This window comes from Antechinus flavipes, chromosome 4 (genome assembly GCF_016432865.1).
Source record: "Antechinus flavipes isolate AdamAnt ecotype Samford, QLD, Australia chromosome 4, AdamAnt_v2, whole genome shotgun sequence".
Taxonomy (NCBI): Eukaryota; Metazoa; Chordata; class Mammalia; order Dasyuromorphia; family Dasyuridae; genus Antechinus; species Antechinus flavipes.
The window spans coordinates 410,120,711-410,192,799 of NC_067401.1; the positions used below are offsets into that span (position 1 = coordinate 410,120,711).

The 72,089-nt window shown below is 34.7% G+C and overlaps 1 protein-coding gene across 2 annotated transcripts; it reads left to right on the forward strand.

The window, feature by feature from the left end:
- The first annotated feature begins 301 nt into the window (after positions 1 to 301).
- On the forward strand, positions 302 to 56,284 carry EDEM3 (ER degradation enhancing alpha-mannosidase like protein 3). Of its 2 annotated transcripts, XM_051998785.1 has the most exons (21): positions 302 to 715; positions 5,909 to 5,954; positions 14,439 to 14,539; positions 15,998 to 16,037; positions 20,315 to 20,427; positions 21,605 to 21,758; positions 27,946 to 28,080; positions 30,449 to 30,554; positions 31,876 to 31,973; positions 34,109 to 34,234; positions 35,542 to 35,625; positions 37,257 to 37,340; positions 37,681 to 37,805; positions 39,304 to 39,469; positions 39,759 to 39,913; positions 40,724 to 40,877; positions 42,206 to 42,400; positions 44,870 to 45,035; positions 48,416 to 48,601; positions 49,969 to 50,016; positions 52,302 to 56,284. In XM_051998785.1, exons 1-21 carry the CDS (start codon positions 543 to 545, stop codon positions 52,706 to 52,708), a joined length of 2,862 nt encoding a protein of 953 aa, XP_051854745.1. In that variant the 5' UTR covers positions 302 to 542; the 3' UTR covers positions 52,709 to 56,284. The 2 variants fall into 2 exon arrangements, with proteins under 2 accessions (XP_051854745.1, XP_051854746.1); XM_051998786.1 differs by lacking the exon at positions 49,969 to 50,016.
- The last annotated feature ends 15,805 nt before the right edge of the window (positions 56,285 to 72,089 follow it).

Below are 72,089 nucleotides of genomic sequence, written 5' to 3' on the forward strand. Positions count from 1 at the left end.
CGAATGTGCGAGGAAGGAAAAGGGTAGGGAAAAGGAAGAAGTGCATTTTGGGACTTGTGGTTTTCACGCAAATATTTTCGCGAAATCAGGCCCCTAGTTTGCGGATTTAGTCGGGTTGGAAGAGGGAAGCCCCTCCCCGATCCCGCCTTTTGTCCACGTTTCACTAGCGCTTGGCGAAGCCGGCTCTCCTCCAGCCCCCGTCCGTTCCGGGTCCCCATTGGCCCTTATCCTGAGCGTCATTGGGCCCCACCCGGAAGTAGCGTTGGGGAAGGCGGTTTCCTAGACTACGCCACCGGAAAGCTGGGGGAGGGGTTCCTGGGGCTGTTGAGAGTGGAGGGCGGCGGCGCTGGCGCTGGGCGACCGGCTCCGCTGGCTTTGGGAAACAGTTCGGTGTCCGGCGCACGCTTATCCTCTCCGCATCCGCCCTTCCCGGCGACCCCAAGGCCCGGCTCCCCCAGGTCTACCTCCAACCCCCAGCCCGGCTATGTGTCCCTCCGGCCGGGTGTAGCTGTTGCGCGTGCGCGGGACCGGCCGGCCGGGCCATGAGCGGAGCCGGCGGCGGCGGCGAAGGCGGCGGTCCGGGCTGCGGGTCCCCTGCCGCCTGGCGGGCGGGATGGAGCCTGGTGGCTACGGCCGCCCTGTGCCTGGTCTCCTCCGCCTCCGTGCTGGCGGCCGGAGCCGCACCCATGAGTAAGGAGGAGAAGCAGAGGCTCGGGTAAGGCTCCGCCCTGGGGGCCGGGGACGCTGTCCTCTGGAGCTTTTGGGACGCCTCAGGGATTCCTCGGGGGTCGCGGCTGCGAGCAGCCCCGGGGCGTCGCCCGGGCCCTCTGGCCGGTGCGGGTGGGGGAGGAGGTGACGGATCAGGTGGCCGCTGGCACTCTCGGAAAGCGGCCGGGGGGAGGAAAGAAAGAGATAGGGGAGGGCTCCCTCGGGGACGTGGAGCAGTGCGGGGTCTCTGGCCGGACCTCCAGGACTGCGGGTACGTGGGTCCCTTCTGAAGCCGGGTGTTTCTGCCTAAGGGAAACAAGTTCTTAAGGTGCGAAATGCTGCTCATCTCTGGTCAGGCAATCCTGGTCGCACCTGTTAGGAGATCGCGCTGTCGACGTTAGCGCTGCCCGAGATCTTCGGCTAGCCGGTTGCCGGGGATAGCCCCGACTTCGGAAAACGGACTCTCAAAAGTCTGGTTATGAACCCTTCCCCAACAAGCGGCTTCATAGATTGTCACTTTCTCAGACTCCTTCCCACCCAATTATCCTTTTGAAAGAAATATTCCCTTGAGGGTTCTAGGAACTAAAGAGATCTCTCTGTACAGGGAGTAGCTGATGGGCAGTTTGGAAGCCTGGATACTCCTTTAATTTTACAGAATAGATATTCTTTCTCCCCCACTTTAAGAGGCAAAATATATCAAAGGTTAGCTCAAGTCTTATTGGATCACTTTTACGCTTTACGAAAAGTAAGACTTTCATTTCAGAAACGTTCTACTAAGGTTTCTTTTTCTTTTTCTTTGATCTGATGTTTTAAATAACGTTCTTTAAGTGTAGGATCGTTCAGCAGAAGGGCTTGTCAGTGATATAATACTAAACGTTTTTGTTGTTTTATCTCAAGTTTTGTAATTCCTTAAGAAATCCAAGTCACATCAGTTCACTGTTATGCTGTATTCATCCTGCCTTATCTTATGTAGCATACAAATATAAGATTGCATAACTAGTCCTGGAGACACACTTTATTTCATTTCTTTAAATGCCAGTAATAGTGCATAATTAGTTTATATGGTGTTTTAAGAGAAAAAATGATCATCCTACATCCAGATGACGGAGACACGAATCCTCATGAATATTATTGCGAAAAGTTACTTCAATTCATAGGTTGGTGTTAAATACAGTGATTCATCTTTTTATGTGTAGACTCCTTGAAACACCTGTGTAAATGTCATCTTTTGACATTAATGGAAGTGTAAATCTGTTCTATCTCTGTAATGAATTTGGCAAGTGATTTACCAACAGGGAAACTTTTATTTATAAAAATGATTTTTAGAACATAGGAGATTTAAATTTAAATGCATGGGAGTTGGATGAGGGAGCACTGGATTATAAATTAGGGCATCTGGGTTCTAACCCTGTCTTTGCTAATGATTAGCTGTATGACCTTGAAAGTTAGCATTGAATTGTGGGAAAAAGCAGTTTTTGGAGTCAGAAAACCTGTTATCAAATTCTACCTTTGTCACTTGCTGCCTTTGTAATCTTGCAAGTCACTTAACTCCTGGGCACTTTTCTTACCCTTATCTGTAAAATGAGGGGATTGTATTAGATGACCTTTAAGACACCTTTAATCTCTAAATCTAGGATCATATGATCCTATATCCCCCTGCGGGGCCCCTCCCTCCCCCCTCGCACTCCCCACTCCCTCTCAAGGTAGCAACCAAACCATCTCTTCATCCAGTGTGACTCTTGGCCATATTGTAGTATAAATCCTCCGATGGGAATTTTATCTATACTTTTGATGTTTTGGAGTTGTCCATTTGGTATCATTTACATCCCTCCCTCATTCTTGCTGTGTGACTGACACACTTTTCCCCAGAATTTTCTGATAAATTCCTTTGTATTGTTCCTTCTGCATATTTCTTCCTTAATAATGTTTTGTGGTTTACTCATTGTCACTATCTTTCCATTGCATTGATCTTTAACTTGAATTATTTGGAGAATGTGATACAATGTTATTTTTTAAAAGATGGAGCTTTTGCTTTCTGGGTGAAGCTTGAGTTTATTAAATACTACCTATTGGAAGTTTTTTTTCTGACAGATTTTTAGCAATTTTTTTTCATTGATTGGGTTGAGAAAAGGAAGTTTTTATATTCCTTTCTTGGTGTCAGTGATATCACTGATATCAATCACTACTACCTGTCTAAAATTCTTGTAAAAAAGAATGATTCTAAATCAATAGTATAAGGGAATAAAAAAGGATTCTTAAAACACTTAATTTCTATTAAACAAAATATAATAAAGTTTATAAATGATCCCAACATATCAGTGAGTTTTTTTATATCAGAAAATACTTGGTGAATATTAAAATTGTTTGCTTTATTTAACTTTTAGTGAACTCAAAATTTAATTTGTTCATCTCACAGATCAAAAAATGATTATATTGGTTATTATAGCCTAATCTCTAAATCAGAGTTTTTTGGTTTGCCAACCTTATCATTACCAATGGTTAAGCATCTGAAAGGAGCACTTAATTTCATGTCAGTACAATGTAAAGAAAAAAAGATTTATCTGGCTCTTTCCATTAGTTATTTCCATACCTTTGAAGGTGGGTACTTTAATTAGAAGTGTTTTCTAAGGATAAGTTATTAATGTTCTGGCACTGTGCTAAATGGTGAGGTTACAAAGAAGGCAATAAAGACAGAATCTGCTCCCAATATACTTACATTCAATGGGGGAGAACATCATGTAAACAACTTAGAGAGTAAATAGAAGGAATTCTAAAAGGGAAGATATTTAACTTTAGAGAGGACTGGGAACAATATCCTCTTGGAAAAGGTAGGATTTGAGCAGATTATTGAAGCCAGGGAACATAAAAGATCCAACTTAAGGGGCAGAGCATTCCAGGCTTGAGAAATGGCTGGTGACAGGGAAAGCGTATTTTGTTTGAGGAATTATAATTAGGCTAGGATTTACTGGACTGTACAATTTGTGCATGAGAGTGAGGGGCCAAGATATATAAAGGCTTTAAATAGCAAATAAAGTATATATTTGATTCTGGAAGATAATAGGAAATCACTCAAGTTTCTTGAAGGAGAGAGAGGGTTCACCTGTTAGCCATGTTATTAAAAAATAACATGGCATTTTAAGTAGGGCATGGATTGGAATGAGGATAGACTTATCTATAGACTAAGCAAGAAGTAATGAGAGTTCCTTGTGGTTGTATGAATTTAGAAGAGATAGAAAAAATGATGAAGGTATAAGCAATGAGATTTGACAACAGATGGGATGTTGAGAGAGTGAGAAGTTGAGGATGACATTGATGTTGTAAGCCTGGGTGACTAGGAAAATAGGGTTGTGGTATCCTCAACAGTAGTAGGGAACTTGAGAAGAGGCAAGGATTTAGAGAAAAGAGAATGTTTTCTGTATTGGAAAATTTGAGTTTGAGATGCTTTCAGAACATCCCATTTGAGAAGTTCAAGGGTGAGTTGGTGCTGTGGGCCTAAAGCTCAGAAGAGATACCAAGGCTAGATATATAAAGATCTGGAAATTTCTATTTATGCAGTTCATAAAGATTGATAGTTGAACTCATTGCTGCTGATGAGATCAGCAATCCAGGTAGATAGAAAAGGCTTAGGACAGAACTTTGTAAGACACTTAAAGTTAGTGACTGGTATATGGGTGAAGAAATTTCAAGAGAGATCAAGAAGTGGTTGGATAGGTATGAAGAGAACTATGCCATGAAAAGAGAGAAAATCTAGGGGAAGGTGACAAGTGTCAGGAAGGATGTTTGAGAAATAACCATTTGGGCAATTAAAAGATTAATTAATATTGGAGAGGACAATTTTATCCAAATGATGGAGTTAAAAAGCTAGATTAGTGAAGGTTTAGAAGAGATTGACAGGGGAGGAAGTGATCATTTTATGTGATTGTTATAAATATATTGAATGTCCTTGATAAGAAGTGATATAAAATGTTACACCTATACCAGGTATAAATGACAGTACCTTCTTGGTACTCATAATATTGAGGTAAATGAAATATAGAAACTTTGGCAGTCTTTATCCTGTCTGTGACTTAACTAATTTTTTAGACAAAACACAGATCCCTTCAATACTTGCATTTCATTTTAGTGGTGGAAATAATATATTTTATTTGATTAACAGCTATTTAGAGGAAGACCATTTAATGAATTACTCAAAATATGATGAGATATACATATATATACACATATAGTCCTTAATTTCATTAATTTTGGAGAAAAGCTAGAGTATTGATAGTAACATACTCTTGTATTTTTAAAAAAATTATTTATATTTTTATTAGAGAGTTGAAATTGAAGCTGAATTTTTATAAGTACAATTTTTTTTCTCTGTCCCTCAATTAAAAAGGTAAATAATTCTAAAAGATACTTTTTCTTCTGTTATTTTTTTCTTCTTGTAACAGATAAGTGACATAATTCCTTTAAGTTTTTCTTAAAGTACTAAAATTAAAAAAAAAAATTGAGTGGTGGCATGATTCATTAGGAAGACATTGGACTAAGAATGGGAATATCTGGAATTTCTGCGACATTGAGCAAATCTTCCCTCTGGGTTCTGGTTTTCTTTTCTGTAGAAAATAAGGCTTGGACTATAGCATTTCCCAAATTAATTGAACTGTAGAACATTTTTAGGTTTTTAGATTTTGTTAAAACCCATAAATGGTTGTCTGGGAGAATGGAATATAGCTGGGATAAATGTGAGAGCAGAGAAATTAAAAAAAAAAAAAAAGCTGAACTCCAGTATATATATATTTTAAATGTGTTGCATAATTTTATGTCAATAAGATCAAAACTTTTTTTCTAGATCCTATATCCACATTGTATGGAACACCAGAGTTTGGCACAGTAGGTACATGTAGAAAAACTAGGCTAGATAATTGCTTTTTCTCCTTTGGGTAACAAAATTATGTGATTTTTATGAAATAGTTCAGGAGAACCTTTATTGTTTTGGGGAATATATATTGGAGACTTGATTGTATCAAAATACTGCCTGCCTTATTTTTGCCTGTCTTTGTTTATTTTCCTTATAGCTAAATTAAACAAATATTTTGTTTGTTTTATTGGGGAACAGTATAATTTCTGGTAATTTTCTGAAAGATTTTTTTAAATAAAAAATGAATGTTAACCTGATTACTCACTATTCCTCTCCATTTTGTACTTTTAAAAATAGGAATCAAGTGCTGGAAATGTTTGATCATGCTTATGGTAATTATATGGTAAGTGAAATATTTGTTTTCATATATCTTGTAAGCTTTTTGGAAGGAAAACTGTTCAAAGTTAGTGATAGAGCTGAATTATATAACACTTAAATGAAATTTTATTATTTTCACATACACAGAGTAACTTAAAACAGACTAATGAAATAAGATGTTTAGAGAATCTTTATGAATAGAAAAAAATAATAGTCAATGTATTCATGTAAAAATATAGCTAATTATGTATATTGGACTTTTTCTAAATTATGTTTCTAAAATGTTTAAAATGTAGTCATTTAAAAAGAATTGCACATCTTTTCCATAGATTAACCAACTTAATGTGATCATTTAATGTGGTTAAACCAGCCCCTGTCTAAATTGCCATCATTAGTAGACCCTGGACATTTTATTGTTTTTATAAATGTATTTGTTTTGTTACTAATGATTGAAGGTGATAATTCTTTTTCAGTGGCAACTATTTGTATTAATTAATATAAAAATCTTGGGATTGAAAAAAGTCAATATGAATATAAATGGGAAGAGATGATCTTCAGATTTATACTTGAGAATACTTTTAGTATGTGTTTTCCTTTGCATTGTGAAGGATTTAATTTGCTTTTACAGTTATCTCTAAATATATACATGTGTTTTTGGGAAAAGAATTTGGTGTGATACCATATTGACCCATCACAGAGTTGGTTTAGGTTTATTTTGACTTGAAAGCTTCTTAATTTGTTTCGCTTGGTCTTTGTCAGCTAAACATTAACCAAAAATAGGATTGTGTATCTGTTTGAATGTGCTAATATATATAGGTTTTGTGAAAGTGGATTTGGATATTTTTCACCTATCTTTCTCCCAGGTCCTAAACTCTGATGGTACAGATTGAGTGTTCAGTAAATATCTTTTGCTCTTTGATAATAAGCAGTTTGATTTGGGCAAGGAAGAAGCATATTTTAAATACTTTTTTACTTTTTAAAATACTTTTAACAGCTTTCAAGTAATTTTTTGAGCCTGTCAATCTTTTATTTCTCCCTCTGTTCATTGTGGGCAATCTGTGGCTGATTACCTGGGCTGACAAAGAACATAGCATAAGATTTAAATCAGATTTAAGATTGAAGCCTATCTTTGTTGCTGACTCTATATGTGAACTTGGAAAAAATTAACCTTTTCAGATCTCAGTTTCCTTATCTATAAAATGAGGATATTGGACTAGAATAATACTTAAAGCTTTTTCTAACTCCTAGATGATGTTCTAGCTATCCTATTTTTTTCACAGCTCCACTCAGCCAGTTTAAGTAGTCTCTAATAGGAAGTTTAACATTTCAACCAACAAACTGATAAAACCCAAGCAACTAATTACAATTTAAATAAGCTAGTATGGTCATTCATTTCCCTTCCTTAATGTTGATTTATAAATGAAATTTGATCATTTATGTAACCTATCCTAATTAGTTTAGAAACTCACAGTTCCAATGATTAAGACATTGAGTATCAAAATAATTATGCTTATTTTATAAAATGACTGTATTTAGTTGATCTCCCCATAGCCAGCTAATAATTAGAAAATACATCAATCTTGACCATCAAATCACCTAAAATTATAGTGTTCTCTTGTACTATTTTAAGATTCTCATTTGTTACACTAGATTTCAACTTAGTATAACTATTAAAATTGACAGTTTTTTAACATATGTTTGGAAGGACTCTGGAGTTCATTCATGTTCCCAGAAATTCTTTCCATCAATGTAGTGTAAAAATCTGGTTATATTATGTGTGATAATTGTTCTCCAACAGCATCATTTTAAGGAAGTATTTCATATAAACTGACTTAGAACATTAAAGTGGAATTTGGAAATTTTGGTATATGTAGGTCCTCATTAGTTCTTAAACTTAAATAATTTGCTTTGTAAGTGTGAAAAACAAAACAAAACAAAATGTTTTATAGTAGTTATTGACTTTCTTTTCCTAGATTTTAGTTCTATCCGCCATAGGACATGATTATCTTTTTGGCTACTGTAACCATTAAAATTTTTTTTCATTAGGCTTGAAACATATTGTATACAGTGTTAAACTTTAGTACATTTATTTATTGTTGTAGATTAAATTTCTGCCTTACATAAAATAGGAGGTTTTTTTGGAGGGGATGGTTATATATTTAAAAGATATTTGCCAGGAGAAATAATATCTTGTGATAGAAGATTACTTGGGTTTGTAAGTATAAAGCTGTCAGAATGGAAGCTTGATACATTATATAAATATGCAAGTTACTTTTTCAATAAGGATTGTTGGAGTGGTTATGTGTTTTTATAAACTGTGGTTTTGAGGTTTCAGTTTTCATCTTTTGCACCTGTTTAGCAGAAAGCACCCCTGTGATAAATTTTGCAACGTTTTAATGAAAACTTGGTCATTATTCCTTTAATTTAGAAAATTAAGCCTGAAGTGAAGGGAACTACTTTATATTGTGAAAATAAATATTTCCCCTTTCCTCTCCCCTCCCCCCTCTGTCTGCAAATTTCAGAGATACTAAGATTTATTGAAATATTGAAAAACATTTGGAGTAAGCCTATCCATTAAGCCAGGCTAAAATATTTAATTTTAAGGATTTGAAGGTCTTGATTGTCCTTCAATTTAAATGCTTCTCTTCACTCCTGAAACATACAGTGATATGCTGTATCACTCTTAAAGGAATGATGCTTGTCATCTGCAGGAAGAGCATCGTGTGTGTGTGTGTGTGTGTGTGTGTGTGTGTGTGTGTGTGTGTGTATGTGTGTGTGCATGCGCATTCTCATACTTATAGTGTGAATATGAATGATGAATAGTAGAGTACTATAGTAATCCTAGTAGTGAAAAAGGAAAAAATAAATATTGGAGTTCAATCAGTAGCTTCAAGAAGTTGCCAAAAAGTATCTTAGTATTGTTGAATGAATTCTCTCATTTGATTTTAGAAGGCGTTATATAATATCACCGTTTGGAATAGCTATATTTCAACGTTGACAGCTAGTTGCTGTTGTTTTCAACATTTTCATGTTCATGTCATTTTCAGTTGTGTACTACTGTCTGTGGTCCCATTTGGGCTTTTCTTGGCAAAGATACAGGAGTGGTTTGCCATTTCCTTGTCTAGCTCATTTTATACATGAGGAAACTGAATTAAGTAACTTGCTTTGGGTCGCACAGTTAGTAAATGTTTGAATTCGAATTTGAACTCGGCATTTCCTGCCTCCAGGTCCAACATACTATCAACAACCCACCCCAGTCCAGATGCCTTAGGAACAGTTATCGTAACACCAGTTAAATTCTGCTGTTAAAATGCCTGAAGTTCTTGTGAGCAGGGAGGAAGAACAGCTACTGTATGTTGCATGAGTATAAACATTTAAAATATGTTACTAAAATTTATATAGGTTTTATATTTTTTATAACAACTTTTAAAAATTGACTATCATTATTATAAAATAAATTCTTTGACTTTCATTTGCTTTTGGTGCAGGCTTTAAAAAGAACCTGATTATTCGTTGTACTCTGATTTCAGTGGTGCAGAGCAGAACTATTTACCTTCTTATTCTGTCCCATCCTTAATCCTTCCCCCAGTAGATTTAGACATGAATGTGGAGACTACTATATTTATTACTTGCAATCAGGCGTGTGTGCTATCCAAATTTATACAGAACTCTTCAATCAGCTGTTTTATTTCTGACTGAAAAGTAATGTATTTTATCCACATTGCATCATGATGAAATTAAGTAACCTTTTCCTTTCTCCAGATGTAGGAATGCTTTGGTAGGAGGAAGTATATTACTTCAAATAGTCTGAATGTTTAGCAACCTAATAAGGATGTTTACTTGCCACGTATGCAGTGGAATTAAAACAAGTCAAGCTTTTTTGTATGGTTAACTTGATGAGAAGATAATACTTTTATCCCTCATCATGACAAGAGGAAAAGAATATTTTTTTAACAGCAAATTCAGAAGTTAGTTATTTCATTTTGTGATAGTTTAACATTATTTATGCTTTTTCTTACCTGGGTAATGTTAAGATTTGCATTTGATATTTACTTTTTTGGCACTTCGTTGATGCCTTTTTTTTTTCTTTCTTTCTTTCTTTCTTTTTTTTTTTTTTTGTTAGTAGATTGGATTGTAAGGAATTATTTACAAGTAAAATTTACAGAGTTTAAAGGTATAGTAAGATGGGATTTGGGGCCCAATGTGAGGAAAAATCTAACATGGGCAGCTGTCTTGGAATGGGATGAATTCCCTTTTGCTGAAAATCTTTAGGTAGCTGTTTGGATAACTATTTGATATGTTGTAAAAAGGATTTGATTCTAATCCACTTATGGGTTGATTGCTTGCCTTTGGGGCTTCCATTCCATTTTGAAATTCTGTGAGTATGAAATTGTTAAAGCAAATTATGAATTTGTTAATTGCTTTGCAATTACAGCAAAACTTCAGGTACTTGCCATCCCTCATAGCTACAGTATAATATCTCAGTGCCTGGTTTTTGATCTTTTTCCTGTATTTCTTTTTTAACTTCCCATTGCAGGGATTCTGCTGTTTTCTAAGGCTTAATCTCTTAAATTCTTGGATTTCCTGAGTACATCTTCTTATTAAACAATGTTATCCCTTTTGTCCATTCTTTTTCTTTCAAATTTGCTTTTCTGTGTGTTATATTTGGTATCCCTTCTCTCTTCCTATAGAATATTAGCCACTTGGAAACAGGAACTTTTTTTTTTCCTTTGTATCCCTTTGTTTAACAGTATGTCAGCATCTAGTGTTGCTTAGTAAATGTTTTGGAATTGGATTATGGATTTGAATTTTCATTTTTGTGAAAGTTTTATGCAGCTCTCAAAGTGCAGTAGTAACTTGGAAAAAGTTGATTTCTTTGTAGTCTTTGCTTTTTGAATGTTTATATATAATGGTTAAAATTTGAGAAATTAAGGGAATGAAAAATGATGATCACTGTGGAAAAGGTATAGTTTGTCTTTAATAGGTTCTGGGAAGTAACAGGTAAAAGACATGCACGTTGATGAGTGCAGGGAACCCTCTTACTCTAAACTTTGTGGCTCCCTAGTACCTGTCTAGATAGGGTTTCATATTAGGGATACTTGATAAATGTTTGTTGACTGAGCAGTATTGTCATAGTTACACATTTACAATTTAGCAGCTGCATTACGTAGTAAAACTAACAAATTATAAGGTACTTGGAGGAAAGGAGTGTTTTTCTTTTAGTTTTCCTTTTATACAATGGCATTTTAAAAACATATATTGGGGTAAAAATCTTTATCAAATGTGTTATATTTTTCCCTATGTGAAACAGGCATATGATTACATGGCTTGATAAGATTGTTTCTTATAGCTCAGGAATCTTCATTCTGTTAGTTAAGAACATCATTCCCTAAAAAACAGCTCAGTCCTTAGCATCCTAGTCTGTGCTGGCTGTTCCTTCTGTCACACCTCTCAACATTTGTGTTAGGGGGAAGTGCTAATATCACTAACCTGCTGTTTCCAGACCTCCTGCTGCCCTCTGTATCCAGGAACTACTCCACTTTTCAAGTTAACTTCATCTGTTTATATCACCCTGTCTAGATCCTTCTTGTTGTCATCTGCTGATCTTACTAGCTGGTGAGTTCAGCGTCTAGCACACCTTGTGTCTTCTCTGTGCCAGCCTCCACTCATGTCCTTGGTAGATTTTGTTTGTTTTGTTTTTTTAAGTGACATTTATTTTAGAACACTTTAAAATCTTGACCTTAGATCAAACCAAAATCTAGACTGTTTCACTTCCAAGCTAATGAATTCTGAAATTCTCTTTGATCACAACTCCTGTCTTTCTGTCTTCCCTACTGCCCTTCTCTTAAACCTGTTTTTTATTTTCTCTCTGACTTTATGCCTTTAGATCTCTAAAGCCCTTGATTTTCTCCTACCCCAGCTTTCTTGTTGTGGCTTTACTTTCTTAGCCTTAAATTTAGCAACTAATTAAGTGATGGGTCCTTTCTCTTCTGCTCATGTTGTTGGACACTGTTGGAAGAAGTCATGAAGTTCTTTATAGAGTACATCATAAATTCATGTTATCTATGGGTTCCTACTATCTATGATTGGTTATATGATATTCTCTTAACCTTAAATGACTATGCTATGGTCCTTTAATGTGTCTTCATTTTCTAGTTTTCAATACCCTAACTTTGTCCCTTCTCCATCCTCTATCAGCATATGATTTTAACTCCTATTTTATAGAGGATTTGGGGACAACCATTTGTGAGTTCTTGTAGCTCTCCTCTTTTGTATCTGTCTTTACCTGTTCTTTCTTACTTTCCTCTAATCTCAGAGAATAATGAGACTTTTCTTGCCTTTCCCTTCTGCTCATGTCTTTGATCTTACTTTGCTGTTGTCTAAAAGGTGCTTGTTCCATTGACCATTTTACTCAGATCTCTTATCCTTAAAAGTAAATTCATTTTTCCTACCATTTCTTCTAGCTGTTTTAGCTGTATTTCATCTCTTTAATTACTAAATTCCTAGAAAGAGTAGTTTACGTTTGCTGCCTCTACATCTAGTTTTGGATTGGTACAAATTAGGAATTTTATTATTCACATATTCTTTTGGGCTGGAGCCAGTTATATATTACTACATAATTATAACAATGAATAGTGTGAATTTGAATAGATGTGACAACTATTAACTCCTCAGCTGATTTCTATCTGAATTTCTACCTGCTGTTCTAGTGATCTTCACTCAAAGGTTACCAAGGAACTCAATTTTTAAATCTAGTGGCTTTGTGCTAGTCCTCATGAGCTCATCCTTTATGTAGCTTTCAACACTGTAGATCTCCTTTTGGATAGTTTCCTTATAAAGCAACTTGGTTGTCTTCTTGATTGTCTTATTGTAAATTCTTAGGTTCTTTTACTATTATCTTTTTTTCCATTCCCTATGTTCCTAAGCTCTGTCCTGGGTTGGAGTTACCTTGAATCATCTTATTGTTGAGAAGAACCAAGTCTTTCATAGTTGATTATCACATAATCTTATTCTTACTGTGTATAATGTTCTCTTGGTTCTTCTCACTTCATTCAGCATCAGTTCATGTAAATCTTTTCTGAAATCATTTATATTTCATCATTTCTTATAGAACAATAATATTTTATTTCAGAGAATTCCATTCTTTAGGCTGGCCATTTAATGTCTATCCTAGGACAAGTTATTGTAGGGTGCAATGTAAAGAATGCTGGATGGAGTCCAACTCTCCCACTTGCAATATGGCTAATTTTGCACAGATCACTTCCAAAGCTACCAGCTTGTGTGATCCTGGGAACTTACAGAGCCTTAGTTTCTTCATCTTTATATGAGGGAAGAAGTTGTATCTTTAATAGTTTTGAAAAATTGCTTGTCTGAAGTGAAAAATGTTGGCAAGAGTATAAAATGTGAGCCATGTTATTATCTTAATGTTTTGTAGAATTCTAACATATTTATCAGTGTCTGCAAAAAATAAAATTATCATCTCATATTTGTATTGTCCAGTATTGATTTTTTTTCCTTGTAGTAAGGTTCTGTATGAGGAATTGTGTGCTGTCCTTTAAATCAAGAGCTAAAAAAGCAAGCCAGGGATCAACATAGATTGCCATGTCTTCCTGGCTCTTTTGTGGGGGTGTCTAATTTTCTGGTCATCATCATATAACAGGGAAAGAGACCAAAAAATAAAATAGGTCATGTGGAGAAGCTGCTATGGAAATATTTTTTTCCTTCCTTGAAAACTAACACTTGAGACTTGTTTTGGGGGGAAACAAAGTATTTCAATGAATAAAGGCATTTTTTATATGCTAAATGCTAGGAATAGGCATAAAGAAATGAAAAAAAATCTGGGAGTTTGCATGCTAATGAGGAAACTAATATATTTCTGGGAGTAATGAAGGGAGTACCCAAGTGAGATGATCATAGAAAAGTCCATTGATGTTCCTTAGAGCAGTGGTAATAGTATTATCAAATCAGATTGATTCCTGAACTCAGGACAAATTGTAGACTTTTGAGGGATAGGGAAGTAAGGGGTTAGAAAGAATGCCAAAATTAGGTTAATAACTAAGTAGCATCTTAAGCATGATATGGTCTGATGGTCTTAGGAAACATAAACATTGGGTAGTTGAATTTACTTACACTGGTTTAGAATTTATGTAGTTGAATTTACTCTCTGATTAAGATAATTTGGTTCAGAGCAAGAGTTAAGTTGAGCAAATGAAGTTCACTTAGGAACTGGGGACATTTTTCTGGTAGTCTGGTATGGATATGGTGTTGTAAGTTTGGGCACGAACAGAGTAGATGATAGAGGGGGTATGTGGCTATATTTGATATCTAATATGCCAGTTCAAATTCCTTATTTTATAGAAATAGTACCTTTAAAAAAAAAAGAAAGAAAGAAATAATAGCTTTGATTGTTTCCAGATTAAATGTATTTAAACATTGGATAGGTTGCACTAGTGACATGGTGTGTTCTCTGTTTTAGTTTTCTAAATAATTCAGTTGACTTTTCTTACAGGAACATGCTTACCCAGCTGATGAACTCATGCCCTTAACTTGCCGGGGTCGTGTTAGAGGTCAGGAGCCAAGTCGGGGTGATGTTGATGATGCATTAGGAAAGTGAGTATTTGTATAAGTTTTATTTGTACCCAAAGCTTAGATCACTTTTAGGAACTTTGCAAAATGTTTGATTTTTCAGGTCAACTTTTGACATCTTACTAAATTTAAATAGAAGTCCATGAATGATGTATTTTGAAATATTAAATCTTGTGATTGGTGTGACGATAACAGATCATTGTTCTTAGGTGATGCAAGATATGCTTAAAATATCCTTAAATGATTTTATGAATATAATATTTTTCATTTCTTGCCATGTTTTTGGGAAAACGGTAAAGCTTCAGTTATGTTTTTATTTTATATAACTATTAATTAGATTACTTAGCTAATGTATAGTTTGAATAGCAGCCTTTAAAAACAGTACCTATGTAACCATGGGATGGATTTGAACCAGATTCAAAGTCAAAATGTTAGTTGTTATATTGGATAGAAAACAGCATGAGCATTTTACTAAATGATCTTTAATAAATCAAATTGTTGCATTATTAACCTATCATAAACTAAAATTGTTATTATAAAGCATTATTAATACTGTTATATTTAAGTTATTTGCTTTCCACAAGTAAAATGAAAGATAGTTCTCCTTATCTTTTTGTGGGTTCTCTAGCAAATAAGCCCTTGAAAGATGCATGCACACTGTAATAAGTGCACTTGGTTTCCACTTTAAATTATCTTTCCCAATGGAAAGAAACAAACTGGAGAGAATAAAATTAGTGCTGAAGTTTTTTAGGATGAATAAGCATACTGTGTATGTAAAGCCAGAGTTTTTAGAAATAGGTATACTAATATTTAAAAATACAACCCAAGACTTACTTTTGATAGGTGAATAACAGAAACTTTTGCATTTGCTTCTCAAATGTTGTCATACTTTGAGTTCATTGTGTTTTTTTTTTAATTAATTAGACAGATATTTTGTATTTGTGTTTTGTTTCTTTTGGTTTGTTTTGTTCCTTCTTACTAGGAGCAAGAATCAGGAATTGGATTGATCTACAATGATTGAGGACAAAATACTCAAGAAAAAAATTTTCTATTTGTAATAGGTCAATGCAGTTGATTAAATGATAGGAATCCAAATTCTCAAAATACTAGTTAAAATGAGGTATAATAAACTTCTATTTGATTGGGTCACAAATGGGCTGTTCTAATTAATCAAATATTCTGGTAAATATTTTATACCTACCCTCACAGATGATGAATATTCGTAGAATTAGAATATGTCTGGGTAATTTTACACTTTAATTTCACTGGCAATTTAATCTTTCTCAAAGCATTTTATGGTCTTACATTGATTTTGGGCTTATCTTTATTAACATCAGTTATCATTATATAAAAGGTGACTACAAAAGTACTGGTTATGAGAGAGTGCTGGTATATAAAATGCCAGATAACAAAGAGTCTACTGTATATGGATAAGACATTCAGGATTCTAATTTTCTATATCTGGTTATACTTGTTTCTTAGATTTTCCCTGACACTGATTGATACTTTGGACACTCTTGTGGTAGGTTTGATCCTTCCTGGATTTTTTTTCATTCTATAAATTTCATATATACATATATATATATATGTGCATTAAAGTATTATAAAGATAGAGATGATAAAGTAATTAGCAGAGAGTAGCACTGAGGACTGAACTTGAATTTCCATACTTAGTCTCTTGGATCTTTGTTTCTAAGTAAATCTTTTATTTTAGTATCCCCATAATTGGATAAGATATCCATCAATCTCTAATGTCCCTTGAAGTTATTCAGAATATTGAAGAGATATTCAGCTACTTTTGTGTATGATTTAATTTAAACATATGGTGTTACATTGTCAGGAAACACAGATTTTTTTGCTCGTCATGTAAGAAAATAATTTTAGCCCCTGCTTTAGTTGTTTCTATCCAGAAGTCACTCTTCCTGGTGATAATGAAAAATGATAAAATTATCAATCTTTTTAAAGTAATATATTTATGCTGTTCTCCCTTCTCCCCACTAAATCAGACTTCTTCAAAGTTAAATCTTTTTTATCTTTTGGGCCAGTCCTATTATTTCATTGCTATAGGGAACTTTCCTGTGAAGAAACTCTGTTTACTCATTTTGTAGTCTTAGAGATGCCTGGGTTGATGAAAAACTAAATGACTTTTCTTGTGTCATATGAATCAGTGTGTGTCAGAGAGGAAACATGGAGTTAAAAAGACCTGGGTTCAAGACTAATGTTCGCCAGATTCTCACCTTTTGGTGTTTGGTGTTTGTTTATTAGCAGTTAGATACATAAGTAAGAGTTTTTAGTTTTTTAAGATAGAGAAAATGACAGAATTTTTCAATTCTGTATCTCGTGGAATAACGTTAAATTCTCCTTTTCCATCTCTGAGAGAGCTCAAGTAATAATACTTTTTTCCTTAAAACATTTTTAAAAATAAGTTTTCCCAAATTCATTATTTTTCTCCCTGAACAGATTTTCTAAGTTTATTTTCCCACCCTAGAAGAAAGTCTGATATAAAAATTGTTTTTAAGTTTTGGTGGAGAAGGATTTGAAACTGGAGGAGTAAGATTAAATTTCACATGCTGAAATTATCAAATGTTAACATTAATATTTAGATTGCTCTTCTTAGTTCGTGCCCTGTATAAAAATGGGAAAAATTTAAGACCTGCATTGTTAAATTTCAGGTTTCATCGTTTTAGATTTGATGAGATTTTTTTTTCTTTTGAGATAATGTTCCATATAGTGACTAAAAAAAAAATTCTGGGATGATTGTTGAAATTATTGCTTTGGGGTTTCTTTAACTTATTACATCTCCACTTTTTTCTCCTGAGCCTAATTCTAATCTAATTAGGTCTTTAGATGCTCAATTTGAATAGTTTTATAAAATATGTAAACAGGAGTGGTAATCCTTCTTCCTAGTTTCAGTAGTCTTTGAGGATACTTCTTTTGTAGAGGAGAATAAATTTTGCAAAGAATATCTCAAAAGATATGAATTGTCACTGTGGGTGGAACGGAACAGATTCTCCTTTGGTAGGATAAAAATTGATAAGACTGTGATGAGTAGGATTAGCAACAGAGGGGAGTTAAGATAGTAAGTCTCATGTATATCTTTTCTCTGATTATTGGTGAAAATCTCATCTCTACTATATTTCCCTGTTTTACATGCCCTCTAATCATATCCTCGCCATATCCTAATGAGTTTTCAGAAATACTAGCTTGAAGTATCATGTACGCTCTGTTCAAAAATCTCATTCTAACTCCACCACCCGCCCTCCCCCCTTCTAAATAGTTTCCTCAAAAAATTGTTGAGCCTCTCCAGAAACTGGTTAATCAGATTTCTTAATTCTCAGTGGTAGGAAGCATTCCTGAATAATAACAAATAATTACTCGTGGACATCATACAATGTCATGTTGCCATTGGAATTCAGCTTCCTCATCTGTAAAAAGGGGTTTTGACTAAATAATCGCTAGAGTTTTATTAAATTTTAAACTTTGGTGACCTTTAGAGAATCAGGGATATATAGGCACCCATCTTCAAGCAGTGTCAGGGGGAAAGTCTAAGATAGCAAGCAACATAACGTTTTTCAAATTGTTATAAAAAAATTCATTTAAAAAGTAGGGTTTGAATCTTCTGTTATTTTTATCCTGAGACAAAATGTAGACCACTTTGTAGTTGTTAAATGTCCTAACTCCATGTTTGTGTTCTTTTTTTTTAAATAGTTGTAAAATGAAGACTCTAAAATCTATTGAAAGCCTCTCTTTTAACCATGTGGTGTTGGTTGTTTAATTTTCAGGAAAGCAGTTTAATTTTTAAAGAAATATTTGGTTTTATAACATTTTGACAGAATGTAAGCACTAACAATTCTAGTTTACCTTGACTTTAATTTGTGACTTTTTAAAAAATATATTAAATATTGGAAAATGATTATCTGGATAGAATTTATCAACTTTGAAGCTATACACAACCTGAAAGCTTTTACTTTGGTCATTTCACTGTTTGTTAAGTAGGTCTAGTAGTTTATTAAGTAGCACTAAAACTGATGCAGTTTTAACTGAATGATTCTGTGCTAGTAGAATTTTTAACTTAGACTCTATGCTTAAGGTTACTATGAAATTAGCATTAAGAAATAATGAGGACACTTTTTTCCCTGTCTAGTGTTTGCTTTTATTGAAAACATCATAGGAGGATAACTGAAAATAAAATAACATGGGCTAGAGGAGATAGAATCTGAGGAGATAGCTTTGGGAAAACCAGTGTTCTAAAAAGGGCTAAAATAGAACATCAAAGCTTCTTAATAAAAAAGTCAAAATTAAAGTTTAGTTCAATATATGTCTTTAATCGATCAAAATCTCAAAGCATTTTGTGCTTGAGACCGACAGTCATCAAATATATTAACAAGTCTCAAAATATGATTAATTTGGGTTTCTTTGCTTGGCTCATTCCTCCCTCTTCCCCCCTTCCTCCTCCAGATTTACTTTGCTTTTAATATTAATTGAGTAAGATGTCACTCTCTTTACTAGTTTTTTCTAGGAAAATTAAAATTTTAAAATGTCTGAATTAAAACACTTCAAGGATTTACAAAGCTATTGGTGTGTGTACTTTATCCATCAGTATAAATTGCAGCCTGTTAATTTATTAGTAGATTTTCTTCAGGTGTTTTACTAAGAGCTGGGGGGTGGGGGGTGTCATTTAGTGACTAACTCATCAGTCTCAGTGATCAGGCCCTTATATGACAGACTTCCAGCTGGGCCTGGGCCCTTTTTAATTTATAGGATGTGCTGCCTATATGTAGAAATGTGCTTTTCTAGCATAACCTTTTGAAACTCAGACATCAGTTTATGTAATGATGCATCAGAGTAACACTAATCACCCCTCACATTTTTGTAATATTTCAAAGTGCTTTTCCTCACAAAGGTTCTATGAAATAAGCTGTAAAAGTATAGATAAGGAAACTGAGGCTCAAGGTTAAGGGCAGACAATGACTTGTTCAAAATTATGTAGCCAGTAAGTGTTTAGATAATGGATCCATGTGCTCTAAAGACCAGTATTTTTTCCTGCTATATGAAATTGACTTGCTATTCCTAGCATTAGGATTTGCGCAAGAAAACTAAAACTAAAATAATGAAAAAGATACTTTAAAAGAAAATTAGGACCAAAGATTTAAATGTGAAGACAAGTAGAGCAGAAAAAAGTAGGCTGCTTATATAATGTTAGAAAGCCCTACCAAAGCCTATACTGAGGAACCAAGAAAATACTCATTCCAGCCAGTATTCCTTAACCTTTTTTACACAATTATTCTTACCAAGGAGTGATGAAAGCAAAAACTGTAGGATTTAGGATCCAGAAATGTTTCCTCATGCAGATTGCTGATGACCTTCTTGTGAAAAAGGTCCTCTCTGCTGATGGTGAGAGAATGACTTATTTTTTATAAGGCATATGTTGAACAAACATTGTTAAAAAATTGGGGGTGGAGTATTGAAAATCCATCACTCAGTGGCAAGTTTTTAATTGTATATTTTAAGTTCTACTGATATTTTCAGTGTTCCTGGAAAACCCAAGTTTAAGGAAATCATAACATATCAGTAGGTTTTGTTTTTTGCTTGGTCAGATGCTATCCCCCTTTAACCTCAATCATGTCATGTTCTTATAAAGAATCTAAGCATGTTAGCATATGTTCATGTCTGGTATGGTGCACTACACACAGATGCCTACAGGTTTTTAAATTGTTGGCTTTTTAAAGATTCCTATTTTAGTAACTTATTTGGAATGCTTTAATCTGCAATTTGTTGAAAAAGTTTTTATTTTCCTAGGTATTAAATAAAACTAAAGAATTTGAAGAAGCTGTGAGAAAAGTTGTAAGAGATGTTAATTTGGATAATGATATAGTTGTATCAGTTTTTGAAACTAACATCAGAGTCCTTGGGTAAGTGTATTTATTATAAGTTAAAGCTGTGAACTTGTATCACAAAAACTTAGGACATGAAATTAATAGTTAACAATTTTTTATGGTTAGAAAATAAGGCACTTGATTAGGTTAAAATGATAGGGCTTTTTAAAAAATTCTGAGTTATAAAGGCTTCATTCACATTTCAAATTGGAGCATTCACAAAGAGCAAAAAGACTTTGATTTGTGATTATAACCATATTTTACAAGAAAAAAAATTTTCATATCCTTTTTGGGTGGACAGGAAGTTGAGCATTATTCTTTTGAGTCACGTTTCACTCATTTAAACCACTATCATAAATTGCTATCAGGAACACCATATTCCAGTATTAAGCACTACAATATGAATATGAATCATCTATCATTAGTTTTGTGGCTAAGCTGTGATTTAGTGGGAAAATAATATTTGCTCTTTTAAGTGCCACAAATTCATTTTATAGTTTTAAAAAATAAGATAACTCAGTTTATTCTTAAAGTTATATTGATTTCCAACCATAAGCAACTCTTTGTAGAATAATCTACTTATAAAAAAATTTAGAGTATGTATCTCAGTTATAAACAGATTTAAGTGCTCATTGTATATTTAAAACATGTTTTCCTTGAAGAGATTAGGAAATAACTAGAAAACACTGTCTGCTTCTAATTATTTTGTGATTATGATTGTTATTGTAATCTAATCTATATCCTTTTGCCAGAGATATAGAGTGAATCTGACCTAAAATCTAGTTATCCTTTAATGAAGGTTTTCAGTGTAGTTACAGAAACTCCTGTGGCTCATTAGTCCATTTATATTTTACGGCAAATTCTTAATTTACTGTTGTTATGATTTACTCTAGGATTGATAAGAATATAAACAGTAACAAAATTAAAAACTACTTAGTTTTTATATCTTAGTATTTGATTAAGAATTTTAAAACTCTTCACAAATGGATCTTATCAGGTCTGACTTATAAAATGTGACACATCGTGATTTGCCATACAGTGATTAAGTGATCAGAGTGAGTTAAACAACTGAACGATTCATTCTTTCTTTTCCTGTTCTATAACTGGTTATTCTTGTTAACTTTTGTAATACTCCAAACTTTATAGAGACATTCATTGATTTTATGATTAAAGCAATTTATAAAATGTGGATGTTTCTTATATGTAATTTTAGGGGTCTCTTAGGTGGACACTCAGTGGCTATCATGCTGAAGGAGAAAGGCGAACACATGCAGTGGTACAATAATGAACTTCTCCAAATGGCTAAGCAATTGGGTTATAAGCTTTTACCTGCTTTCAATACCACAAGTGGCCTTCCTTATCCAAGAGTAAGTCATTTTGAAGAGCAAAGTAGTCATTACATACTTCTTTTGCTACCTTATATGGGGAATGTTTTTTGATTGTATCTTTCTCAATTCATGTAGAAACAGTATTTAGAGTGAATGTTGATACTATAAGTTATAATGACATTTTTTCATTTAATTTACATGTAAGTGGTTATAATTTAATCTAAATCTTTCATGTGAAATCATATAACATACAGAATATTCTCCAACAGGCAGTTACTGGGAATGTCACACGAGAGCCCAGAAAAGAAGTCAAGAGTTGGAGATATAGTTTTGGGAACCATTAGCTTAGAGGTGATAGTCAAAGTCATTAGAATGGATAAAGTTTCTAGGAAAGATAATATAGAAAGAAGGTCTAAGGATGAAATATGTTATAAACTGGCATTGAGGTAATAGTTGGAAGTCAAATCTGTATGGTGCTTTTGAAGGAAGAGAATACGGAGTAGCAAAACATTGAAACAGGTAATTTTTATTTTGGAGGCATTGGAAGATGTGCCAGAGAAGTGAAAAAGGAAAAGAACCAGAATAGTGAAACATAAAAGAACTCAAGGAAATAGAAGATTCCTGGATGGGAGGGTAGTTAGAAGTATCAGATGCTAAAGAGAAAATAGGAGGGGGCCTTTGGGTATGTTTATTATACCATCATTTTACTGATCCTTGAGGAAGGCTCTTCAGGCTACACAAATATGGAGGAGGGGACTTGGGAAAGTGGGTAATAAAGAGTGATGAAGGGTAGAGGCTTGTAGTAGTATGGACCACTAATTTCAGAATTTTGACATTTAAGAGAGAAATATTTTTTGACAACAGGATCTGAAGGTTTTGTTGCTTGATGCAGAAGGGAAAGAACATTGGAGAGGTGCTTTCTCACCTCATAAGTTAATGGGACCACCATCCTTTTCAACAATTAGACTTATAATTTGGATGCCATTTTTACTCTATTCTTTCCTTTCCTTTCCTTTCCCTCTCTCTTCCCCATATTTAATCAATCAAACCTTATATGTCTGTCTCTCTAGGGGCTCTCAGATATTTACCGATATCTACCTCTTTGAGGTAGTGGGTAGAGTGCTGGACTTTTAGTAAGGATTACTCAAGTTCAAATCCTGCCTCTGATTCTTAAGTTACAAGAAACTAAGTGACTATGGACAAGTTACTTAATTTCTTAAAAGTACCAAATTTCCTAATCTATAAAATGAGGAATCATAATATCTGCCTACCTAACCTTACTGGGTTGTTTTATGGCTTAAATAAAATAATGTATAGAAATTACTTTAATCTTTAAAAATGCCATATAAAATGCCAATCATTATTCTCTTCCCAGTGTTCACAGCTAAATTAGGAGGTTATTACTTAATGTCTCAGCTATGACTGTATTCTTGATTATTCCTTTGGATTCATTCTAAATAACAGCAATGCCAGATTTAATTCATCATGTTGCTTCTTTGTTTAAAAAAAAAAAATCTTCAGTGGTTTTTTGTCTACAGTTCTACTCCCTGTTTCTTTCTGTCACAGTCCTTCTGTTCCAACCTTGCTGGTTTATTTGTTACTTGCCAAATGTCTTTTGCTTACCCATCATTGTGCCCTTGGTTACACTTTTCATACTGCTTCTCTCCATCTATCCAAGTTCTCTTTCAGAGACCAGATCAAATTGTCTTCTTTGAAGTTTTCTATAATTGGAAATGGGAAATTGAAGAATTTTGAAATTGTGTGTGGGTAGGAATGGGGAGAATGGGGGACTTTTTTGAAATAAAAAATTGATGAAGAATTGAAATATTCAATATTTCTTTAAAAATTAAATTTAATTAATTTTGTTAATTTCATAAGTATCAATAAGTGTCAGCTGTTTGCAGGGCATTGTGATAGGCACTAGGGATAAAAGGGTGAAAAATGACTTTTTTCTCAAGGAATTTATTGAAAAATAAAAATGAAATGATTAAATTTGTAGGTGTGGTCAGAGTGATCTGAGAGATGTAATTGGTAGAGATCACTTACATACATTCCTGAGGGAAATTAGAGAATACTTAACTAAGGAGGTGGTAGCACCTGTGTGGAACCTTGTCCTCTGGTAGACATGGTAGGAGTGGAGACTCATCCTTATTGAATTTTTACAACATAAAACTCAGAAGGAAGAGAGGAAGAAATGAGATCAGAAAATAATATTTGTCCACTTTGCTGGTAGAGTGTAGAGACACATTGTTGGAGACCTTAAATACCAGAGGAAGGAATATATACCTTATTAAGTGAGGGGGGATTGTTGGAGGGAGAGTTTTTTAAAATAGGAAACTGATCTGATTTGACCATTGTATTAAGATTACCTTGGCAGTGGTGTGAAGGATGGGTAGAAGAGGGGAGAAACTTGGAGGCAAAAAAAACAATTAGGAAACTATTGTACTAGTCTAGGCTTTTCACTATAGGCATAAATGAAGATAAGTAACACTATAAGTGAAAAGGAGAAGACAGATTTTGAGCTAAAATTAACAGGCTTTGGCAGTTGGTTGAATATCTGTAGAGAAAATGGTCAAGAATGACTCCCAACAGCGGGTTCTTAGCCTGACATTTCTGTAGGTACATGGATTTGGATGAGAAAACAATTACATCTTCACTTTTACTAGCTTCTTGCTGGAATTTAGCATTTTATCCAATTATCAATGTAGGCAGCAAACATTCTGAAAAGTGGTTCATTGGTTTCACCAGATTGCCAAAGGCGTCCATGACATTATAAAGAGTTAAGAGCTCCAACATTAGAGTTGGCTGGGAGAATGGTGGTACCATCAACAGAAATGAGGAAGCTAGGAGAAGGAACAGATTCTAGAGAGAGAAGAATTAACTTGTTGAATTTGAGCTTCTTGTGAGTCACTATGGAGGAAAATGACTAGCATACAATTGGAAATGAGGTCAAGAAAGGAAATACTTGAAAATGATCTGTATAGAGATAATAGTCAAGTCCATGATGCTTCTTTAGACTACCCAGGAAAAAAGAATAAAGAGAAGAGGAAAGCTCAGGACAGAGTTTTCTTGGGTGTTGAGAGGAAAATGCTTATTCTTAAGAATCAAGAGGAAGAAGAGGAGTGCCAGGAGTGAAGAGTAATCAAGGAAAAGAGGGAACCTGGTCAACAGTATTTTATAGTCAACAAATTCTGTAGAAAAGTCAAGGGAAAGGAAGAACTAAGAATGTTAGATTTATTAAGTAGGAGATCATTGCAGACCTTGGAGAAAGAGCCGTGGCCTTATGCAAGGTAGTAGGGATGGAATCCACTTTGTGGAGGTCAAAGAGGGAATAGATAGCGAAAGAATGGATTGTGAGGGAGTGGAGACATTAACTATTTTCTAGAAGCTTGACAGTAAAGAGAGAATGATAGCTTGAAGCGTGGGTTGCAGGAGCAAAGGAAAGTAGTTTTCTTTTGTTTATTTTTAGTGTTGGGAGATTTCAATGTAGAAAGTGGGGGAGGAGCCAGTAGCAAAGAAGGAATTGAAGATGATCTAAGGGATGGGATGCTCAGTGGAGCAAGGCACTTGTTACATGGAAGGAATAGTCCCAAAGACTTGTGTGGAGGGCTTAGCAAGGAGGAGGAACAATTTCATCTTTGAGATCCAAGGGAAGGGGCTGGGGTGGTGGTGTAGTCGTGGTGGGGTTGCTATATCACTTATTTAAGTGTAATTTATTCCAACAGTATTGATAACTTTACTAATTAAATCTACTTTTAAATGTTTTTAGTTTTTGTTACAAATGGAGCTACAAGCTGCTGAATTTTAAGGAGTCTAGCATCTCTTAGCTTTTGCCAGTTTATGAGAAGCAGGCAAAGATTTGAGAACAGAAGAAACCCATCAACATTAATAGGAAAGTAAAGAAAGTTGTTATGTTTTCTGGACTTAAGTGGCCTCCGGTATGTCATGCAGAAAGCAATCATTTTCAAAAAAGAAGCTGAGGGAAAAAAAAGGAGAAAAAGAACTCCAATATGCTTTGAATACAACTTTTGCTACATGGAATGTTGTCTAATCAGTCTCATTTGGAAATTTCGTTTGACATTATTTGCAGATAATGTTTTTTATTCATAATAAATTGTAATATGGGAATGTTCTTTGCATGGTAGAGGTTGGTCTCACCATTTTACTGGGAGGTGGGAGCACATAGTGATCAGCTCATGAGTGGTGGTATGCATGGATTTTGTGACTGGGCCCTCCCAGTTATTTCATGGCCACAAATAGTATAGGTGCTTTTTTTCCTTTATGAAATATGGGCTTTTCAGAAGTTTAGTTATGAAGCATTGGAACACATCTAAATAGAGCTTGTTTTTTAAATTCAGATTATATTTAAACTTTTATATCCACAAAGAAGTGTATTTCCTTTTAATTCCGTTGTGATTCTTAGTCTTGAAGCCAAGAGGAGCCAAGTTCTAATTTGCCTCTTCTTGAGATCTTATGCCTCTAGTTTGAACCTTTTAGTCAAGTTGGGCAATCAGCCCTCATATTTCTATTCTTGACAAGAACAAAAGGATGCTACTGTCAGGCTCTCCTCCATTCTAAGTTCTTGGAGGCATAGTCAAGAAAACAAGTACTGACTAACCTCTAGATGGAAGCAAATCAGGCATTTAATCTTTCTGGTTTCTTGGGTGAAAATCACAGTGCTTCCTGGGGTCAGAAATGCATTTTGGTTTTGTTTCATTAATTTTAATGAACTGAAATTGTAAATAGTTCTGCATACAGATTGGTCCTCTCTTTCTGTTCCCTTTCGTACCCCTCTGCTTTCCTCTCCTGACCTAGGAAAGTTCCCTCCTCCTTTGAGCTTTAGAAAATATAAAATGCTTTTGGCATATTGGTTATTGCCTTGTAATATTAGTTGTCTCTGTGTATCTGTGTCAGATTTTGAAATTTTCCAAGCATGAGAACCGTGTCTTAGTTTTTGATTTGTGCCCTCTAGTCAGTAGATAGCTAATTGTAGTTAAAAAAAAAAAAAACCTCAAACCCCCAAAACTCAGTTAATTGGAATGTTTGGGGAAATAAGATATTACTCCTAATTAAATTTCATAGCTAATGATCAGTCAAAAAAATTTAAACTTGCATTTTTTTTCTAAATTGTACAAATGAGCTTTGCTACTTTAGTATGTTGGTAACTATAATGGCTTTTTGTTGTAATTGCAAGTCTTAGGCTTTTGAGGGTCATACATTCTTACTGATAGTACTATTAGTATAGAAGGTAAACCATGGTCTTTGTGGTGAGGGGTTTCCTGGTTTGAGAGTAAGAGCAGCTGTTAGCCTGAAGGTTTGAGTAGTACCAGATGCCTTTTGTGGGTTATTAAGCTTTTCCCAACTGAAGGGGATAGTAGCTTAAGCCACTTCCCCACTCCCGGGGTCTTGGCTGAAAACAAGGCAGAGAAGGCAGCCACCTGGAGGTGATCAGGGAATACAATTGTAAACTGTTCTCTTGGACTTTCTTCTCGCTACTCAAAGTTGTTTGATTTTTTTTTTTTTCCTTTTGGTTCCTTAATTTGAACTTGTTCTCAATTTTCCTTCCTTCTAACAATGTGATGCTGTAGAAATTCTGAATTTTAATTGAGAGTTTTGATCATTTGGATTCTGGTTAATGAAAATTTATGGTTTAGTATGTTTAGATCATCCTTTTGAGACATTGTTATAAATGGAAATACTTTTTTACTTATATCATGTGGTAGGATAATGTTTAAAATTTTTAAAACTCAGTATATTAAAATCTCAGCTTGCCTCATCACTATCACAATAAGATTATTTCGCCACTTATGTCTAAAAGACTGCTAGTAGTTCTAAGGAGAGGATTTTTAGTTTTAATTAAATTGTTTCTTAAATCTAACTTTATTTTAGACCTGGCCTAGTTTCAACTAGTTTCTAACTCTATATTGAATAGTTTTATTAGTAATTCATCCATTGATATCGGTTCTAGGAGATAGTTTCTTCATATAAGATCTAGTTGAACTTTGCTTTTGGTGAAGAAGGAATTAAAATTCTCAGCCTCTGAGTATTTTGTGTAGCATATCATCCAATGGGTTTGGATTATCATCTCAGGTGTTTGGATTAAATTTCATAATATACTTACTGATTTTCATAGTTTAATAAAGCCATTATGAAAAATAAAGTAGTCATTTGTCAAAGAGTTAATGTATCCTTATTGCTAAAATGCTTTTCTTTTCATTTTGTTTAGATTAACTTAAAATTTGGCATGAGAAAACCAGAAGCTAGAACGGGAACAGAAACGGATACCTGTACTGCGTGTGCAGGTACCTTGATTCTTGAGTTTGCTGCTCTAAGTCGATTCACAGGAACATCAATATTTGAGGTTTGTTTTTCAAGATCTTTGATCTCTTGGGTATTGGGTCTAGCTAACTTTTTTTTATTTCATTATTCTGTTGAATAACACTGCTGTGTTTAGTTTTTTATCTCTGTTTAGTGGAATTTTTATTTAAATCCTACCACATAGAAGTATGCTAAGTAAAAGTGAATGTTGCCAACCAGTAAGGATATAGCTGTATTAAAAGTAACCTTGTGCTTTCTCGAGAGGGTAGTTATTAAGTTAAGGTTTTATCTTTTAAACTTTGATACATAATCCTATTCCTGTCAATAGCTCCTTGACAGCTGAGAATTTCTACAGAAGTCACATATAAAGTATTTGTGCTTTATATTCTTGTTCTTTATGATCATTATTCCTCCTCAAAAAATTTTGGAGCGCAAATCTTTGAAAACAGAAAGCTTGTACTTTATATATTGATTGGAAAATTTAATTTGACAATCCTAATAAGAGATTTTATTTATCCTAAGGAAGATTTTTTTTTCTTGTTACCTAGAAGATTTAACATTTCAAGAGTTGGTAGTTGTTATAATCACTTGCAAAACCCATGATTTTCCCCCACCCCCCTTTTTGACAAAATAATTGGGGTTAAGTGATTTGTACATTGCATAAATAGGAAATGCTACAGTGTCTGAAGCTAGATTTGAACTTATGTCCTTCTGACTGTACAGCAGGTACTTTATTCTCTGGGCCACCTAGCTTCTTCTACTTAACTTTTTCAATTGCTTAAGCAAGTAATGAGAGTACAGCAGTGACCTGTATAGAGACAGTATATACATATACATATCTATCTATCTATCTATCTAGAGAGAGAGAGTGTCTGTGAGTGTGAGTGTGTGTGTATTTGGTGCTGTAGGCAGAATACTGGGTTTCAAATGAGACAGAAGATCTAGATTCAGATTTAGGTCCTAGTTCTGTGATCCTGGACCCATGATTTTCTTCTTCTAAGCCTCAGTTTTTTCATGTGTAAAATGGGGCTGATAATTGTATTGCTTGTTTTTAAAAGATAAATGTGAGTTGTTGCATGTTTTGTTAGGATTTTCCCTATTATGCATGCTACCAAGGAACATTAAAGCAACGTATATTTTATCAAATGGAAATGAGAAGCAGACTGACATTTTAAAAGTTCAGAAACATAATTTAATTTTGAAGTATACTCAGGAGGCTACAGGACTTTTGACTCAGTAAGTCAGAGTAGGCTTTGTTATATAATAAAATATTACATGAAAGCATTTATTTAGTTTTCAATGCATGTAAGAGCAAGGAGTCATCTAAAAATTTTCAAACAATAATCTAGAAGCCTGATTCATCTATTCATTTGCTACTAACTAGGTTATCTGGAATTGAAATAAATAGGCTCTGACTTCTTGACACTTGACATTTCAGTCTCTGTCATCTTTCTGGTAACTTCATTGGTTGCCCACCTAAGAAATACAATTTTTTTTACAAAGTAACATCTGTAAAAAGTTATTTGTATTTGAGTAGAGGGAATTATTTTAAGAGGCTAATTTAGTTAAGCTAATAGTGAATGGTAATCATTATTTCATAGGGTTTTTCATCTTTAATATTGCCATTCTTTTAACAAAGGGAAAGAAATGAGAAGGAGAGAACTAAGTGGGTTATAGAATACAAACCTTACTAGACATAGGACCACAGAAAAATCACTTTAAAGTCTCTCAGCCTGTTTCTTAATCACTAAAATGAAGATATGAATGATTATAATACCTACTTCAAAGGGTTGTTGTGAGATTCATATGATGGACAACAGGTAAAGTGCTTCACAAACCTTAAACCATTATTTTCTATCAGACTCTTCATGATTCTTTTAAAGATTTTCTTGTCAAAGATGCTTGCCATTTTCTCCTCCAGCTCATTTTATAGATAAGGAACCTGAAGTAAACAGGATTAGGTGACTTGCCCAGGGTCACATAGCTAGTAAGTGTCTGAGGTCATTTTTTAACTTGGGAAGATGAGACTTCTTGAATTCTACCAGGTCTGCTACTCTTATCAACTATGCTGACACAGCTATTGTTAAATAACAATAAATATAAATATCTATATAAAATAAGCTGCACTATTTTATTATACATGAACCTGAGGATAAATAATGTTGTTTAAGTTTGTAAACTAATTTATGAATTCATCTTTGCAGAACTGTCAATCTCTGCCATCTTTCTCTAATCATTGAAAACTACATTTTTGTCATTTAATCCCATTTAATTGACATGGGTAACTGATTGTTGAAAGGAATTCTTTAGTAATTGCAACCCTTTTCATTCTCTTAAAGAGACCTCAAATATCATATATGTGATTTCCTAGATTGCTAAATTATAGTTTTCATGTATGTATTTTATTTCAGGAATATGCTCGGAAAGCCCTTGACTTTCTTTGGGAAAAAAGACAGCGCAGCAGTAATTTAGTAGGAGTAACTATTAATATTCATACCGGAGATTGGGTACGCAAAGGTATGTAAGTTGCAGGTTTTCTCATCACAATTTCATTGTTTCCTTAGAATATTTTGGGAAGTGATGGAATTAGTCTTTTCCTTGGCAGCGTTTGGAAGTTTAGCTATAGGTGTTTTATGTTTCGTTTTTTTTTTTTTTTTTTAAAACTGCCTGACCATTTCTGGAATCAAAATCATAAGATAGCTGGAGCTTTTCAAGTATTATAATTGGTCCTTATATCCCAGTTCACCTCATGTAGTAAGAAGTATACTTAGTCTTAATAATTTAGCAATTCTGTCTAGTGCCAGAGCTTACTGACTGCTATTTTGCCTGGTGACATTTGCGTAACACTTTCTAGTCCCAGTGTGCTGGATCCTAAGGACATACCAAGCATGAGTTATGTCCTTGCTTTCATGAGACTTAAAATCTAAGCCAAATGAATGTTATGAATAGTTGTGTTATTTGAATTTTACATGAAGGGAGTTAATAGAGAAGGTGGGAGATTTCAGAGTTTGAACTTGACACAAAGGCAGTTTGATCTTGAGGGAAAAAGACAATGCCTTACTAAGTTGTTCACGTAAAAGGTCAGAAATGGGAATTTCGGTCATTGTTTAGGTAATTGAGTAAGCCAGAGGGCTGCAGCAAAAGATTTGTGTATATGAATCTCCAGATATAGTTCAGTCAGCAAATCTTTTTTGATTTAAAAAAAAAAAAAGTGAGGAGGATTTGCATCTCCTAAGCAATGCCGTGAGCATTCCTCTTCTGGGAGGAATTCTTTTGCCTGGTGCCACCTCTCACCAACTCCGGAAGTTGAAGAGAAGTGGGAAAATAGAGAAGGAATGCTTCTTTCAAATTTTGTTTGAATCCCCATTTTCTTAGTAATCTAGTAAACAAAAAAAATCCAGACTGATAAACAAGATCAAGATGATTTTAGAGGAATTAATAGGTGATTACAGAAGTCCTTGTAACATAAAAAGTGAGACTTTTAAAAGGCACAAATGTGCCCTCTAGTGGTGCTTTGGTTTAATGTCCTATTAAGAATTTGTCCTTTTTTTCTTAATCATGTAATCTCTGTAAACAAGTCTTTCATCTCTCAATTTTGAAATGTTGTCAGAGAGACACTATTCATTTTTCTCCCACAAAAATCACAAATTATCTCTAAAAATTATTTCACTGTTATATCTGTTATTATTTTTATTTATATGCTTAACAATTCCCTTTTCTCTGTTAACATACCAGTATCCTCATTTATCCTCTGTTAAGTACTGAAGTAACCTCATTTACATTTTGCATCATTTTGACAATTGTTTTGAATAGGCTTATTTGAATTTGTTTTTTGTAGATAGTGGAGTTGGAGCAGGAATTGATTCATATTATGAATATCTATTGAAAGCCTATGTCTTGCTTGGGGATGACAGTTTTCTGGAAAGATTTAACACAGTAAGTTTTTTCACCATTTAAATTTGTAAAATTTTTAGATTTAAAGTAAAGTACTTGTCAATTTTTGACAGAATTCTTTTTATGTAGTCATGAAATTTTGGCAGATTTTTTTACATAAGTGTGACACAAGTAACTCAGTTATCATTGGTGATGTAAGGACCAGGGTTTTTAATCGATGATTGATTGAAATGCATATTCTAGAAAATTAATTTTAGTCAGTAGTTTTAGTCTCTCTCTTTCTCTCTCTCTCTTTTTTAATTTTAGATTTTTTATCAGAATTGCTGAAAGGGAAAATGGATGGACTTTAATCTTATTGTTTTTCTCTCTCTTTGATTGTAGGAAAGGAATATAATGAGATGAATGACCTTTTCTACTTTACCTCTTTAACCTTTTCCTTCTAACTATTATTTTACATTCTAGCTCTTGGAACTTTGAGCTAGTTTTGCTTTATGTTTCCTCATAGGGACAAACATTGTCATATATTGACAATATTTTTCAAAATTTTTTTGTGCATCGTGCACCTTTATAATAATTCATACAGTTGACTTAAAGTATTTTGAGTCTCTTCAGCATTTAAAGCAATCTAAGGTTTTTTTGTTGTTGCTGGGTTTTTTTGCTGAGGCATTTGGGGTTAAGTGACTTGCTCAGGGTCACACAAATAGGAAGTGTTAAGTGTCTGAGGTCAAATTTGAACTCAAGTCCTCCTAACTCCTTCCATTGTGCCACCTAGCTGTCCCACAATCTAGGTTTTTAATAAGTTTTTTAAAAAAAAATTTAATCAGATGTTTTAATTAAATGTTTAATTAATTTAAATTAATAAATTTTAATTAAATGTTTAATCAAATTTAATTTAATTAATGTTTTAATCAAATGTAAATATATTTCCCAAACTAAAAGTATTTTCTTTAAAATATCAGTTTTCTTACAACCCAAATGATCTGTGTGTTAATGAACAACAACAAAACTACTGAATTGATAGGATGTTAGAAGGATATAGTTAGATTTACAGCGGCATTGTGTCAGTATAAGGAACTCTTTCCTAGTTTCCTAGTTTCTTGACTTGATAGATATAAGTAACTTCCTGTGACACTTGGGACATTGGTTGATTTGCTCAGGATCACATGGCTAAGGGGTGTCAGAATCAGGATCTCACTTTTCTAACTATTCAACATTTTGTCCAGCCTATCACACTGTCTCTCATTAAGAAAACATTTTCTTAGCCTAAAAGAAATTGAAGGAAAAGGAACAGAAAACCCCCATCCATCAGAATAAGCAGAAAGAAGTAGAAATATTAACATGGGCAGTGAACCCCAGCCTTTGGACAGGCAGGCAGATGAGACTAGCTTCAGAGAGATTGAAGAGCACTAAAGCAAGCTTGCAATATAGAATAATTGATTGATCAAAAGCAGGAGTTCTTAATTAATCACTTTTTGTGTCAGTCTAACAAATCCTGGAAACCTCAGAATCCTATTAAACATTAAAATAAAAATACTTAGGATTACAAAACAAACCATTTATATTGAAATAGTTATTCAGAATTTCTCTTTAAGTTCATGGACCTCAGGTTAAGAATCCAAGTATACAAGCACTTCATTAGAAGGTATTCCTGAGAGTATTCCTGTTTTAATGATAACAGAAATTTATGTTAATATTATTGAAACCTTGGTCATCAACAACAAATAGGTTGTTTTGTGTATATATACACTTGGTTTAAGAAAGTATAGGAAGATATATTTTATTTTGGAATGATTCTATTAAAATGATTAAATTTTCAGCACTGAAGTTAATTCAGCTTTATACATTTTTCTCATTTAGGATATAAAGTCAAGCTTTTTAATTGCAACATTAGGATAATACATAACTTAGAAACCATCTAGTAGAACTCCTTCATTTTACAGATAAAGAAAATGATGTCCAAAGAGAGCTTACTCTGTGCTGTGTAGTTGCAAACTTTGGTGGCAGGTTTTGAAGTAGGTCTCTCATTCTAGAGCTCATCTTCTTTCCCAGATATTTCTGTAATCTGAATGTCTGAGGTTCATTGAACTAAAACAACTTGTCCAGAATTGCTCGTTTGACTGTTTCTTCTTTCTCTTGCGCTTCTTTCGTGAAATGTTTTTTTTTTTTTTTTTTTAAAGCACTATGATGCCATAATGAGGTATATCAGTCAGCCCCCTCTTCTGCTTGATGTGCACATCCACAAGCCAATGCTAAATGCTCGAACTTGGATGGATTCTTTGCTTGCCTTCTTTCCAGGTTTGCAGGTAAAGAGAGATTGAGTATTTAAAATTTGCATTAAATCATACCATTAAAATGAAATAAATACAATTAATATTAATTCACATTCTCTAAAAACAAAAGTCACTGAAAATTGTTTCAGTCTTATTTTTTAATGTAAACAGTAATGGAATGTAAATGAAGTAGCAGATTACCATTGTCAAATGCTAGGTACTAGGTATTATATTACTCCTTTGTTGCTTTAGGAGTTGACAGTAATAATAGCTTGTCTTCATTTGGATGAATAAAATGAATGAATGAAAAAAGCACTTATTAAGTAGTACAAGTACATTTGCTGTGAACAAATTAGAAAAAAAACAAACTAGGGTGGTCCTTTGGTTCTTAGGGTGTAGCAGCAAGGTAGGGAGTAATTCATATTCTTTCAAGTTTCATAAAATCATGAGTTTCTGATATTTAACCATTTAAATGGTGCCAAGGACTTTGTTGTTGAGAACTTTCTTTGCCTTGTCTGGTAGTTGTAGCTACTGAGGAGACAAAGTGCTAAAGACTTGGCCTGGAATACTATCAATAAGAATGAAGAAGAAATGCAGGGCAGAGAGATTTTCAAGGAAGAATAGGCAATATTTGGTTACTGTGTTTGGGAGTGAAGAAGAAAGTTTTTGGACATGAATGAGTTCAGAGAATGATGGTGCCATTGAAAGAAAGATAGGTGGAGGAAGGAGTCAGATCAGATTTGATTTTTATGTGAGCATAGGATTTAGAACTGAAAAGGACCCTTAGAAATTATCTTAACACCCTCATTTAAAGATATTACATGATATTTTCAAATTTGCAGTCAGTCAAGCTGTGGTTCAGACCCAGTCCTTCTGATTCTTGTATCCAGTATTTAATTATGTGGATAAATTACCTTCCATTGCAACCCATTTCCCATAGGGATTGACCTCATGACCCTGGTATTAATATAACATCATACTTTAAAGCAACTTAGCTAACCTAACTACTTTTAAACCCTAAGTCTTCTAGATGGATATATCCCATCGTTAGTTTTTGATTTCTGTTGATATTTTCGAAATTGGAATAGGTCACCAATAAATATATTATGTAGTCTAATGTCTTCTCTGAGAGAGTCAACAATATTTATGCTTAGACCAAGTTAAAAGATAAACAGGATCACATGGATTTAGGAGTTGCCTATGAAAAGGCTTCAAGCAAAAAAGTTGGTATTCACATTTTTTAAAAATGAGCAAATTAATTTGTGTGGTTTTGCATGATGTTGATCACAGATTATTTAGCTGGCAAAATGTGTGTTATATTTTTATTCTATGACTTCTAGGTTTTAAAAGGAGATATTAGACCTGCTATTGAAACTCATGAAATGTTGTATCAGGTGATAAAAAAGCACAATTTTCTTCCAGAAGTAAGTAACAGTAATTATAGAGATCACAGTATATTGTTTATTTAAAAAAAAAAAAGTATTTTGTGGATGATGTAGATATTATAGTATAATTGTTTTCTATTTAAACTTGTACTTTTCATGTTTTCACAATCATGCATTATTAATAGATGGATTCCTCTGAATGAGAGAAGCCATCAGTTTTTTATACAGTTACATGTATATATTTTTGACATTCTTCTCAAACAACTATTTGTTTCTGTGAAATCTTGGTGTTGGATTAGATTTGATTTTTAATAACAAGTTATGTGTATGATAACTATCTTACCAATTTAATATGCTGCCACTAGACTTAATTTTTAGTAATTTTTAGTATCAACTTTAAAATTCCTAGTAAAAGGTAGAATTCAAGTTTTCAAAAATGTATCTAAGTTGTCTTGTCTTAAAACTATTTGGTTAGCTGCTTGGGAGGAATTCTTTGAAGTACTTAAGTAGTTCATTCACTATATGTCCGAAAACTCTCTTGAAGTTTATGTAAATTGGTCTCCTATTTCACTTTAATCAACAGGCATTTATCAAGTGCCTGTTATGTGCCAGTCACTCTGCTAATTGCAGAATATATAAAAAAGGGGGAAAAACACAGTATCAGCTCTTAGGGAACTAAGAGTCTAATGGAAGAGGCAAACACAATAGTTGGAGTTAATCTCAGAGGTAAGGCACTAAGATTACGAAGGACCAGGAAATACTTTTTGTAGCAGGTGAGATATTAGCTGAGTAAGGATGCTAAGAGGTAGAGAGGAGAAGAAAGGAGAGAATTCTAGGTATGGGAGACCACCAGTGAAAATTGCTGAAGTCAAGAGATGGAATGGCTTATAGAGGAATGGCAAGGAAGTACTTTTTACCACATCATTTCCTAGAGGTCTTCATGGTTTCTTTTGAAGATGCCTATTTCATAAATTCTTATGGCATAATAATATTCCATGCACCTGGCACAATTCACTTAGCCATTTCCCAATAGGAATATCTCCTTAATTTCCTGTTTCTGACTATCACAAAAATAGTTGCTGTAAATGTTTTTGTACACACCTAAATCCTTGTCCTCTTATTTCTTTGAAGTTTAGGCTCTGTAGATATAGTATATAGAATACCGTTAGTTTGTAATCAAATATATATTGATTAATAGTACAGATTAGTTTGGGCATAGTTCTGATTCATTTCCCAGAATGGTCATAACCATTTCACAGCTCTTCCACCAGTGCATTTGTAGACCTGTTTTCTTGCAGTAGCTCTAATGTTGGTCATTTTCTTCTTTTGTCATCTTTACCAAAATAAACCCTGTGAAGTAGAATCTCAAAATTGCTTTAATTACATTTTTCTCATTTATCAGGGCATTTTTTTGATAGGGTAATTAATTGGATTTTTTTCTCTTTTGAATTTTGACCATTTATCTTAATCTTATAAATTTGAATCAGGATCAAAAGTTTTTTAAAAAAAGAAATCCTTTATTTCCTCTTAATACATAATATGTTTATGTTTTTAATTGAGTATGTAGTATCCTAAGCTATTTCAAAACTATTTAGAATTTGCTAATTTTGCTAATTTTGTTGTGGATTTTTACATCCAAGTTTTATATAGTATGTTTAAATTTTGTTTAGGCTTTTACTACAGATTTCAGAGTACACTGGGCTCAGCATCCTTTAAGACCAGAATTTGCAGAAAGTACCTACTTCTTATATAAAGTAAGATAATTTTCTTTCTTTCTTCCTCATGTCCTCATATACTTTTATGTATTTTGCCATTTGACAGTGACAGTTGAATTTTCAAAATCCTTATTGAATATTTCATTGGGTGAATGTGTCACTGTTTAACGCATGGTTATTGGAAAATGTCATAGATAACATCATCTGTTCTATCCATACATCCAAAGTGGAACAGTTTGTTTTTGTCTATTTAAGAAATGTGGTAAACTTTATGTGTTTAACTGCACTCAAATTATTTTTAGAAGTAGATTCTACTTATGTGGCATATTTTATACATTATATATATATGTGTGTGTGTGTGTGTTTGTTTTTTTAATAGGCTACAGGGGATCCTTACTACCTCGAAGTAGGGAAAACACTTATTGAAAATTTAAATAAATATGCTAGAGTGCCTTGTGGGTTTGCTGCCATGAAAGATGTTCGTACTGGAAGTCATGAGGATAGGTAAAATGCTCCTAGCCTTCCTTTTTCTTCAAGTTAATGTTTAACTTACTTAAAACACTTGCATTAATGTTTAAATAAATTTTACCACATTGACAAAGTTTACTTAAGGAAATAAACTCTTTGGAGACCAGTTCTATGCTTTTTGAAATAACTTAATAATTTTTTAATGTTTATTAATTAATATGTGATTAATAAAATAATGTTTAAATCTTACAATATGAGTATCAAAAATGAGGGTATTCTATTCTTTTAACATTTAGAAACAAAATAGTGTTTAAAAGTGATCTGAAATTGAGTAGTTTTTCTAAATAATGAGTTTAGCACAAGATAAACAGCATTATATTTAATCACCTTATCCCTAGTTGTGGGTAGTGTTGTTTAGTCTTCCTTTTGTTCTGTTGTTTAGCCAAAAAAAAAAAAAAATTGCTGGTAAGTTTTGTTCTGTGAGACTCTGTGGTAGAATATTTTAATAATACAAAATGTGCTGTGGTAGAAAATTATGTGTGGTAACATTCTTATATGGTAATGATAGTTAACATATAGAATTTTGAGCTTTGTCAAGTATTTTTATCACATCTCTGTGAGGTAGAGAATATGAATGTTTTATCTCGAATTGGGGCAAATTGAGGAACTGAGACCCAGAGAAAGTAAATGACTTGGACCAGAGTGAAGAAAGGGCTTAAATTCAGCCAGTCTGTAGTGCTTTTTGTGTGAAAATGTACTTGGGTTAACATGATCAAATAGCCAGACTACAACTGAAGATCCAGAAATTAGCACACAAAAAAAGTCACTAAGCAGCCAAATGAAGTCCACAAAATGCATATGCATCCCTCATGGGAGAATCCTTCATTCAGAGATTTATGTTGGACACAGTTCTATAAGCTAAGGGATCTCATCTCGTAGTGGAATAGGGATAAGATGTTTAGTGGAATAGCTTATCCCCATAAGAAATTGTTATTGTAACTTTGTCCCAATTGTGTGGTTTTTGATTCGCCAGCATTTTCTTTTGACATTTGAAATAAGATTTGAATATTTTAATAGTTTCTCATTGATTTATGGTAGTATTTGCAAAGGAATAAACCATTAAGGAAGTCAGCATAGGTCAGATGATTTGTCTCTGCTGTATGATGAGTAAAACTAAGTCTGAAGCTAAAGTGACTGACTGATTAGTAGTTGTCACATGATGGATAAACAAACCTTTAGTAGAAACGGTAAAACAGGGGCTTTTGAATCCTAGCTCCTATGCTCTTTAGTAGGACTAGAAGAAGCAGACCTTGCCCTTCTTTTCTCACCTTTATGGCATTGTAATTCATTCTGATTTTTTTGGCTCAAAATAAAATTAGAGCTAAGATTGGCAGTGCCGTTCTGGGATCATTAGAACTTTTTAAGAATTCCCTTATAAATTTTAAATAGGATTTGCATGTGGATTTTTAAAAATGACTTTGCATTGGCTATTAAGCTATTTGGAAGTCTTAATACTGTATTTTTTTATATTTAGAATGGACTCTTTCTTCTTGGCTGAAATGTTTAAATATCTTTATCTCCTATTTGCTGATAAAGAAGATATTATTTTTGATATAGAAGATTACATTTTTACAACAGAAGCTCATCTATTACCTCTTTGGCTCTCTACTACAAATCAAACAGTCTCTAAGAAAAACACAGTGAGTTACCTTTCTCAGTTAAATATTTTATTGTCATTTGTACTTGTAGCCAAAAAGATAAATCTATTAATGGGGTTATTTAATTTCACTGTAACACTTTCTTTTCTCACTTAGATATAGTTTGTGTGTATGTTTTTATAAAAGTTTTTATTTTATTGCCAATTGTTTTGCAGTATTTTATTGAGAGTGTTATCTTTCTTGGTTAAAGTTTTATTTTATTAGATCATGATATGTTAAAGGAGTGATTAATTCCTTTTTTTTTTTTTTTTTTACTTTTGTTTTCTTACAGACTACAGAATATACAGAACTAGATGATAGTAACTTTGATTGGACGTGTCCAAATACTCAAATTCTCTTCCCAAATGATCCAATGTATGCCCAGAGCATTCGTGAACCTTTGAAAAATGTGGTGGATAAAAGCTGTCCTCGAGGTGTTGTCCGAGTGTAAGATAGATTTTCATTGAAATCGATATGAAATTTTGAATAGTTAAAGGAGCTGGTCATGTCTGGTAGGGAACTAGGAAAATGGTTAGAATAATAATGATTTGTTGGGAAATATACAGTTCTATGGTTTAAAACTGGTAACTTTATTTTTGTTTTTAATGTAAAAGTTTTATTTTTTTATAGAAATATATGAATGGCAACATTGGGGTTCTTTTGGTTAGTGCTATCATTTTTTAATTGAAAAATGAATAACTGAGTTATTAATATGTAACTATTTTCTGTAGCTCTGTTTTATGCAGTATAGTTTTGTCAAGTCCATTCACCAAGTCATTCAGGAAATACTTATTGATTGCTTTGTGGTAACTGACATTGATAGATCAATCAGGCAACGTCTTCACTTTCAAGGAGTTCACACTTTTGAAGTGAAATGCATATAGTTACAATTCAGATTAGGACTAGATAAATACACGTCACCGATAAACATTCTATTTATAAATTTAGAAAAAAAATTGCCTTTGTGATGGAATTGTTGAGAGTTGATGACAGTTATCTTTTTATGTTCATTCTTGTCATTTTTAATCCTGAGAATATTATTTACTCATTAAAAGGGGAAAAAAACCCAAATCCCCTAAACAAACCTAAGGCAACTCACTCAATCACTTCCAGCAATCACACTGATAATCTGAGGCAAAAGAACTTGGGTATAGACATAATCATGTTTGCCATTATTTAAAGAAAATATATATTTATATATATGTTTCTCACTATTTAAAATATATAATTGTAATTCTGGTTTATTATTCTTAGCAGAGAGGAGAGCTTTGGCAGTGGACCTAAACCCCCACTGAGAGCCAGAGATTTCATGGCCAGTAATCCTGAGCATTTAGAAATCTTAAAAAAGATGGGAGTTAGTTTGATTCATCTCAAAGATGGAAGAGTGCAGTTGGTCCAGCATGCAATTCAAGTAAGCCCCTGCTATGTTAATTAAAAATATTTTTCAATACCTTTTTAATATTTTATTAGCATTAAATAAAACAATTAAACTGTTTGGTATCCTGAAAGTTTCAGTATGGCATTTGAATTGTGAAATTTTGTGTACTGGATTAGAATCTTAGTTCAGCCTTTTTATTTGAAAGTTAAGGAAAGGAGCAGCTAGGTGGCACTGTAGGTAGAACACCAGCCCTGAAGTCTCAGACACTTAACACTTACTAGCTGTGTGACCCTGATCACTTAACCCCAGTTGTCTCAGGAAAAAAAAAGGAGTATGGGCCGTGGAATTGTTACTTGGTTTTTTTACATGTGTTATACATATTATTTTTAACATGTGTTGTTTTTTCATTTCCTTCATTGGGCCAAAACAACTAAACTAACTTGCATTTTCAGAAATATTAAATTCTTTGTGCATATTTTGGTTTGCCTGTTAAGTACTAAGTCCATTTTATAAAATTATATTAATCTCATCACTTAAAAGTATTTTTTGCAATATCTTGCTGAATAAAATTTTAACAGTTATACTATATTTTGTACTTCAGAACTATTTGCATTTAGGAATATTTTTTTTTAAGTGAGCCCCTGAATTACATTATTAATATATTCAGTTTGAATAAAATATATATGTAGATAGTTTTTTGTTGTTGCTGGATGTCAGCATATAGCCCAGGCAAAGAAGAATTATGTGGGAAATCAGTGGGTTCATTTTTTAAGAGAAGCAGTCATAGAATTTTAGTAGGAAGATACTTTAAAGACCATTTAGAACAGCCTGTACCTAAACACTGTATTCTCTCTACAACATTCCTGTAAAGTATTCATTCAGTGTTTGTTTGAAGACCTATAGAGAGGAAACTTTCTATCTCCCTTGCTCTCCATGGCAAGCTATTTTTCTTTAGAATAGTCCTAATTTTAGGAAATTTTTATTTCACACAATGGAGCTTGGTGACTCCATCTATTGTTCATAGTTCTGCCTTCTGGTATAATTAGTAGAGTAGACAAAAGAAAGCAGAATATGAAAATCATGATACTCCATCCCTAATAAAGAATGATTCAAAAATGAATTCTTCTGTCCTGTTATTGATGGCTTCTGGTAAAAAAAAAAATCCAGACTGATTAACTTTAGAAAATATGTAATATAATATAGAAGTATTTTTTATTCTTAATACTGGGGAGATTATACATGTGTTTGGAGTATGTGGAAAAAAGCATAGAGTTCAGCATCAGTAGCACCAGAAAATAATCTTTTGTAGAACATGTAAGGTCATTAATTTCCCATCTAAAGCTGTTTCATTTTCATTTTAGGCTGCAAGTTCACTTGATGCTGAAGATGGTTTGCGATTCATGCAAGAGATGATTGAGTTGTCTAGTCAGCAACAAAAAGAACAACAGTTACCACCTCGAGCTGTTCAAATAGTTTCCCACCCATTTTTTGGCAGGGTAGTATTGACTGCAGGGCCAGCACAATTTGGGATGGACTTGTCTAAACACAAATCAGGGGTATGTGTATATCACACGCATCTTATCGAGTATCTAATACTTTTTGATTTTTTTCAAATACCATCCACATTCTGTTTTAACAAAAATACTAAATGTTCACAAATCCAAAAAAATTAAAAATTAAGATTTGAATGTGCTAAACTTTTAAAAATGTAAATATCACCAGAGTAATTTTTGTCACTTATTGCCTAAAAATTTGCTTTTCTGCACCTCCTAAATGGAAATCCTCTTTCATATTTTAACCTTCTTTGCTGCTCTTTTGGATGATATATAGAGAATATGATTCCTTTTTTTTTTTTTAAGTGGTCTTTGGCCTTATTTATCATATAGAAAGTTAAGGTGTACTTAATGCCTAGGCAATTCGTGTTCTAGTTAATCTTTTATAATGTTATTGAAGCATTCAGGAAATTTGATAAAATTATGGTTGTTTAACAGTTTGTTTTATTTTTTAAAGAAACTTTTTTGTTTGTGTACGCAGCATTACCAGTCAACCAACAAATATTCTTAGGAGTCATATAATTTCTACAAGGCTTCTGAAACATAGTGATCAGTCATCTCATTCCTTTTTGAACAACTTTAATTCATTTATTCATTTAACATATTTTAAATATCTACTCTGGGCAGTGCCTACTTTGTTTACAATCAGGGAAGGAAATAAAGAAGTAAGTCAGGATCTCTTTATTCTAGGTAGTTTTAATATACTTGATGTGCTGGTTGTTAATTTCTTTTTGTATTGAATCATAATCCTAGCTTAATAGACATCACCTTCAACTGTGCTGTTAGTCCTAGTACTGAAGCTATATAAGAAGCAAACATAATCTTTTTTTAATATGTGATAGCTTCAGCATATTTTAAAAAACCTGTTATGTTCTTTCCTCCATCTCCTTTTCCTAACCTGCCTCAGGACTTCTTTACTCTATACTGATCCTCTCCTTAATTTCTTCAGTTATTGCCTATGAAATGGTTTGGAGTCCCTTCATTATTTTGGATATTCTCCTCTGTATATATTCTGGTTTTTCAGTATTCTTAAAATATGGCATCTTTAATAAAAATGTAAGTCTTCAGATGTGGTTTCACTGAAAAAAATGGAGTCAGACCAATGTAGTCATTAGTAATGTAGATTATCTATTTTATAACATATTAATCTCAACAATGAAAACATCCTTCTATTGGTGAATTTCAAGATTATATTTCCTTTTTTGCTAGCTATGTAATATTAGGCTTATATTGAGAATAATCCATGATCTTTATCATAGATTGTGCTCTTAAACCACATTATATCCTTTCTTTGCAGTTACTTTTTTTTTTTAACTTAAATTCACAGCTTAACGACAACCATTTTTTTTTTTTATGAAGGATCTTCCTATTGTTATACCTTTTTATATACTTAATATATATTTTTCAAAATCTTTTACATATGAAAGTTCAGAAGTAAATCAAGTAGTCTGTTCAGGTAGTGAGCTCACCATTGTTTGAGGTCATAGGATATTTAAAAAAAAAAATTGGAAGCCTTCTTATCCAGTTACCTCATTTGAAAGGTGAGGAAAATTGAGACCTAGGGAGATTGTGATTTGCCTAAAGTAACACAGATAGCAAAAGTGCCCCCTTTGGGATTTGAAATTAATTTCTTTTTTCTCCAAATCCTGTACTTTTTTGTACCATCCTACCTCCCAGGTATTTAAAGCGGTTTGAAGATTATTTTTCAAAGTTGTTATATACTTTACATAGTTTCATTTTGGTTTTCTTAAAAACTAGTTGGGAATTGGGGAATTGAGTTGGAAATTTCATAAAAACAATTTCTTGAAATGCTGATATGTTTTTAGTAGAATAGAGAATGTTTGGATTTTACCAAATTGAATTCAATATATAGAATCTCACATTACATTTATATTAATCTGAAGTCTCCTTTTTTGAAATAACTTCTGCTGAAATTCTTCTCACTGGAGCAATAAAGAAATTTCTTTTTTTCCCACATGCTAGCCTTCAACTGTTTCAAGGCAAACTGTCATGTCTTACTTTAGCTTCATCTTCAAAGCTAAATATCCAAAATTCCGTTGAATATCCTTCCTCATAACCTGCTTTTAAAGTCCTTATCATCCTGGTTGCTTTTTTCTGGTTAGTTTGTCAGGATCCTATTTGCAATCCAAGTTAATTAACCCAACAAATATTTATTGAACACCTAGTCTGTGCAGAGTGATGTATTAGATGGCCAGTGATTGGACTAACACAGTCATGGAAATAATAACTCTGAAACAAGATATTTTCTGGTTTGTTCTTGTGATGTAATATAATCCAAAAATTAGCTTAAAATGTACAAGTATGATATAATGAATGGGAATGAAATTAGTTCTATTGAATCCTTCTTTAGGAAGAAAGCCTCAAATATTATATTTAATGATTACTCTTGAATTACTTAGTCAAAATTCTTTGTTCTAATCATATTTTTAATCACTTGTTATATATTTCAAGACAAGAGGATTTGTTGCAAGCAGTAAACCATACAATGGCTGTTCAGAGATTACTAATCCTGAAATGGTGATGGGGAAAATTGCCTTGATGCAAAGAGGCCAGTGTATGTTTGCTGAAAAGGCTCGGAACATCCAAAAAGCTGGAGCTATTGGTGGCATTGTTATTGGTAAGCAATTTTCTCTCTTGTTACTTGGTCAGAATAGTTAAGCACATCATTTTAAAGACCTTTAAATTTACTGTTTTTTAGGCACCTTATTAAATTTCTTGCTTGTAAGTTCATTTACCTTTTTTTGTAAGTGGATTTGCTAGTGGGATAGCTTTTGGTAGTCACTAAGAACAGGTCTCATTAAGGATACAGTGACTGTTACAGGAAGCTCACATCTTTGAACATTTAAACAAAAGCATACTTCTATGTCCCGTTACCTTCAACAGTTTTAAGCATCACAATGGGTGGAAAGGAACTTACCAGCATATTGGTATGAAAGATTTTTGATGGGTTCATTCAGATTTTATTTTGCTAGTTACTATAGCTCTAGCTCATCAATAGTTTGAGAGGTTAGTAAAGTCAAGTGAATTGTTTTTAAACAGCGGGGGAATTTAGGAATGTTCCTAAGCAATATCCCAGACATTAAGGAATAGAAAAATGATGAAACAAACTTCTGTAAGAGGTGAGAGAGACAGGAGCAGGTGTACAAGAAGGACTGGCTTGGACAAGGACAAGAGTGAGCTAAAAAGCAGAGGAAGAGGAAGACAGGATGAGGTAGATCAATTTTGAAATCTAACCTAGGGCTGGGGTAGCTAGTTGGTGCAATGGATAGAGCACTGGCTCTGAAGTCAGGAGGACCTGAGTTCAAATTTGGTCTCAGACACTTAACACTTCCTGGCTGTGTGACCCTGGGCAAGTCACTTAACCCCAGTTGCTTCACCAAAAAAAAAAAAAAAAAAAAAAAAAAAAAAAAACAAGCAAGAAAGAAAAAAATCTAACCTAAGGGAGGAAAGGGGGGAAAAGTGAAGGATTCAAATGGAGGAGATGTCCATCAATTGGGGAATGCCTGAATAAATTGTATATGATTATGATGGAATATTATTGTACTATAAAAAGTGATAAGCTGGATCTCAACAGAAAAACCTAGAAAGACTTCCATGAGCTCATGTTAAGAACCATGCCTAAATGAAAGGGCATTCTCTTAGAGCCTCCACAGTATATCCTTAACAAGCTCATGCAAAGTGAAATATACTGTGTACAAAATAATAGCAGTATTGTGGGATAATCAATTATGAATAACTTTGCTGTTCTCAGCAATACATGTCATATTAGATAACCTCAATTTGTGGTAGACCTAGGTAGCCCAGCTAAGTGGCTTCTTTGAGCAGCAGGCAGGAACACTTGTGAATTGTCAAAGATAGACCAGCTTTATTGACTCTCACAGTGACCATGGAAGCAAGAAAAGAGAGAGACACCATTGCTTAAGGTTTGTAGCTAAGCACTCTCTATTTAAGCTCTGAAACTGCATACACTCAGGAAACAAAAGGCAAATAAATCAGTCAGTACATGAAGGGACAGTGTATTTTTGGGATCCAAGGAGAAACTTGGGATCCAAGGAGAAACTTGGCATCCTCTAGTGATACGACCTCACCTTTTTGCCAACCTGTATCCAGGATACCTGTTCCTGGTCCTCCCCAGTCTTTGCCAGTCTGCGGACTGGCACTTAAAAGGGGTCAAAGCCAGGTCAAGATGGCCTTGAGTCCTGCAGTTAAGCAAGTATATGAGCCTGGAGAGGCGCACACACAAATGAGATCACAAGAATTCCTTCTAAAGCAAATGCAAGAAGTAATAATTGAGCCTTTACTTGTTGCCCTTCTGGATCCACCACCCAACATTTTAACTGCCCTTCCTAGTCATCGGCAAATTTGAGAAGCATTCCATCTATACATTTATCCAAGTTATTGATGAAAGTTCATAGCGCAGAATCAAGGACAAATCTTGAGGGACTCCACTAAAAACTTCCCTCTAGGTTGAGAGTGGATGATAATTAACTATTATTTGATTTGGGCCATTTCAATACTTCCAGATGTACTTCTGACTGTGCCTTTAGCTTTCTTTCCTGTTTGTAGGAAATATTTAGTCATATGTTTTGCTAAACTTACCAACACCATCTCTGTGTGGTATATCCCCTGATTCATCAGCTCAGTGATCCTGTTAGGGAAGAAAGTTAGCCCCTCCATACAAATGAAGCTGCAAAGATTCCTAGCATTACTGTGGCCTTTTTAATGAACACTTGCCAGGAGACAAGAGTCTGGTGCACTGCTAGAGTTGGCTAACTCTGCAAACTCCATTCTCTTCATTTTTTTCGTTTTTAAGTGCAGACTCTTGGATTTCTCTTCTAGTTGGATGGGATTTCTCTCATTTCCTATTGTTCTTCAGAAGCTTTTTTTAGTGGTCTAGCAGTGGTAGCCCTCACTTCTTAATGAGCTGATTTTTTATTAGATTATTTGCTTTTTTGCCATTCATATTGCCATTCTTGTACATTTTCAACTTAATTTAAACTTCATAAAATATAGAATATTTAAATTCTCTTTTTTTTTTTTAACTTAAAAGTCCATAGAATTTGAGGACTTCATTTGAAGGTGATAAAAATGAATTAGTTTGCTAAGTAGTGTCTGGAAATTTCATGTAGTAACTTGAGAAAAAGAAAAACTCTTTTGAGATTTTCTAGTTCAACTTCCTCCTTTTGAAGCCAAGGGAGGCCCATAAAACTTAACTGACTTCAAAGTCATACAAATAAAATGGTAGAGCTGTCTTTTGACCATGAGTTTCTTGACTCCTAGTCTGACTCTTCTATTATTAGTTCCCCATTGAGTCGTTTTCATTAGAGACTTAGTTTTTTGTCATTTTTACATAGTATAAATGAAATTGCTTAATTATAAATATAAAATATTGAACATTTATATCACTTTTTCTTTTTTAAAAATTGCTTTCACTACCTAAGAAAAATCTTAGAACTTAGTGAATGAAAAGTTTTCCTTATTAAGCATAGCACTTGTTAATGCAAAACATCTAAATTTCTTCAGTTATTTTATTTCATATCTATTCTATAGAATTCCATACTAGTTGCTACAGAACTAGGGAAGAAATGAAAACTATTCTTGTACAGTGTTTCTGTCACCCAAGGTTGTTGGAACATGGTAAAAATAAGATGTAAATGACTTTGAAGGACAACTACTAGAAATGTGAAGATGAGCCACTGGATTTTCCCTCTATTTCCCCCTCAAAAATAGTGACTAATTCATCAGTCATTGATCATTGAGTAAAGGGGAGCAGACTCATTTTATTTTGTCCTTTATAAAAGTGGAAACTAGAACAAATGGAAATTAGTAAACCTTGGTACCCACCCATTCAGACAGTTTTAAGCTAGTAGTTTCTGATGTTTTATGATAATACTAGTTTGATTCAGTTGTGTATACAAAATAAACGACAAAAATCATGGTGGGTGCATGTATTTATGAAAAAGTGTTTTCAAGTTTACTATATTTATCATTGGGTAGATGACAATGAGGGGAGCAGTAGCGACACTGCCCCTCTTTTCCAGATGGCTGGTGATGGAAAGAATACAGATGACATTACAATCCCCATGCTGTTCTTATTCAACAAAGAAGGAAATATTATATTGGATGCAATCAAGGAATATGAGGAGGTAGAAGTGCTTCTCTCTGATAAAGCAAAAGATCGAGGTAAGGACAAAGTCATTAGTTTCTTATGCAAGTCAATACTAGCTCTGATTGATTACAAAGTAAGTTGCAGTGTTTTCTTTGTAAAGTTTGAAAAATATTGTTTAAAAAGTACTATGTATCTTAGTGCTTAAAATAAGCTGTATAAGCTTTCCTTTTTGCCTTCTAGTTTTTTAGGAGTATTATAAAAAATTATAATTCATCAATGTTAGTAATCATAGTGTTTTGAGATATATATATATATATATATATGAAATACTATTTTACAAACACAGGGGATTAGAGTCATATAGAATATTCCTCATCCAACTTCACTGAGTCTACTTCTCTTTCAGTCTTCTTTTGTGAGAAGATTTTCTGCTAGCAAGATGACAGAATTTTTAAAGTCAATGGGATTATAGTTCCTTCTCACAAGACTTCTTTTCATCAACTAGCTATCTTAGGTTTTCATAATAGAAATATAACTTTTACTCTGTTGACTGCCAAGCTTTGCAACAAACTTAGCTCTTACCAAAGAGGATGCAACAGCAAATAGTTTATGGTTGAAATCCAAAACAATGTGCTTTTTTTTTTAATGCCACTGAGCTCTTTATTTTAGACTAAAGTAGTTTTTTAGGAATCTGAAAGCATCATTTGATGTCACATGTATCATTTACTCATTTCTATAATCCAAAGGGGAGACACATTTTTACTGTGGTCCTCAGAATGCAAGGAACTGCTGACTCAAATAAGGCCACATGTTCTTCATGTCTTGTTCTTTACTCTAACCAGTCAAGAAGAATTATAAATATCTACTTCTGTGATTTTTTTTTTTGATAAAGCTTTTTATTTTCAAACATGCACAGTTTTCAACATTTACCCTTGCAAAATCTTGTGTTTCAAATTTTTTTTTCCCTCCCTTTCTCCCACCCCTTTCCCTAGATGGCAAGTGACCCAATCTGTGTTAAACATGTGCAGTTTTTCTATACATATTTTTACAATTATGTGATTATTTCTTTACCCTAGAGTTCTTAATAAACATCCAAATGGAGCTTTTAAATTGAGTAGTTTTTCAGGTGAGACTTCATAAACTAGATTCTCTATGCTGATATGATCATGGTCTAGTGGAAAATTTATTTCTGTTATGGTCTTAAATTATTATCAATTGACATTTTTTCCTACGTGTTAATATTTACTAGTGAGTAAGAACAAACAAAGTGGTTTGTTAAGTTGATTTCTTCGTGGTCACTTGTTTTGAATCTTGGATCTATCCCTTTTCATTCATTAGTTCATTTACATCAAACACAGGTAAATTAATTCTTGCTTTTGATTATTTAATGCATTTTCTTTCTCCTCTCCCCTTACCCTTTCTGCTGCTCTTGGAATTTCAGCAACAATATTTAAAGGTAAAATGCTTCCAAACTACATTTTTGATAGCAGTAAGTATCTTGAATAGTCCTCAAGTTAATGAATCAAGTTGAATGCTGTTTTTAAAAATGACATTATATATACATATATAAAATAGATATTTTCACCACTCTCTGTATATGTAACTAATGAATATATTTACTGTTTGTGTATAAATACCAATTTTTATTACAGTATTTAAAAAAATTCTTTTGCAATTTTAACCTTTTTTTTTTTCTAAAAAATGTACTGTTTTTCAATGAGTCCTTTTTGGAGATGATAGTGTTTTCATAGTCTCAGGGTGGATGTGAGCAAATCTATGTAGTAGAAAAAAAGGATTCCTAAGCAGTATTCCTCTATGTAGTAAAATAGCTTTTTAATGTCTTACAATAAGAAATTTCCTTGTTCTTGAAAAATCTTTATTTTAGTATTTTTACTTTCTGTAAATCATACATTTACATAATTGGATCAATATTATGTTATATTATAATTATAGTTCAATATTTATCCATGTAGTAAACTAAAATTAACACCATAGGACTGTGGATTAAAAAGAATAGCATGACTGACAATAATGAAAAATAATTTTAAATTGAGGGGCAACTCTGTCCTTTGATTTATTTGTAAGGTTCCTTCCTGCTCTAACAGTCTGTCACTAAAGGAAGTTCATTGTAATAGTTGTCATTCATTTGTTCCTCTCACTATAGTGAAGCCTATTTGAAGAACTTATTTTTGCACTCCCTTAGACCCGCATGAATGATAGGCAGCACAGTATACTACTAGGAAGAGCACTGCCTTTGGTGTTGAATTAGAATAAGGAGATCTAAGTTCACATGCCTTCTCCAACACTGGCTGTGTACAAGTACAAATCGTTTAACCTCTCTGCCTCAATTTCCTCTCCCCTCCCCCTCCCCCAACCTCCCAAATGTGGAAGGTAATATTTATACAGGATTTCTGTGAGGGGAAAATGCTTTCTCAGCTCAAAACGTGATATAAATTTTGAGTTTGTCTTAGTAATTTAAATCTATATTATTCAATATTACCTTGCTGATTTTGAATAGGCATTATAATTTTCAGTTCAGTTTTGAATTGGTTTCTGGTATGTGTCTACTCCTTGTTTTGAAAAAAACAAGAAAACATTTGCATATGGTGCACTATTGCATCTTTTCCTAATATCTCATTCTCTGAATTTTTTTTTTTTTAAATAAGGAGATATGAAATCTTATGTTCTTTAAGTCCCAGGGAAGAACCCATTGGTTCTTTATACATTTTTTCTAATTAAGCATTTGTTAATTATTAATTTCCTCATTGTGCACAGTAATTTATTTCTGTTGCTTTTTCTGTCATCACATGCCAGCAAGAAGTCATGGATGGAATTTCAGCACTTTTTAACCAATTTTTTTTTACAGCATTCAAAACACCTTTATATCTTTTATTGAGGTTTCATTGTGTGGGGCATTACTAGAAGTATAATCTTATTTTTAGACTACCATTTGGATTTGAGAATGAATGTTATTAAATTTAAGATAGAATTCACTTTTGGAATAATAGCATTTTGCCTCCCAGGTTATTGTGAGCAAATGAAATAATAATTGTAAAGCACTTAGTATAGTGCCTGACATAGAAACTGCTGTATAAATGTTAGCTGCTACTTATTATTGTTAACATTATCCTTAGTACTACTTCAGTAGTGACAGATTGTTCTCTTTCCTTTCTTGAATGTTGAAGACCCTTCACCAAAACTCTGATTTATCTCATAAGATTAAAATTATGAGATCTTAAGGATCTTCTAAATATTTTTAATTATACCTGCATTATGATGGAAATTTTAGCTAAAAAGAAAATATTATATTATTACAAAAGTATCACAACTATAGCTGTTTTCTTGTATTGAAATTTTCTTCAGTGTAGATCTATTCTTATTTGATAAGTTTGATAAAGTTTGCTGCTTTGTGGAGAGGTGATATGATTAGGTGTATATTTTTACAACGTTTTTAAACTTTTTTTACTGATAAATATCAATATAAATCATGTTTTTAATTCATTGAATATTTGTGTCTTTCAATTTTACAAGTAATGCATTTTTTTGGTGTGAACTTGTTTAGAAAATAATATTGAATATTTTAATGATTATATTATTAATGCAATTTTTAACAGAATGGACCTATGTCAATTCTCAGACCCTTTAGTTTTTTAAAATTGTAACACAGGAAAAATTAATTTGCCTTTGAGGGGATAAATTTGGTATAAAGTAGTATTATTACTTTGTACTTCCTTTTAAATCTCATGGAGCTTTTTTTTTTTTATTCTTTTAAAGATCTGGAAGTAGAAAACATGGAACAAAAGTCTTCTGAAAATGATTCTGAGAATCAAAAATCTGAAAAGACTACATCAGGTTCTCAGGACCTTAGTTCAGTCAGTCAGGAGTCTATAGAAGAAAGTTCTCCTGTTTCTCAACCAGAGTCTGTACCTCCTGCTGACGTGGACAGTGCTAGCATTTTGTCTTCCAAAGAAGATTCCTGTCCCACTGAAAACCATGAGACTGCAATCCATGACAGTGAATGTACAGAATTAGATAACCAGCCTCAAGAACAATCAAAAACTGAGGAGGAATCTAGCCCTAATGTTAGCTGGGATAATAAAGTCCAGCCTATGGAATCCATATTAGCAGACTGGAATGAAGATATAGAAGCTTTTGAAATGATGGAAAAAGATGAACTATGACTCACAAAAAAAAATCTTCTGGTGGGTATTTAAAAAGGGAAAAAAAGTGAACTTTGGTTAAGGTAGACCTTAATGCCTAGGAAGGCTCTCATGTGGGAGTTGTTAAATATGGTGATCGAGCAACCAGGTTCTGACTGGATTATTTAAAAATCCTAGAAATCCAGTGCATGCTATGTTAGGATTGGCCTTGTTTAAAACTTTTTCCCATTAGAAAGAAATGGGAGCTTGCTGTTTTCCCCTCCACACATGGCAGCATTGCAACACAGTGATAGCATATCTCTGATTTAGAAGTAATGGGCATTCCTGGGCATCGGGTTGACCCAGCCACTAAAAGAGAGAAGCATGAATGCATTTGGTTAATGTAATAGCCCTTATTACCTCCTGGCACTAGTTTTGAGAGGTTGGGTTGCCTTGTAAAGACAAAGGTAGGTAAGTACTGTGAGCATTCAGGAGTGTGTGCTGCCTTACAAACACCACTACAATTGGTAAAGTTTGTTACAAAGCAAATATGTTTATATTAACATTTTTGCTCATTATTTTCATTTGTTTCTTTCACTGGCAAAAGAACAAGGTAACGTGGGTGTTTCTTCTTGACATTGCCCTTTTTATACAAACCAAAGGTGAAGCTAATCTGCTTTCTCAGTGAATTTCTCTGTATGGAAGCCTATCAGTGGGACCAGGCAAATAGGTCATTGTAATATGTTATGGAAAATGGTCGCTTAGTACTCTTGAAAAAACAGGGCCAAAAAAATATATATACAATTTTGCAATACAAACTTCCTTTTGGGCCTGCCATGGTAAAAGCTTTTAAAGCTATAACTACTCATTAACACTAGAAATTAGTGTTGTTCTCTGTTGTAGACTAGACCACAAGTCTTTTTTCAGTTCATTTCTCTTGAAGATGTTACCTCTAAACATCATCAGCCTTATAATATATCACACTTTTAGTATGCAATTTGAGCCATAAGGCCAGTATCACCAACAACTGATTACATTTTATTCCATATGTCCAGCTTATTAGAGCCATGATAAAACTATGGTGGTGATATATAAATCCAGGGATAACTGGTTTTGTTTTGTTTTATTTTTTTCCTTTGAGGGCTTTTCCTTTTAAAGTTACAATTAGGGCTATTCACATTTTCTGTTGAATCATGTTTTTCTTATAAGTATTCTTTTGAATGGGTACCAGAAAATTTGTGGTCATCTATGAAGAAACTCACACAATAGCAACTAACGTATAACTTTTAAGAAAAACTTTATTTTGTGGCAGTCTAATATTAGCCACATTTAACAAGTGTTTGGTTAATTAACTTTTGATTTCTGTAGACGTCTTGTTTAGCAGTAAATCATGGCTTAATTTTATAATTCTGTCCAAACATTTATGAATCAATTTAAAAGTTTATAAGAAAGGCTTAAATCTCTTTTTTTTTTCCCCTTAAGCCCTCCGCCTGCCTTTTATCATTTGGCAAAATTACTATTTTTTCCTTTATGTACAGTTTTGTGGTACTGGTGAACTTCTAACGGTATATGCAGCTATTAATCAGAATAGCTGTCTGGCATTTGTAGTTATGTATATTCATGTACAGTATGACTTAGATCCCAGATAAATGGTGTATTCTTTTGTAAGGGGGAAGTAATTGCTTTAAAAAAAATTCTAGTTAAACATAATTAAGGCAGGACTAAATTAAATCTAACGAGAGTTCACTTTAGAAAGAAATTGGTAGCAAACAAGATCTTCACTGGCCCTTAATTAAGTCTTACTCCAAAATAGTCTTTCTGCATGTGAAATTTGGTGAAGGTAAAGCTCCATACTACAGAATAAAGCCAGACAGATAAAGTGCTTTGTCAATCTTGATTTAAAAAACTGCCAAAACAGCTGAAGCTTAATAGTACTTGACTTGCCTTGATGTGAGGGGGCTGGGGCTTGGTGAGGAGGAGCAGATGGTCTTCCAAACTTGGACTATGGGAGCCTTATGTGCACCACTTTGATTGTTGTAGCTTAGAGCCGTTACTTCCAGAATCTAAGCTTTCTGAATTACCAAAACAAAGTAATTCTTTTTCACCAAGAACCCAGCATCCCAGGGAAATCATCGGTGAGTGAAGACCTGCTTGCTGCCACACTTCCCTCCTTTGGCCAGTAGGGGGACCTCTTTCTTTTCTTTTGGGTCAGAAAGGCACTTGTTCTCTTGTTTTAAGGATTTGATTCATTTTAAAAACAAATAAAAACCTTGATAAATTAGGCCAACTGCTTTAAAAAATTACAATTTTTAAATTTGTCATTAGGATAATAAGGTAGTTTTCACCTAACATAGCTCAGTTGTGTCATTGGCTATAATTTGCCAGCATTAGGGTCTTAAACAATTTATCATACTGCCACAAAATAGTCTTTTATTTCATTAAGAAGAAACCCCAGCAGTATCAAGTAAGGTTTTTGGGTTTTTTTTTTTTTTTTTTTTTTTTTTAACATACTCGTATAGATTAATTGTTTCCTATAAATTTGGGAGACTTAAAAAAAAAATCCTGAACTTAGAAACATCTGGTCTACCTCAGTTAAATGTTGACTGCCTGGAGGTTGAGCTGAAGTGATCACCAGAGCCATAAAAATAGTTTGACCAGGAGGAATTTGCACTCTGTTTACAAACCTGGAATCAAGGATTTTAACCTGAAAATTAAGTTAGACATGAAGGAAAAGGGCAGGAAGCAAAAGGGGATAATTTAATTCAGGTATTTTCACATTTAAAAATATAGAAAGAAATAACCTACTAGAAAGAAAACTAGAGTCTCAGCCTGCTCATAACTGTTCTTTGAACCATTAGCATCAATCTTCAGTAATTTTTCTTTGACACTTCCAATTATAAGAGAATTATAATTTATCAGATGTGGTTGAATGGGGTGGGGGGGTTTTGTTGGGTATATGTTTTATAGACTCCCAAGGACAGTAGAGTTCTTTTATCAGAACCAATCATTGTAACATTTTCCTTAAATATTGAATCAGTTAAAAATAGAGAGTTTTAAAATCATACTCTCTAATTTAAGTCAGTTCTTATTCTCTTAAAGATATTTATTGTCTACTTTTATTTATCATTTTGTAACTGTTTTACAATAAAATTAACATTTGTTCTCCTACCAAACCCAATATCCAACTCTGCAGAAAGCTCAGCATTAATCAAATGTTGTTCATAATTTAGGGGTGGGGGTGGATAAGAAACCTAGTAAATATTCCAATAGTTTGTTTTATGCACAAGGCTTCAGTCAGAACATAGAAAAAAAAAACATTCTGTGAATGAAATATTGTATGTTCAGATTTTATAAAAGACATTTTTAAAAGCCCAATTTACAGCCGTATATTTTCTTATAAATGTAATTTATGAAAAAAGATGTCTGTACTAACAGGTGCTGTAACACTACTGTTGGATTTTACTGTTTGGTGATAAATGTATACAATATTTCTAAGGAAAACTGTGTACTGTGATGTAAAAGTCTGGGCAGAAATGTATATAATCCTTGTATATATAATTGTGTATTTGATTATAATTGCTGATTGTAAAGATTTAATAAAATATGTAAATATTCTAATCAAGTTTTTCTTTGAATCTTTAGTTTATCTTGTAACTTTTGTAGAAAAGTTCATATATTGGATGTTGTCTTGAGAGTTTTCCTGCTGTCCTTACCGCATTTCCTTTACTAATTCAGATTTAAACAATTTCCTGTGGAGTTAAGTTCTAAAAATAGTTTAACAAAAAGCATTTTTATCATTTCAGCTAGTATTCTATTAGATAATTAGCACTGTGGTTCTCAGGGTTGCTACCTTTGCTACCATCTATACTGCTACAGTATGTCTGTTTTCAGTATGAATTTTGCTCTAATTTCAGTTAATAAAAATCAGATAGGGCACAGTGACTTGTGTAAGATCACATCTAGTTAGCGGCAGAGCCCAGAGCAGAATTCTGGTACCAGTCTTCCAGTCTATTCTTCTCTGTGTCACATTGGTTCCTCTGAGAATCTCCTAGCAGGTGCATCTGATCCGGAACTTGGGGCAGTACCTCAGTATGCTTCTCCAGCCCTTCCTTGATCTCCCCTTTCCACTTTCTTGTGAGAAGGCAGTCTACGGTGGGTGCCTCCACTTCCTCTGCGAACCTTCATGCCCTGGTTTCTGATCCTCATTTCGTCAAAGCTACCCTTTCCAAAGTTACTCATGGTCTTCATTCTTCTGGACCTCTGCAGCCTTTGATAGTACTGATTACTCTCTTGATGCTCTGCTCCCTTTTAGCTTTTCAGAACACCACTTTTTTTTTTTAATTTTCCTGTTGGACCATTCCTTTTGTCTCTTTGAATCCTTTCCCTCCAAACTCTTAGCACCTTCTTTTCCTCTTACTATAAAAGGCAACACCATCCTCCCAGTTCTAAAGACTTGAAACTTGAATGATCCTCAGTTCTACTATGTCTCGCAGGCCCCATAGCCAATAGATCACCCACATCTGTTGGATTTCAGCATTGCATCATCTCCAATGCTGCAAAAATATATCCCCTTTCAAGCTGTGACATCCTCCTGCCTTCGTTGCTTCGCTTCACGTGGGGACTTGTGCCTGCTGGTCTGAGGCGGTGTTCCTTCAGAGATCTAAAGAGACTGGATGATTACTTTTGGGGAATGTTAAAGTGGAGGTTCCTTTATTTGTAAACTGGATTAGGCAGTCACCAGGTTCCTTCAAACTCAATTTCTGTGAAATAGATCCAGTCCCTATCCATATCTCTCATGTGTGTAAAACACTAGGCTGGGTGCCAAGTGTACAAAACTGGAAGCCACCGTCCTTGCTCTTGTGTGGCCACTAGGGTAGCTCTCTGTCCACTCAGATATATTTTATACAAAGTTGAGTGTGATTCGTACAAAGCAGAGATTCAAAGTGCTTTGGGAACATTTGAGGAGAGAATACTTTCAACGAGTTGAAACAGCACAGGCTTCATGGAATTGATGAGACCTTAATTGAGCCTTGAAAGAAGAAATGGGTGATGGAATGTATTTGAGGGGTGTTTGTATGAGTGAAGACAAAATGGCATACTGACTAGAGAAAGGATGGGGTCCAGGATTGTAAGATATTAAATAATCACTAACTCCTTTGGGGGGTCTCCTCAAAATGAGATCAACTCATTTTATAAGCAAATAATTACCAGTCTTCTTTCAAATTCAACATCTCATTTACCTTTATGCAGACCTGAAATCTGCTTCCTCAATTGAAAGGATGGACATCTGTAGGATGCAAAAGTTATGAGAGAAACAGTGCAAAAGGGTGGGAACAGATCAGTGTTATTAGTACAAAATGAAACGGGTTTGTCATTTAGGGAGGAGTGAGGGGGAGCTGAAGCTGAAGGGGCACCTGCTCTACTGGTACCCACACACAGCACTGGGTACTAACAAAAGGCTGCAAGGGGAAAGGAGCTTTACAAATACACAGCCCTAGGAAATGGATGCTATTATTATTCCTACTTTACAGTTGGGGAAACTGAGGCAGGTTAAAAGACTTGCCCAGAGTCCTATAGTAAATGAGGAAAGAAGTGAATTTAGGTTCTCAATTGTAATGTTTTTATTCATTGCTCCACCCAACTGTCATGGTCACTGTGTCCAGGGTTTGTGGAAGAATGTGTAGAATCAAGTGAATGGGCATAGATGAGTGACATTCTGCACCATTGGATGAAATGTCTATGCAGGTAAGATTACAAATTGATTTCTTAAAGGATCCATTAAAAGTACTTAGGATTTATCTTTTTTGAATTTTAAATTTGCCTGGACAAACAATGAAATGGCCAGAGATCTCACAATGAGAAAAGGGAGCAGAAGGAGAGACTTCACTCTATCATTTTAAATTTTTAAGAAATTTAAATAAAAATTTTCATTTAAAATTTTTATTTCCTTTTGACTTTATATTCATTTTGTTTTCAAATGTATTCCTCCATTTTCTCCTACCCAATAAGTAACAATGAAAGAGAAAAAAATTCAGCAAAACTAATCAGCATGTTGATCAATATTTGTTGTTCCACACCTATAGTCTCGCATCTCTGCAAAGAAGGGAAAGAGGTGAATTTTCTCATCTCTTATTTGGGCCAAAGTTTGCACATCCTAGTTACACAAAATTTTGTTTTTTTCTTGTGTTTTACACTACTGTGGTCATTCTGCATAGTGTTTTCCTGGGTTTGCTTAGTTCATCATGTCAGTTCATAAAAGTCTTTCCAATTTTTTGAATTCTTTATGTACCACAATTTACTATCTATACTTTAATCAATACATATCTATACTTCCAGTTTTGCTGCAAAAATTTTTTTCTATGATATTCTGGTGTATTTTTTGAGATCCTTGAAATATATTTCTATCAATGAGTGTCCTGAATTATAGGATACAGGTATTTTAATTACTTTTTAAAAGTATAATTCCAAATTGTTTTCCTGAATGGATGAATCAAGCCATTAATTTGACAAAAATGTACTGTGAAATAATTTATATCCCATTGACATAATACTTCATATTTACTAATAATTTGTGCTTATGAGGCACTCTTCATCTTCATTATTTCATATGAGCCTCATGATAAATCAAGAAAGGGCAAATCCTTCATTTTTTACATAAAGATAAAACCATTACATAAAGGAGGAAAACCATTTTCAAGGCTTGGTGACAGGACTACAACCCAGTTCTACAGACTATTAAGTATCATGTTTTTGTAATAAGTACAATCTGGGGTCACTTTCATAGTTGGTTGGCTATATCCTCCTCTCAGGGTATCCTGAGAGGTTTGGAGTTATTTCTTCCTAATGCTATTGGCTCAACCCCCTTCCCTAGCCTTGCATCAATGTTAGATGCTAGTCACTAGCGCATCAGATCTATTTAACCAATTAACATCTATTTGCTTTTACAGAAAGTTTACTTAGAAGCTGTCGTGAAGGACAAAAGCACATTTCTTCTCCATCCCCTCAGGGGTACATTCTGCCCTATCCCCCTTCAGCCTGAGAAGAGGGCTCATTCAGTACAGATTCTTCATGGTACAGTCTCACCAAGTCCATATCCACTATGGCGTGAAGAGTGATCCAAGCGACCCAGAATTCTCTAAGTTTTATTAAATGATGATGTCAACTGCTATAGATAAATGTTCATACTTTTCAGATCTACCTGTAGGGGATCTCACCTGTAGCATGTGGAGTGGCTATGTTTTGTCTTGGCAAATATTTAGGTTGAACAGGTTGAGGTTAACTGACAAGGCTTTAAGCCTGTCAGTGAGGAAGGGGATGTCTACCCTAAGCATCTAAGGACTTGCCTGTTGAAATGGCTGGATGAGAACAATTTGTTTCAATGACCATTAAAACACTTGAAGCAAGAGCTGTGGAGCTCTTAGAGCTCAGTCAGACATCCAAGATACCGAGATTGTCCAATGGACTTGTGACTGGACTTGCATATCACAATGTGGGTGATGACTTTGAGCAATTCTGCCTCACTGGAATCCTATTCATTCACAATCAAGACATTCATCACATTGTGCTGTCATTGGTTCTCTTGGAAAAAGAAGAACAAATATAAGGTGAAAAGCAGGTACAGTATCTTTAGAAGGAGATGCTAATTATAGCCTCCTAAAGAAGAAAAAAGTTGAGAAGGATGATCTTTCCAAAACCAGCTATCCAGAGAGAAGTAATAAATAAAGGAACCATCTAGTTTATTTCCACAGATATTGGTCTTATCTGAGAATATTTTTTGGGGGGAATCAGATTACAGATTGAAACCAGCCTTCCCAGGGTAAAAACCTAAGCGGCAAAATGATATCTGCTCAGGATACCTGGCTTTGACCCCTGGCAAAGTTAACCCTCAGACCTGTCAAATAGAAAAGCTTAATATTGCTTCTTGGCCTCTTATTAATAATTGGCAAGCAGTAAAGGGGTAGCAGTCTGTAAGGCTTAGAAGAATCTCCCACAGAATAAAATGCATGTAGTACTGAGTGCATAGACTACAACCAGCAAGCCCAGCACCTGCAGAGGTAGGTTGCAAAATGCCATTTTATTGAAAATCTCTAGTCAGAGAAATAGCCTCATCATTTTATTTAAAATTTTTTATATTTAAAATTTAATAAATGAATTGTTAATGTAAATATTTAAAATATTTTATTTCTCTAAAAAAGTCAACAGATTTTTCTTTCTCCCCTCCTCCTACTTTTCACCCACATACTGAAAAAACAAACATAAAGAATTAATAGCTTAATAATTTTAAACAGTCTGCTGAGAAAGAATATAAAATTAACATAAAGGTGCTTCCTAATGAAATGGTTACATGTTAGTAAATAAAATGATTTCAAATAAAGTAATGTCATTCCATCATCTAATGTGGATTCAATAGAGATTTCTTGAAAGCATATTTGGGCACACAGTGCTATGTAAATGAAAAATATTTCTCACCAACAAGTCAATGGGTTATTTGTCCTTTTGATCAATTTAATTCTCAGATGTGGACATTACAATTACTTTGATCTGGACTTCTTAGCTTTTTCCACTTGTGACCCACTTTCTCCCTGAGAAATTTTTACATAACTCTGGGCACATAAATAGATAAAATAGACAAATCAAATATTTTCTGATAATTTCATGACCCCCCAATATTCAATTTTGAGACTATATGGGGTTGTGAACCACCGTTTAATTAAAGTTTTGATTTTTGATTAAACTCCTAAAATCCCTGGGGTTTACACAGTGAAGTTTTATGAAAATAATAGTGTTTTTATAACACTTTGGATTTGGAAAGTACTTTACAAATATCTCATTTTTCATCATTTAATAATCCTAGGAGGTAGGTGCTATTTTTATCCCAATTTTACAGATGAGGAAACTGAGGCAAACAGAGGTTGTAACTTTCTCAGTCAAATGTAAGAAAGCTGTATTTGAACTCAGGTCAAGCTTTTTACTACTTAGCTGCCCCTTATTTCTTAGAATATCTAAGCAGGCATCCATATGATGGAATCAAAATGTCAGAGAGAGAAACTTTTCTGCTTTAGTGATCTCTACTCCAGGGCTTCTATTCATGTGTGTATGCTGGTGGTGGTGGGGATGTCATGGGTCTTTTTGCAAGCCTCATGAAGCCCATAAATTTCTCAGAAAGTTTTTTTTTTTCGATTCATATTTGAAGGAAATGCTGAATTTCAATTAGAAGTTAGTCAAAATAATGTCGGATTTTTTTTTTTTTTGATCCAAGTTCATGGACCACCTGCAAATCTATCCATGGTGTTCAGGGGTCCAGGGATCTCAAGTTAAAAAGCCCTACTTCTAGAAACATAGCAAACCCCATATCCCAGAATTGGAAGGAACATTACTCCTAACCCATACCAAAGCCACAATCTCTACAATGTACTTGAAAAGTGACCCTACAGCTTTTTTTTGGAGACTTCAAGGAAGAATGAGCCCACTTTGGGGGACAATTCTGTTTCTTTTCACATAGCCTAAATTTGCCATAATACAATATTCATCCAACATTCCTGGTTCTGCTCTCTGCAACTAAGCAGAATAAATTGAAACTCTTTTCTCCATGATAACCCTCCCAATACTTGAAAATAGCTGCCAACCTCCTTTTCTCCCTTTCTTCTTCCCTTCTCTTAAACTCCTGTTCTTTCAACCATTCTTTATTTAGCATGATCTTGAAGTTTTTCAACTTACTATGACTTCTAGACTTCTTTGCTCTTCAGTCTTAGTGGGAAAATTTCAAATACTTTAAAAATCCCTCTAAAGGAACAAAATAGTCTTGACGTTTCCTTTTTTCACTTACAATCAAGCTTAGCTTTTATTAGTTTGATGTTTTGTCTTGCAACTAACAATTCTTTTTATTTTTAATTTTAATCTTTTTTGGTGAGGCATTTTGGGGTTAAATGACTTGTCCAGCATCATACAGCTAGGGACTGGGCTCATATTTGAATTCAAGTCCTCCTGAATCCAGGTTCATTGCTCTATCCACTGTGCCATCTAGCTGTCCTTAACAATTCTTTCTTTAAAAAAAAAAGTGTGTGTGTGTGTGTGTGTGTGTGTATGTATATATTCTATTTTCCCCAATTATACATAAACACAATCTTTAACATTCAATTTTTTTAAAGTTTTGAATCCAAATTTTATCCTCCTCTCATTTACCTCTTCCCAACTTGAGATAGTAAACAATGTGACATAAGTTATACATGTGCAATCATAGAAAACATGTCTACATTAGTCATTTTGTGAAAGAAAAATCAAACAAGATAGGGAGAAAGAAAGATTTCTTTGAAATACAGATTTAATAGTGGCATAATGCTAGGTCAAAAGATATGCAGTTTTGTAGCTCTTTGGGCAGAATTCCAAATTGCTCTCCCAGAATGATTGGATCAGTTCACAAGTCCAGCAACAGTCCATTGGTATTCCAATTTTCCCATTTTCCCTCCAACATTTATCATTTTCCTTTTTTGTCATACTAGCCAATCTCATAGGTGTGAGGTAATAGCACAGAGTTGTTTTAATTTGCATTTCTCTAATCAACAGTAATTTAGAGCAAATTTTCACATGACTATAAGTAGCTTTGATTTCCTTGAAAATTGTTCATAGGGAAGAAGCAAATTTTGCCTAAGGCATACCTTTTGGTGTTGGACAGCAAAGACAAACTTCACCAGCTTTACTGCTGGCTGACTCAATCTGTCTCTGTCTCTGTTTCTCTCTGTCTGTCTCTCTCTTTCCTTCCTTTTCTAGCTGTTCCTCTCTCTCTCACTTCCTCTTTTGGTTTTTCTCTCTGTATCATTGTTTCTGTCTGTTTTTGTCTCTCTCTCTCTCTCTCTCTCTCTCTCTCTCTCTCTCTCTCTCTCTCTTTCTTTTTCTTCCCTTCCCTCTCTCTGCTTTTCTTTCTCTCACTTCCCTTTTCTGTTTTTCTCTGTTTCTGTCTCTTTTCTCCCCTTCCTTCTCTGTTTTTCTTTTTCTCATTTCCTCTCTCTCTCTCTCTCTCTCTCTCTCTCTCTCTCTCTCTCTCTCTCTTTCTCTCTCTCTCTCACTGTGTCCCTCCCTCTCTCTCTACTGTGTCCCTCTCTCTCTCTCTTTTTCTCTCACTGTGTCCCCCCCTCTCACTGTGTCCCCCCTCACTATGTCCCTCCCTCTCTCTCTACTCTCTCTCTCTCTCTCTCTCTCTCTTTCTGTATCACTATGTCCCTCTATCTTTTTCATTTCTCTCTCTCTGTCTTTCTCTCGTCTCTCTATCATCTTTCTTTGTCTCTCTTTTCCTCTTTTCCTTCCCCCTTCTGTCCCTTTCTCTCATAACCCAAAGTTGCACACTTTCCTATACCCCAAATCTTGGCACAAAATGTATAGCAATTTTGGAAGTGGCATCAGAACAAGTGTAATCAATTATGTGATTAGTAAAGTGACTTCTTTACTTCTCCAGAAGGATTGCCCTGGGCAGTCACCATGTGTCTCCTCTTTCTCTCTGACCCCTTGGGCTGGGAACAGGTAGATTGTCATTGCCATTGTCTGTCAACAGGCTCCTGAAAAGTCCATCTTCCCACTCTACTTGACTCTACTTGACTGTTAACCCTGAAGTTCTCTTCTCTCTTTGGGGAACCCCCAGTAAATATACTGTAAAACTTTTCTAGCAGTCCCTGTCAGCATGTTTTATTCTCTATTTCTCTGGTTCGTCACCACACCCCAGACAACCATCTGTCCAAGCACATGGGCAATTCTGTGTTTGGAGCCAAATGTGACCATGTCACTGTCACAGCACCCCCCTCTCCCCCAGTAACTTTGGCAGCTTGTGGAAGATGAATTGGGGTGGCGAGAGACTTGCAAGGATCCAGGTGAGAAAGAGAAGAAGGTTCAAAGTAGAGTGTTTTTATGAAAGTGGTAGAGGAGGAAAAATATTGTAGAGATAAAAACTACAAAATTTGTAGAGTGAGAGGCAGGGCTTGAGGATGATACCAAAGTAGTAAATCTGGGTGACTAGACATGTTTGTACTTCAACAGTTCAGAAGAGGGATTGGTTTGGAGAGAAAAATGAGTTTTTTCCAGACAAGTTTAGCTTAATGAGCCTATGGGGTATCCAGTTTGATCTGTCCAATAGGTATTTGGTGATGCTGGACGGAAACAAGGAGGAGAGATTAGATTAGAACTTCATGGACAGATTTGGGAATCATCTGCATAGATGACTTGTCCGAATGAGTGATTTGTCCAGGATCACACAAGGTCTCATAGGACTTGACTCCAAGGCCAGCTCCTCAAACACATTACTATATTCTGCTTTTTTCCCCAGGTAAATAGACAGCATCTTCACTACATCATTCTATCCATGAGACCTAAAGGAGGGATGAAGGCATTTGCTTATACTGTGTAAGGGACAGGGATCTGCCTTCTTTCCCCTGTAGAAGCAGCAGCTGAATTTAGGAAGCAGGCTTCTCTTATTTGGCTGAGAATAGGCCGCTATGGCTGCTGAGAGGGATGCAGAGGAAACTTTAGTTGTATCTATGGGATATGTGTTTGTGTGTGTGTACACTGCATCCTTCTTAAGTGGATGCGACTGGTACAGCCGAAAGAAGGTTCATTGGTCATTGTAGCAGCTGCGATAGTTGCAGAAGAGACACAGAATGAGAAAGAGAGAGAGAGAGGAGGGAAGAGGAAAAAAGAGAGGAAAATTAAAAGAGAAAAAGAAGAGGAGAAGGAGACAACAGAGGAAAGAGAAAAGGCAAGAAAAAAAGAAGAGAAGGGGAGAGGAGGAGAGAAGAAAGAGAGGGAAGAAGAGAAGAATGGGAAAAGAGAAGAGAGACAAAAGGGGAAAGATCAGGGAAAACACAGGAGAGCATAGAAGAAGAGCTTGTCTTCTTTTAGGCTATCAGTCAAAGCAGCCAGAATAGAAAGTGCTGCTTATCTGTTGTTTTGAATAGACATTTACTTGTCTTCCATTAAAGAAACATACTAGCTAGTGATTCTGCTCCTGTTTGTTATTTGTAGGTTGTAGACATTTTTCCCAGGAGAGCTTGAGAAATATGGTATTCAGTAGGAGCTGAACTGGAGGCCAAGGCTAGAGAATTAAACTTTGCTGGAATTTATTTATTTTATATATATAAACATGTATATATGTGTGTATGTACATGTATTTGTGCATATGTACATATATTATTTTATATACAATATCATATCATACCATATGTTATATATAATCTTAATATATATTTATGTATATATATAAGAAAACTAGAAAACTATATATATGTATGCATGTATACACATAAATACATATATAGATACATGAATGCATATATAACAAAAATCCATACTTTTACAAGAAGTCTTTCCCAACCTCTGAGTAGTGTCTTCTCTTAATTATTTATGATTTACTCTATATGATTTCTATATGATTTCTATAGCTTGTACATATTTGTTTGCTTATTGTCTTCCCTATTAAATTGCAATCTCTTTGGGGGCAGGAATTGTCTTTTGACTTTTTTAATCCCCGACTCTTAGCATAGTACCTGGAATATAGTAAGTACTTATTAAATACTTATTGACTGACTAACTGTAATCCTTTTTCACAAATGTTACCTGAAGTCATCTTGATGTAGAGGGTCATATTGGAGAGAATGGGAGAATTATGATAGTTTGGACATCTCTTTTCCCAAACTAGAAATATTTTGAATACAGATTAATATTAAATGTTAAAATACTTAAGTATAAAAATGGAGAGTACAATATTAGAATGAATAGTTTTTCTTCAACAAAGATTATGTTTTGGTCTAAGGACCGAAATTTGAATCATAGCTCACCACCTAGTAGCTGTATCAATCAAGTCATTTATCTTCCCTGAATCTCAGTTTCTTTATCTGTAAAATGAGGGGAATAGGACAAGATGGAGTGTAAGGTCCCTTGGAACTCAAAATTTATATTTCTATTGTTTAACCCACTTCTCCCATTTTTTAGATGAAGCAACTGAGATCCAGAGAAATCGAATAGCTTGGGCAAATTCATATAAATTGTAAATGGCAAAGCCAGGATTTGAGTAAGTTTTCTGACTCCAAGTTATCTATTACAACCCACTCATCTTACAAACGAGAGGGCAGAGGCCCTGGGAAGTGAAGTGACTTTGTCTAAGTTCCAAAATAATCAGTGGCATTTCAAAAGATTTTCTAAAATTATGATATAAACACAAAGATCCCTCTGTCACTGGCATTCATTTCCTTCTTTCCCTCTAGCCATGATGCCCTCGATAATTCTTGCTTATTGGTCCTTTTCAAAAGCTCAATGGATATTACGGACCTCTTCTTCCAAGATCACCAAACCCAGAACCCCTAGTATCATCTTTCTTTCAATGAATGAGGCTTGACTCTTTATACACTCAAGCCTTGAATCAGAACTTTGGCAGGAAACACAAAGATCAGTTCGCCTGTTTGTTTGCTTTGGCAGGTGGGCTTCAGACAAGGTCCAGATAAACTGGTTGGGTCCCAAATCCCAAAGATGTAGTTCTGCTTAATAATTCATTTCAGAAGTCATGTCCTTGAATGTCCTGTTTGCAAAACCAAAGGAAAAAATGGGAGAATAGACAAATGATAATTCTTTTTAAAAATTAACTTTTTATTTTCAAAATATGTGCAAAGATAATTTTTAATATTCATTTTTGCAAAGCTTTGTGTTCCCTTCCAGCCCCCCTCCCCTAGAAAGCAAGTAATCCAAAATATGTTAAACATGTATAATTCTTCTATATATATTTCCACATTTATCATGTTACACAAGAAAAATGAGATCAAAAAGGAAAAAAAAAGATGAGAAAGAAAACCAAAAGTAAGCAAACAACAACAAAAAGTGAGACTGCTATGGTGAGATCTACACTCAGTTCCCACAGGCCTCTGTCTGAGTACAGATGACTCTCTCCATCACAAGATCATTGGAACTGGCCTGAATCATCTCATTGTTGAAAAGAGTCACGTCCGTTAGAACTGATCATCGTATAATGTTGCTGTTGCCATGTAGGATGATCTCCCTGTTCCTGCTCACTTGACTCAGTATCAGTTCATGGAAGTCTCTCCAGGACTTTCTGAAATCATTCTGCTGGTCATTTTTTACAGAACAATAATATTCGATCACATTCATATATTATAACTTATTCAGTCATTCTCCAGTTGATGGGCAGCCACTCAGTTTCCAGTTTCTTGCTACTACAAAAAGGACTGCCCCAAACATTTTTGCCCATGTGGGTCTATTTCCCTATTTGGGATACAGGCCCTGTAGAGACACTGCTGGCTCAAAGGGTATACAAAGTTTTATATGCCCTTTGGGCATAGTTCTAAATGGCTTTCCAGAATGTTTGGATCAGTTCACAACTCCCCCAATACTGTATTAGTGTCTTGGTTTTCCTACATCCCCTCCAACATTCATCATTACCTTTTCCTGTCATCTTAGCCGATCTGAGAGGCGCCTTAATTTGTATTTTTTTAATCAATAGTGACCAAATGATAATTCTATTAGAATTTTAGTTAAATATTGGAACACCAAGAAGGAGGCAACTGGTAGCCCAGTGGAGAGAATACTGGAACTAGAATTGGAAAGACCGTGAGTTAGCCCTCAGATATTTACAAGCTGGGCAAGTCACAACCTCTGTTTGCTTTAGTTTTTTCACCTGTAAAAATGAGAATAATAATAATAGCTATTTCTCAGGGTTGTAGTGAGGATAAAATGAACTTAATATTTATAAAACATTTGACACAGTGCCCAGCATGTGGTAGAGCCTATATAAATGCTGATTCCCTTTTTTCTTCTCCCCTATTAAATCAGTCAAACCCACTGATGGGAAAGATGGCAGTATAGTTTCCTTGTAAATTATTTGGAACAATCCTGCTGTTATATTCTCAGTTAAAAACCAACAACAACAATAACAAAGAAAGAAGGGGGGGAAAGGTGTGGAAGTACATGAGTTGAGATTTAAATCACTGCCTCTGAAACAATTGATTTCAAAGACTTTCCATCCCAGGAAGCTTCATAGGGTGGCTGAAGTCAGAAAATGTGGAGGAGTTGGGTGGTAGAAAAACTCGACTGTGTTCTGTCCTGAGTAGTTTCTCCAGCAGATGGTGAAAGTATACTGTTGGTTGGAATTTAAAATATTTCTAAGTTCTCTCTGTCTCTATTTCTGTCTCTGTTTCCGTTTCTGTCTCTCCTTCTTCCCCTCCCCCTGCTGAAAGAGCACCCCTAACACTTTAACAGTCAGTGTTCCCCACTGCAATTTATGGCTTAGATGATCTCTCTGGAACCAAAGCCCTAGAGAACTACTTCAATATTTTTTTCTTTATTTTCTGGAAAGATTTACCATCATACAAAACAAGTAGTAGCTTTTTGTGTACAGGGAAATTGCTTGATAGTGTGTGTGTGTGTGTGTGTGTGTGTGTGTGTGTGTGTGTGAGAGAGAGAGAGAGAGAGAGAGAGAGAGAGAGAGAGAGAGAGAGAGACAGAGACAGAAAAAAGAGAGAGACAAACACACAAAAAGAGAGACAGACAGACAGAGAGACAGGGGAGAGAGAGAGGCAGAGAGGGAGACAGGGAAGGGGGAGAGACAGAGATAGAAAGAAAGAGGGAGGGAAGGAGGGAGGAAGAGAAGAAGGGTAGGAGACAAGGAGAGGGGGAGAGAAAGCAAGGGAGAGAGGGAAAGGGAGATGGAGAGACAGAGAAAGAGAGAGGCAGGGAGACAGATGGAGAGAGATACACAAAGAGAGACAAAGGAGAGACAGAATGGGAGAGAGGGAGAGAAGAAGAAAAAGAGGGAGGGAGGAAGAGAGACAGAGAGAGAATGGGAGAGAGAGAGGGAGGGAGAGAGAGATAAAGAGGGAAACAGAGACACAGAGACAGAGACAGAAAGAGAGGGGAGGAGAGATAGAGACAGAGATAAATAGAGAAAGCAAGAAGATAGAAGAGAGACAGAGAATGGGAGAGAAGGAAGGAGGAAGAGAGGAAAGAAGAGAAGAGAGAGGGAGGGAAGGAGAGACACATAAAGACAGAGACAAAAGAGAGAGAGAGAGAAAAGGGAGAGAGAGAGACTGAGACCGAGACAGAGAAAATGAGAAGACAGAGAAAATGAGAAGACAGAGATAGAGTGAGACAGAGACAGAGAGATAATGGGAGAGAGGAAGGGAGGGAGAGACAAAGAGAAGGAGGAGTGGAGGAAAGAAGAGAAGATGAAGGGAGGGAGAGATACAGAGAGAAAGACAGAAACAGAAAGAGAGAGAGGGAGGTGGAGACAGACATAGTCAGAGATAGAGAAAGACACAGAGAAAACAAGAAAACAGAGAAAGAGTGAGACAGAAAGAGAGAGATTATGGGAGGGAGGGAAGGAGAGAGGGAGAAAGAAGAAGGAAAAGAAAAAGAAAGAATGAGAAAGACACAGAGAGAAGATAGAGATTGAGAGAGAGAAAGAAAGAGAGAGACAGAGACAGACAAGGAGACAGAGATGGAGAGAGATACACACAGAGAGACAGAAGAAAGACAGAGAATGGGAGAGAGGGAGGGAAGAAGAAAAAGAAGGGAGGAGGAAGAGAGGGAGAGAATGCGAGAGAAGGAAGAAGACAGAAAGAAAAAGAGGGAAGGAGAGACAGAGAGACAGAGACAGAGAGAGAGGGGGAGAGAGAAAGAGAGAAAGCAAGAAGACAAAAGAGAGACAGAATGGGAGAGAAAGAAGGAAGGAGCAAGGGAGGGAGAGAGAGAAGGAGGAAGAGAGGAAAGAAGAGAAGAGAGGGGGAGGGAAAGGAGAGACAGAAAGAGAGAAGGAGGGAGGAGGAGAGAGAGAGAGACAGAGACAGAAAAGAAGAAGACAGAGATAGAGACAGAGACAGAGATAGAGAGATAATGGGAGAGAGGGAAAGAGAGACAAAGAGAAGGAGTAAGAGAGGAAAGAAAAGAAGATGGGGGGAGGAAGGGAGGGACAGAGAGAGACAGAAACAGAAAGAGAGAGAAGGAGGTGGAGAGAGACACAGTCAGAGATAGAGAAAGACCCAGAGAAAACAAGAAAACAGAGAGAGAAAGAGTGAGACAGAGACAGAGAGATTATGGGAGAGAGGGAAGGAGGGAGAAAGAGAAAAAAGAAAGGAAAGAAAAAGAGAGAATGAGAAAGACAGAGGGAAAGAGAAGATAAAGATTGAGAGAGAAAGAAAGAGAAGAAATTCAGTGTTGTGTGATTCAGAAATTGTTTAAATATCGAAATGCTGTGAGTCTCCTCCTCATCCAAATCCCATAGAAGCCTATAATTTCATCGCTTTTCCATCAGTTTGGGGTGTGATAAAGGCCACCAGATACACATGGAGATGTGTGATTCTGCCCATCACAGCTGGTAAAAGATACCAGACTATTTTTAACATACAAGGAACTGACACAAACCTGATTCCTGGGCTCAGCTCAGGTGACTCAATATCCCAGATTAGTGTTCAAGACAAATAGTGTCTATTAAATACTAACTATATGCCAGGTGTTCATCTTTCCTTTTTGAAGAGGACCAATGACATCAGGAGGGTGATGTCTTAAATTGAAAGCAAATTGGATTTAAGTGAGGCAGGGCCGTGCAAAGTCATCAGCCCCACTCTCTCCTCCAGAGACAACAGAATGCAATAGAGCAGGATGACTGGGGATGGTGCTACATGCAGTGGGAGACCTTGGCTTTTTTAAGCTAAGTTCTTTTCCAAGTCTCTGAGGTGACATCCCTTCAGAGATTAAAGACTAGGTAAGAATTGAGGCAAAAGACATCCTGGTTTGCCCTCACAAAAGAATCAGTCTGGAAGGGGAAGCCCCTCAGAGTTTCTGGCCACAAGAGAAAGAATTATCACCAAGTAATACAAATACAAGTCAAAAAAACAGTTCTAAAAAGTTATATTCTAATAGGAAAAAATAACATACAAAAAGGGCTGAAAAGCAGGTGGAGGTTGGGAGCAGGGCGTGAAGTCCAGAAAGTAGAAGTCTAGCTGAGAGGGGGGGAAATTTGGCTGGTGTGGCCCCTTCCCCAATATGGAAGCTCTGGGAGGAGAAGGCTACAGAGTAAATTAATGTTCTGTCAGGAGGAGGTGGTAAGCACAGGGGAAGTTCCAGGGTACAACTGCAGCTGAGGCGTTGTGTTGAAGTTGAGAAAGTTAGAAGTACGATTAGGAAGGAGATGAAGCATCAGGCTGGTCTATGCGCCTCTAAAGACTCCCCAAAGACTCATGAAATGAGACTATTCCACAAGCTAAGCAAACTCTTGGCAGAGACGTGGCATTTCATTGGACAAGCAGTCAGAGGAATGGAGGTGTGTCCAAGATGGAGGTCTCACTTCTGGAAACACACCTGGCTGGATTCCTCCTTGAAGCTATTAATACCAGAAGAGAGAAAAAAATTTTTTTTAATTTTAATTTTTTCCTGAGGTTCC

Excerpts from the sequence above, each read along its gene's own strand:
- EDEM3 (XM_051998785.1), top strand. The coding sequence starts at position 543 with ATGAGCGGAGCCGGCGGCGGCGGCGAAGGCGGCGGTCCGGGCTGCGGG. Across the intron at positions 28,081-30,448 it reads CAGGAACATCAATATTTGAG|GAATATGCTCGGAAAGCCCT; the intron begins GTTTGTTTTTCA and ends ATTTTATTTCAG. Across the intron at positions 48,602-49,968 it reads TGATAAAGCAAAAGATCGAG|CAACAATATTTAAAGGTAAA; the intron begins GTAAGGACAAAG and ends TTGGAATTTCAG.